Raw genomic sequence first — 72089 nt, forward strand, 5'->3', positions numbered from 1 at the left:
GGGTCTGACTGTCATCTGTCTTTTTGTTTTGTTGTCATTCTGCCCTTAGTTATTTTACTTCCAGTGGTTGCGAGACAGCAAGACATCATTGCAGCACTACAAGTACTTAATTTCTCTTGTGTTGTACTGTAGATGTGATTTCTTATCAGGGCTGACACTATATTCTGTAGATGATATTAACTTTTCTAAAGCATAACTTCATAAAAACATCTTAGAATAACACAAATTAAGTCATGAAATGCATGAATAATTAAAATACAGTGTGTGTGACTGCAGCATTGACAAATGAGGGTGGTTTTATTGTTTTTTGAAAAGAGATTTACCTCAACCTTCACCATAGTCCAGAAAGAAGGTAAAAAGGGTGGAAAGCAAAACACAAACACTCTTCTTTGTCCTCTTACAATTGTCTTTGTACAGACAAAGATGAGGTCTAAAATAGCACTCTTATGTCATGGTGGAATCAGCTAAATAAAATCTATATGGTCTGTAATGAAATACATAAATAATTTAAAAATGATGATAGCATACACCTATAGCAGACACTTCTTTTTACACAGTTTTGAGAAATAATTTGCAGATACACAGTCTACACATATTGACACATACAGACATTTTACTGATTGCACTGATTCTATTACTGTCATACATTAAGAGTATAGAGATATTGCATAGCTCAGTTCATTTAGATTTTTTTTTTTTACAAGACTGTTATCATGGCAAACTATGTTCACAATTTCTGACAGTTTTGAGAGGACACGTGCATTCTGAGGAGAAATATGTGAAATGTAGAAGAAATAAAGCAAAATCTCAGTTTCGTCTTCAATCTCATTGCTGACTGAGATATTAAAGAGGTTTCATTTGTGATTCATCTTTCTTTCTCCTGTTTTGCATTAAGGCTCAAGATTGAATTTCCAGAAAAATGTGTTGTGGGTAAATCAGAATAGAGTGTGTTTTAAACATGAACCATATGTGTTTTTTGCATGTTAAATATGTCATCAAATATTTGCTGCATCACTATAACCATTCTGAAGCGTCATTTTGGATATTTGGAGAAAGACACTGTTGAAGTACACCAAACAATATTTGCAGTTTTTTTCAATGTGTCACAGTTATTCAAGCAATAAGATTAAAGGGTTAGTTCACTTAAAAATGAAAATTCTGTCAGTAATTTCTCACCCTCATGTTGTTCCAACCCTGTAAGACTTTCGTTCATCTTCGGAACACAAATTAATATAATTGAGCTCTCTCACTCCTCCATAGGCTTTTTTGTAATTGAAACAGCGCAGCGCTTCTAGGTTGTATGTCAGAACGTAGGCTCACTATTGGCCAGCATCACACGCATCACACACATGACCAGCGTCGGCCAATAGTGAGCCTACGTTCTGACGTACAACCCAGAAGCGCTGCGCTGTTACATTATGTGAACTCACTCAGAGGCCCACATAGAAGAAAATGAATAGTTGAATAAAGTCATTATTTTTGTTTTGTTTTTGCGCACAAAAAGTATTCTCGTCGCTTGATAAACTTATGGTTGAGCCACTGTAGTCACTTGGACTATTTTAAACATTGTCTTTACTAACTTTCTGTGCCGGCAAGTTTCAATTACAAAGAAGCCTATATGGATGAGTGAGACAGCTCTCAGATTTAATCAAAAATATCTTAATTTGTGTTCCGAAGATGAACGAAAGTCTTAAGGGGTTGGAACAACATGAGGGTGAGTAATTACTGACAGAATTTTCATTTTTGGGTGAACTAACCCTTTAATAACCAAAATAATTGTTCTGCTTTTTTTAAACAGGTGAAAGAATATTAACTTGTAATTGGTCCATGCTGTCTTTGTTAAAATCCATTCAAAACATGCTATTATATCTATTTTCACAAACACACTCACTCACACAAGCACAAAAAAAAAAAAAAAAGATATACATATATATATATATATATATATATATATGAGCTAAATTTAAGCAAATGCACTACTTAAAAGGCCATTGTTGTCTCAGAAAAAAAATGAAAGACAGAATGAAGTATTTGGCAGAATATAAGAAGTTGTGTGTGGAGACACAAGAGTGGTGTCTTCGAAAATCTGGTGAGAAATATAGTAATAAATGCATCTTTACCACAGTAAAGCAGGCCATTGTGTGGGGAGTCTTTTTAGATACTGGTATTGGTGAGCAACTTCACTGTGAAAAGTAATTTAATGCTTTGGTCATCGTGAAGCCAGTGGTGAAGCGGTCTCATATGAAGAGTAAGCTTGTAAGAGTCAAGTCAAGTCACCTTAATTTATATAGCGCTTTTAACAATATGAATAGTTTCAAAGCAGCTTTACAGTAATAATAGGACATTACAGTAATAGAGATTGTTTTGGCTTTACAGCAGCTCTAGGATAAAGTTATTGTCCAGCTAAAGTTAGTTTTGATTGATTGATTCACTTCCGTTGCGTAACACAACACCGTTCTAACAGAAAACCCTCAACGCGCTCCGGCCGCCCATCCGCACAAAACAGTGCCTGGTGGCTCGAGAACGCACTCCCGGAAATAGGTTCCAAAGTGCAAACGATTATCAGTTATCTCTGCCAAACACAGACGCATCACATGTTCAGTCCATAGGTTTGCGCGTTTTAATATATATGTGCGCAGGCGTGTAGTCCTTTTTTACAAATCAACCTTCAACAAACTACTTGTCTGGCCTTAAAAATGTATAATACAGAATTATTTATCACGTCCGTGTAGCCACGTGGTGACTCTGTACAGATAAAACGACAACGTTTTATTTCAGAGGTAAAGGGAAGGGAAGGAGTCCTTCACAGGGGAGAGCCTAGTTGACACTTCAGGACTGCATTGTCGTCGTGTCCAGGCAGTTCCTTCATCAGATCTGGATACAGCCTGGATCCGGCGGACTGCGGTAAACCTGGGGATAAACAGAGAGACTAATATTAATGTCAACGCCCTCCTTCTTATGATGTAACAAGTACATCAGGATTTATGGGAAGTGTTCCCTGTTCCGGCTGACCTAAACTATGCAGCTAACATTGAATTATAGAAGTCTATAATGTGTTATGTGTATACTAGGCCAAAGATATGCGTTTTTAGTCTAGATATGAACTGACAGAGTGTGTCTGCTTCCCGGACAATGTTAGGAAGACTGTTCCAAAGTTTTGGTGCTAAATAGGCAAAGGATCTACCGCCAGCAGTCGATTTTGATATTCTAGGTATTATCAACTGGCCGGAATTTTGAGATCGCAATAGACGTGAAAGACTATAATGCGTTAAGAGCTTGCTCAAGTACTGGGGAGCTAAACCATTTAGTGCTTTGTAAGTAATCAGCAATATTTTAAAATGTATACGATGTTTAATAGGCAGCCAATGCAGTGTTGACAAAACCGGGGCTAATATGGTCATACTTCCTGGTTCTGGTAAGAACTCTAGCGGAGGATCTATGATCTCTGGAAGCATCTCTTTCAATAGCTTAGTCGGTACAGGGTCTAACATACATGTTGTCGTAAATTCTTCCTAGCAATGAATTAATACATTTTTTCCTCAAGGAGACTACAATGCACTGCCTGATGCAATATTGTAGTAGACGGTTGCATAGTTATCATTTTCTCCCTGATATTATCAATCTTGTAAGAAAATAAGTTAATAAAGTCATTACTGCTGTGCTGCTTGGAAACGTCTGGGCTTGAAACTTTATTTTTCGTTAGTTTAGTCACTGTTTCAAATAAATACCTAGGGTTTTGTTTATTTTCTTCTAATAGGGTTGAAAAATAAGCAGATCTAGCAGTTTTTAAGGCCTCTCTGTATGTAATCGTGCTCTCTTTCCATGAAATGCGAAATACCTCTAGTTTTGTTTTCTTCCAGTTGCACTCCATTTTTCTGGCTGCTCTCTTAAGGGCCTGAGTGTGCTCGTTGTACCACGGCGTTGGACTATTTCCTTTAATCTTCTTTAAGCGCAACAGAGCAACTGTGTCTAAATTGCTGGAAAAGAGAAAGTTAAAAGTTTCTGTCGCAATACTGTGTTCTTCTAAGCAATCTGGGATGCTGAGATGATGAAACTGATCAGGAAGATTATTTATAAAGCAATCTTTAGAGGCAGAAGTGATAGATCTAACATATTTGTAACACGGAGTCGGCTTTGCAGCCTTGGCTAAATGAAGTATACATGAGACTAGATAATGATCTGAGATGTCATCGCTCTGCTGCAGAATTTCAACGGCATCAACATTGATTCAATGTGATAATATTAGATCTAGAGTATGACTACAACAATGAGTAGGTCCTGACACGTGTTGTCTAACTCCAATAGAGTTCAGAATGTCTTTAAATGCCAATCCCAATGCATCTTTTTCGTTATCTACATGTATATTAAAATCACCAACAATCAGGACTTTATCTGCAGCCAATACTAACTCTGATAGAAAGTCAGCAAATTCTCTGATAAAGTCTGTATGGTGCCCTGGTGGCCTGTATACAGTAGCCAGCACAAATCTCAAACGTGATTTATTATTTACACTAGATAGTGTTACATTAAGCACCAACACTTCAAAAGAATTATATGTGAAACTAGACTACTTAGTAATTCTGAAGATATTACTATGAATAACAGCAACACCTCCCCCTTTGCCTTTCAGACGAAGTTTATGTTTATAACAGTAATCTTGGGGGGTGGACTCATTTAAAGTAATGTAATCGTTTGGTTTTAGCCAGGTTTCTGTCAAACACAACACGTCTGGGTTATAATCTGTAATCATATCATTAACAATAAGTGTTTTTGAAGTTAGGGAACAAATATTCAGCAACCCGAGCTTTAACATTTGTTCATCTGTATTAAATCTGTTTTTTGTTTGTTGAACATCAATTAAATGATTACCCTTTAACGGGTTTGGGAGTTTTTGTATTTCCTAATTCGGGGAACAGACACAGTCTCTATATGATGATATCTAGGTGAAATAGTCTCTATGTAATGGGATTTATCTGACCTCAGTGACGTGAGACAGCTAGCAGACGGTCGGTTTAGCCAGTCTGTCTGCTTTCCTGACCTGAGCCCCAATTCATGTTTGAGCTCTAAGACTATATGCCATATTACTAGAGAGAAGAGCAGCAACATCCAAGGAGGGATGAATACCATCTCTTTTCAACAGGTCAGGTCTGCCCTAAAAACATTTCTAATTGTCTATGAATTATGTATTATTTTGCGGACACCACTTAGACCGCTAGCCATTGAGTGAGGACAATCTACTACTAAGTATCTCATCACTCTGGCAAACAGGAAGGGGGCCAGAGCAAATTACTGTGCCTGACATCATACTTGCGAGTTCACACACCTCTTTAACGTTAATTTTGGTGATCTCCGACTGGCGAAGTCGAACATCATTAGTGCCAACGTGAATAATAATCTTAGAGAATTTACGATTAGCATTAGCCAGCACTTTTAAATTTGCTTTGATGTCAAAGGCGCTCTGTCTCCCGGCAAACATGTGACTATGGTGGCTGGTGGCTGGTGTCTCTATTTTCACGTCCCGTGTAATAGAATTGCTAATAACTAGGGCACATTCAACAGGATTCTCAGTGGGTGTTTCACTGAGTGGGGAGAACCTGTTTAATGTTGTTATCGGAACGGAAGAGCGGTGTTTAGTCCCGCGACTACAGCGTCTCACGGTCACCCAGTTGCCCTGCTGCACGGGCTCTACAGCCGGAACCGAACAATGTACAGACTTCACTAAGCTAGTCGCATCCAAAGCAGTATCTAAAGCCCTTGCACTCTTACTATCCTTACTATCCTACAATTAAAGTTTGGTGCTATATATGTGGCACGAAGTGCAAGTGACAATAAGACGAGATGACATGACTCACCGTGTTTGTTGACTGATCCTACTCACCACAGTTGTTTGATGGACTCTGATGGATAAATAAATAAAGACGGCAGGCACGGATGGCGCGTGTGCGTGTGAGAAAAAATCTAATAAATAAAGACGGCAGGCATGGATGGCTTGTTAACAGGCTAGCGAATTACTAGCGTGTTGTGCTAGCGATAACAAATTAGATTGAAGCTAGCGATGTCAGGTTAATGTGTGGTGATGAGTAAGTTATATTTAGCAATATAAACAACAAGGAATGATAGTAAATAAAGATTCAAAAGAGAAAGCTATACAGAGTATACAGATCCAAACCACTCAGCAGCAAGGCGGGTGCCCTCTTGAGGCAATAGCACTCTCTTGAGGCAATACCACTTTAAGAAATGTTAAGACGGAACAACAATTGATTTACATTTCATGCTGGTGTGCAAAATGTGCATTTTACATGCTAAATACTAAGAAAAAACCCATGTTAGACCAATAGAATTCCCCAAAATGTAAATTTAACAATATTGAGTTCCCAGCATGCACTGTATCATTCAAAATTGAGCAGTTACTGTTATGGGATTATTGTTTCTCTTTTTTCTGGCCCTTTTTAAACTTTTGTTTTGTCATTATTGTTTGTTATTTGTTGTTTTATGAAGTGAAGAGCTCATCTTTTTACATTTGTTTATTGTCCTTGCATTTTGTATGTTAGGCATTGAGGTCTATGTACAACCTTTAAATATTTTTGCTATATATCTACGAAAATATATGCCTATAGGCTAGCTCAATTTGTGTTATTTCATTTTTTGAACATGAAGTCTGTTGTTGCCATTATGAATGTATAGCTTGCATTAGGCATTTTGCTTCTAATGAATGAACAAATTCAAATTGACAAAGTAGGCTACTTGGGATATTTTTAAGACAATAGTTGAGAGAACCTAAAAATCTGAATGCATTGCGTTATGCAGATTTTTTTAGGTTTTCTCAACGATTCCTTTATACAGCATGGTAAACTGAATATAGGTAGGTAGTTATTTGAAATGTTTTGCATGATACTGGCTTTCTTATGTGGGAATTGCGGAGAATTCATTTCATATTCACTTCTGTTATAGTGGCCCAGTTGAAGACTGATATCCAAACCTTGCTCTTTTTGATAATCCCAGTGTAGTTGTATTTAATACCATGGTTTGACAACACAATCCATTGAATAGCCTACACTAGACCAGTCAGTCTAAAAAGTGACATTTGAAGAAGACTTTCTCTCCCAGTATTCTAAAATTAATCAAGACTAGGCCTACTTAATTCTACTTAGCCTACGTTACGCGAACGCTTTGTCAGCTTTTGCCTGCTGTATGGTACATTAGCAAATAGTAGCCTATGCTACATGTAAGTAGGCGGCTCTGAAACATGACGTTTCAGCAGAGGGAGAGGCATTTTCCTTAGTGACGTCGCATGTACCGGCTGTTTGACTCGGAAACAGCCATACAGCGTGTAAAGAAGAAATGACCGACAGTGACCTCGAATAAGATGTTGAAGACCTATCTATTGTCTTCATCTCTTTACAACACATCAGCATTTATGTAGAATTCCGATAAAACAATTGTAGCCTACATTTTGAAGCGCCTTCGAAACGTCGAGTCGCTATACGCATCTGTCTTCCGAGCGTTTACATTTGCTACGTAAATAATGGAAAATGCTGAAACATCCGATCAAAACGGAACGACGCACTACACGAACGGTTCAGTGAACGGATTTCACACCCCGCAGTCCGGTAACGGGGACTGTATTTCGTCTAGCGGAGGTGGTCTAGGTGCTAGTGACAGTAGCGGTGGCCATAATGGTATTGAAAATTTCCACCATCTTCATCAGGATGTACACAACAATGGTTCGCCTGCGAAGCGCTGCAGACTCAGGAGACGCGTGGATTCGGGAAAGAAGAACAGACCACGTAAGTCGGGTTTTCACGTTCATATTAAATTGTAACTTAAACGGAACATTGACAATTAACACAACATAGACATACAGTAAATACATATTTTTTGAAGTAGGCCTATGGTTTATTTTAATTTTAAAATCTATCATTTAAGCAACTAAAAACGATTCCGGGGCATAAAACTAGAATTTTATTTATTTATTTTAATTTAATCGACGCATTCGTTTTTCGTATCTTCATGATAAATAAAGGTTATCTTACTGTACGTTAAAATGTACCATTTATTTTCTAACTGTTTGACTAAAGTGTTTGTAACGATGAATCAGAATTTTTCGCATTACGTTTTTATTCATATTTGTTTCAAGATCCTGAAAATGAGAGAGCCTGTTCAGTGTCATGAAGTCCCGGAAGTAATGAACCAATTTTATTGTTTTCTTCGCAATTAAAAAACAACAACAACAACAACAACAAGAAGAGGATCGTTTAAAAGAGAAATAGCTTAAAATGTATACACATTTCAAATTTGCCTGTATTAAGAGGTTTATGTGTTTCTGAAAGACCGGGTTATTTAGTGTTGTGAAATCAATGTGATGTTTGCTGTGAGGAGTCCATTGGCCAGATCAGTAACAGGGGGTGTGGCCAAAACACGCCAGATATGAAAGGCATGCTTGATCAGCCAATGAGAGGGAAGTATCACACAACGGGGTGGGGAAATCGCTCCGTATATGAGCTTGCAGACTTTACAGTTCTTGTAAAATAAACATATAAAGGCAATAGCACACCTGCCAGCTAACATGAACACATTTATTCTTCTGACAGCTGCATTTGAATGATATATTCATATATTGATTAGATCGTTGCTGCATAATCCTGTCTGTCTCACCTGAAAGTATGAAACTAATTGTGAAAAAGCAAGGTAAGGTCTTGCATGATATTTAATCAATAACATCAGTACGAGACAGTAAAATTATTATTTTTTTTTTTACTTTTTATGATTAGCTTTTTGAAGTTTACTGTCAAACCTACTAATCAAGTAGTTGCAGTAACAGTAATGCATTCATAGCTAGTATAAGTATATAGTTATGCGTTGTTGATATTCAATATTGTTTTAAAATATGTTTACTGTAAACTGCTGTAACCTCACTTTTTGTGCACTATCTGCTGTAATGTCACTCTGTGTTCTTGGTGACTTTGGAGTACTTTGCTCTCTGAGACAAGGAGTACACACACCTTTCACCCACATGTATGTCTGCCAGCTTCATTATCATCACTGATCTAAACGCAGACTGCCTTAACTAATCAATGACATAAGAAACTGCTTTCTCTCAACAATAAAACATTTTTTTTTCACTGTTTCACTAAGGTTATAAAAGAAATACTGTGGTTATATAAGTAAGATAAGTCTAAACAGTTTTTTTTAAAGATATACTTTTATGCTGGAAAGATTGTGTGAGATGGGTAACTTTTATTTTAAAGACAGGATGTTTCTCTGAATAGCTAGGCAATCTCTTTGAAACTGCTGTTACCATGGCAACAAAAGGCTCCACAAGCCACAGTGTGAATAGACCAAAATAATCTATTTTTTCCCTCTGCCAAAGTAGTCATAGTAATTTGCAATCAGACAGTATCATTAATATACTTATATACTAATATACTATAACTAAAATCATAGAAACATTGAAAAAATTATTCAAGTATTGCCAATAATCCAACATCACTTTTTTGAGTCCCATTTCACACCAATTGATACCACACAGAAATATTCAGGTTATGCTGTTTGGAAAGAATATTGAAATTTCCATTTCTAAAACTTGTTTTTGTTTCAGCCTTTCCATGGTTTGGAATGGACATCGGAGGCACCCTGGTAAAGCTGGTTTACTTTGAGCCCAAGGACATCGCTGCTGAAGAAGAACAAGAGGAAGTGGAGAGCCTAAAGAGCATCCGCCGCTACCTGACCTCCAACGTAGCCTATGGAAACACGGGTATCCGTGACGTTCACCTGGAGTTGAAGAACCTCACCATGTGTGGCCGCAAAGGCAACCTGCACTTCATTCGGTTCCCCACTCAAGACATGCACCGCTTCATCCAAATGGGCCAAGACAAGAACTTCTCCAGCCTGCACACCACGCTGTGCGCCACGGGTGGGGGCGCTTACAAGTTTGAGGAAGACTTCAGAACGGTACATGATCCACAGAGGAATGGCAACATAATAATGGATTTTATAATATTCGGAAAAGATTGAATGCGAAAAATATGTTGATCCGTGCCAGGCTAGTGTTTTGTTGACAATGACTGATTATCTTGCTGCTACTTATCCTATAACTGTTATCAGGACAAGAAATTGCTAACATCGGATACGCCCTTTCACATATATGATTGTGTAATTATTTGTTCCCACAGGTGGCTAGTTTGGAGCTGCAGAAGCTGGATGAACTGGACTGTCTTATTCATGGTCTGCTGTATGTTGACTCAGTTGGGTTCAATGGCCATCCAGAGTGTTATTTTTTCCAAAATCCCTCTGACCCTGAAAACTGTGTCAAGAGGCCATTTAGCTTGGAGAATCCCTTCCCTATGTTGCTGGTAAACATTGGCTCGGGGGTTAGCATCCTGGCCGTCTACTCCAAGGATGATTACAAGCGGGTCACGGGCACTAGGTGAATTCCTGCATCATCTTTTTCATGTAGCTAAGCAAACGTGTTCATTTCAGGTTTATGTCACTTGTCCTTGCTTGTATACGTGATTTGCATACGTAAGAAAAGAAGATCTGGCTACTACAGCGGCAGATATTTTACTTCCTGACTTGATGACATTTTTATCAGATATGTTATTTCAGAACCATAGATAAACCTCAAACCATCATATTTATTCCCACAGAAATGCATTGCCAAAGTACGGAGACATTTTTTTTACTTGTAAATTTGTTTTGTCATTTTAGTTAAAGGGTTATTCACCCAAAATAATCACCCTCGTGTCGTTCCAAACCCGTAAGACTTTCATTCATCTACTGAACACAAATGAAGATATTTTAAATGAAATCTGAGAGATTTCTGTCCCTCCATTGACAGCTACACAACTACCACATTGACGCTTCAAAAAGTTCATAAAGAGATTGTAAAACTAATCCATATGAATTTAGCGCTTTAGAACTAAAGTTTGGTCCAAAAGACTTTCGTTCATCTTTGGAACACAAATTAAGATATTTTTTATAAAATCGGAGAGATTTCTGTCCCTCCAATGACAGCTACGTGACCTCCACATTGATGCTTCAAAAAGTTCATAAAGAGATCGTAAAACGAATCCATATGAATTGAGTGGTTTAGTCCAAATTTTCTGAAGAGACACGATCACTTTGATGTGATCACAATCACTTTGACGATCGCATATCACACATATGATGAACTGATTGAATTTAGGCTTTTATTTACAGATAAACATTGATCGGCGAACATAAACAGAAGCTCATCCGTACTTGCATGACGTGCAGGAACAAACTTCATTGGTTCTTGTGGAAGCACAAACGCGCTGCGTAACAGACGAGAATGAACCTCAAGATGAACGAAAGCCTTACAGGTTTGGAAAGACATGAGGGCGAGTAAATGTTGACGGAATTTTCGGTTTTGGGTGAAAATTTAAATCCCTTTAAATCATGACCATGTTGTACTAATTCTTTCCATTGTTTTATTTAAGTCGTTTTAACGATTTAACTAAAACAAAAGAAAGAATTAAAAAATCGTGGACATGAATTAATAAGTTGTGGGAACAAATTCTAAATTCATGGCCACAGTATCAAATGAACAACAACAACAAAATCAAAACCCCCCTTGCAATTTTTTTTTTTTTACATCACAAATGTCTTAAATGTCACTTTTTTTTTCTTTTTTTTTAAACAACAATCAGCAACAAACATATTCACACATCAACACACCCAACAACACAGCATACATAAATACATTGTGTACATATAAAGAAAAAAAAAGAGAGAATAAGATCAGTAAATCATACCTGACAAACCTGACACCAGCATCAGTTCTTCCACTTACAGTTATAATTGGTTTTGAAGATAATTTATGAAAGGACGCCACATGACAGTCCATAGTGCAGCTTTAAAGGAATAGTTCACTTAAAAATGAAAATTCTTTCATCATTGACTCGCCCTCAAGTTGTTTCAAACCTGTATGAATTTCTTTCTTCTGCTGAACAAAAAGGAAGATATTTTGAAGAATGTCTGTAACCAGATAGTTGATGGACCCCATTGACTTCCATGGTAGGAAAAAAATACTATGGATGTCAATAGGGTCCATCAACTGTCTGGTTACCAACATTAAAAATATCTTCTTTTGTGTTCAGCACAAGAAAGAAATGCATACAGGTTTGAAACAACTTGAGGGTGAGTCAATTATGACAGAATTTTCATTTTTTAAGTGAACTATTCCTTTAACTGTAAAGTAAAAATGATGAATGAAAAATAAATTATTAATGTTAAAATGATAAATGATGATTTTGTTGTTGTGGATGTTATTTTGTAATGAAAATTGTTACATTTGTTGTAAAAACAAGATCTCTAATGAACCTACTTAAAGCAATGCAACAATCTTTAAATACTCTGACATTCATTTGCTTCATTGGTTGTGATTCAGTTTAGGAGGTGGTACGTTTCTAGGCCTGTGTTGCTTGCTGACCGGCTGTGATACATTTGAGGAAGCCTTAGAGATGGCAGCTAAAGGGGACAGCACAAATGTGGACAAACTTGTGAAGGACATTTACGGTGGCGATTATGAACGCTTCGGTCTCCAGGGTTCTGCCGTTGCATCCAGGTACAGACAGATTTGGCAGCATTCATATGTAAAAATGATCATATTTGTGATTAAAAAAAATCTTCACCCTTTTTCTTTTATTTGTTAGTTTTGGTCATATGATGAGCAAGGAAAAACGTGATAGTATAAGTAAAGAGGACCTCGCCAGGGCCACTCTTGTCACCATCACAAACAACATCGGCTCCATCGCCCGCATGTGTGCAGTGAACGAGGTTTGAAAACATTTTCTCTTAATGCAAAAGCTCACTTATCATGTTTAATAACTGTTTCTATCCATATTTCCAGGCTTCCAGCCACATTGATTGATTTTGTTTTATTAAAAATGCATAAGTTTAATTCAGTGGGCATTACCCCATGACACAAACAATATCAAGACCAAGTCTGTGGTACTAAAGATGGGCCTGAACTCTGTGTGCTCTGAGCTTCTTTACAGTGTTGTCTTGTGGCATGGAGATCAAGCAGCATTGTACAGGGCTATCACAGCACACGGAACAGCCACAAGATGGATGAAGTCGTCCCCCCCCACCCCCCTCCATCAAATTTTCTCTTCATCAAAATTCAAATTTGGAACAGTATCACTGTTTATTCTGACTGTCTGTTTTTGTGTTTTATATCCTCCAGAATATCGATAAAGTGGTTTTTGTTGGGAATTTCCTTCGGATCAACACTGTATCAACTAAGCTGCTAGCTTATGCCATGGACTTCTGGTCTAACGGTCAACTGAAAGCCCTTTTCTTAGAACATGAAGTAAGTAAACACTTAAAAAAAAAAATCATTTTAATTCCCTGTCAATGCTAAAATTAGTTGCATTAATAAAGACTTATCGTAACATTCTCCATAGTGTTCAATCAATGTATCAGCCAAGCCAGTATATGGCATTTTATAACTCTTGGAATCAGCCAATAAGCACACACATATTATTAACAATGTTTTGATACACATGAGATTATTTATAGTGGAGACATTATAGATTATAAATTAAAATTAGATGCTTTGAAACACCTCACGAAATCAGAATTTGAGTTTTGTGGCTTTTAGTTAATTTTCATACACATTTAAAATTTGAAGTCTTTAAAGACTGGACAAAAATATTGAAATATAAAAATTCGTTGAATTCTGTAAAAGTCAGAAATGTAATTTTGCTGATGTAACTTCTCTTTGAGTCACAACTCCTCACTTAGAAGTTAATTTCAATATATTTACTCCAACATTTTTAACTGACTTGTAGGCAGATTCATTGATTATAACAATATGTTCTAGTTTTTTCACATTGTACATTTCAGTCCTGTTCAGTCCCGTTATTCAAATATAGGTACAGGTGAAGAAAATGAGACCAGAAAAGATGGTAAATAACAGTGAAATGTGTTACTAAAGATGATTATGAGTATTTTAATATTAGGGATTACGATGAAGATGAGCACCTTTTGCATTAGGATTTATAAAATAAAAAACAACAACAGATGAGTAGCCGTCATGAGTAATATATAGGTATATAATAAAGGTTAATTTGAATATATGAACTTGCCTGTCTTTCCTCTCCAGCAATAGTCTGTGCTTGTCACTGCATGACTGCTCTGCTGATTAACGGGACTTTTAGCTCCCCCTTGTGTCCAAAAGATCCAAAATCTACTGTCAATGGATAATGTTGATTTCTGCTATCAAAAATTGTGCACTTTAAGAAAATATTATGTAAAATAACCCATTTAGGTTCAGCTATATTATGTATGTCTCATAAGATATTATTAAATTATGTATTTTATATACACTATCATTTAAATGTATAATATAAAAAAATGAGACACATTTTAAGTTGTAATTTATTATTGTGGTGGCAAACCTGAATTGTCTCACATCCTTCAGAAAAACTTGCTAATATGCTAATTTGGTGCTCAAGAAGCTTTTCTTATTATTATTATCAATGTTGGTTTTTATTTTTGTAGAAACCATGATACCTTTATTCAGGATTATTTTATAAAAAAAGAGAAGCATTGATGTCAAATAGAAATCTTTAGTAACATTATAAATGTCTTTACTGTCACTTTTCATCAATTTAATGTATCCTTGCTGAATTAAACTATTAATTTCTTTCCAAACAAAATTACTTTCCCCAAATGTTTGAATGTACTTTATATACAGTATGTCAAAATATCAGCCATCAATTGATCATAGGCCTTAACAGATGCCACATCATATGAAATGAGCATGTATGGAAATATAATAGAATGCTCTGCTTCTGTTCCACAGGGATATTTTGGAGCTGTTGGTGCCTTCCTAGAGCTACTGAAGATGACTGAAGACTCCTGAGACACTGAAGAAACCCAAACCAGAAGCTGCTGTAAGATTTCAGGAAAGCCACATCCCCTAATAAGGAAAAGCCATTTAATAATATGATCCGAGTTTCCCTTCAAATCATCGACACGTTGGTCCGTCTATGCTTGTGACAAAAGCAGGTGACCAAGAGGAAAAGACGCAACAACAACGCACTTTCAGTGTGTGATGAGCTGCACTTCATGTTAAGTGTGCCTCATTTCCGCTTCTATAAATCCAGCACAGCTTTGGCTTTGCCGTGTATTGATATTTTGATTAGATGATGATTTAGGACACTAAATATAATGCCTGTATACTCCCTCTACACCCAGTTTGTGAGCTTTATGAAAATAATTGTAACATATGAAAAGGGTTTGGAGGTGAGTGTTATGGGACTTTTCTCCCCCTGTTCTAGTCACATATGAGCATTCATCATATCTGTATTACATTAAAAATGCTAAGTTGTATTATTAAGCGTAAAATCATTTTGGATGTCCAAGTTAAAAATTCTAACATCTTTTTAATACAGCAATTGACAATTGAATTTCAGTACTTTTTCAATTACTTACAGAATTAGCAAAAAATCGTCAGGTAGACCTGTTTTATCTTCATTGGGCCTTGTACGATTAGTGGATTGTTGACATGAGTAGCTGTAGTTTCTAAGATATCTTTACCTCCTTTTAACTGGTCTGTCTAATGAACAGTGATCATATGCACCTGAGCTGACACTGATTGTGTTGGGACCAAATTGTCAATATTGACTGGAATTTTCATAGTTCACTACATTCAGTAAGTCCTTTCTTACCGTGATGAATTTTATTTGGTTTTACAGTCCCTAATGCCAATATTTCTCCGATCTGAATGTGTTAACAGTTTACCCTGTGTATATACACTGTAGTATATAATGTTTTGTTTTTTTATTTAATTTAACATTTGCACAAACCATCTCTTGTCATATTCATGCCATTATGCAAGTTTCATTAGAGACTGCTAACCAAGACTTATATTTACTGTCAAACCTCCTCGCAAATGCCTTCATCCTTTAAACATTTTCAGCTTAAACGTTGTCTATTAATGAAAATATTTTGCCTTTTTTTCCTCATGTATCAACATGAGCATCTCTAACTTTATGCCTAAACACCTTTTAACTCTCTGTATTAATACTGTACAGCTGGGTCTGACTGTGAACTGTAAAGATTGTTGTTCAGAACCAGATGTATGTTAAATACATGCTCCTAAAGCTGGAATCATCAATTCCAAAATAGTTATTGCAGTCATTATAATCTGTCTAAATATGTAGGATCAGAAACATAAGCACTTCCAAGACAAAAATGTATTGTCTTTCCCTCACTTTCAGCCACAGTATGACAGCAATTATTTTTCTACCAATTGCATTTTAGCATTTGGCTTCAGCAGTGTAAATAGGTACTCAAGACATTAAATCCTTTATTTTTTACAGCACTGATAAAATTAGCAGTTTTCGAGCTTGTAATTTACTTCTTTTTTTTTTCTGATCATCATGAATGCAAGCAAGACCAAAACTTCTTAGAGGAAGTAAAATGTACATTAAGAATAATTTCATAATGCATTTTTTATTGGAGGATTGACTGTAAAAAATATTCACCTATTGTGCATGTACTGAACCTACTACATGTTCAACAACAGACCTGTGCTGACATTAAAGTGTCTTCTAGCTGCTTGTGACAACATCTGTAGCACATTCCGTGCACTGCCTCTATGTCTTTTCCTTCTATCTGTTGATTCATGCTTTACTTCCTCTGCTCAGTCCTTAGAATTGCCTTATGCAGTGGGGTGCCATTTTGTCTTTGGATGTCTGGATTATGCACAATGGCACCCCAACATCTCTCTGAGCCACAAAAGTAACTTCCAAGTGTTATGGGGTGCCTTTTACTGATGGAGACAAGGCTTTATCTCTGTATTGTCGCAAATGCTAAATCCAGATGCCACTGTATGTGTATACATCAATCCTTAACAGTATATTTGAGGTGTTTTGAATTTCTTTTGAGAGGCGGGTGGAGGGTGGGGGGATTGAATGCATGTGTCGGTACATTGTATTTTTACTTGGGCAATGCAAAGCATGTACGCGATTTCTCAACATGGGTGACATTTCCTTAGGCACTTGGATGGATCGCTCCATCTTATGTAGTCAAATTGCCTTTTTATCAGGTTTTGTTCTTGTAAACCAGATCTAATGTCAATGCATGTTCATTCCTTGCGCTATATGTTAAATTGTACAAAACCTTTCTCCCCTTTCATAAATATATTCTGTCTCTTCCAAACTATACATGTTCGATGCCCAGTTTTCAGAAAGCATGTTCTAAATTGTAAATGCTGAGTCGCCATTACAGCTGAATTATAAGCTTTTTCTAGAGCTAAATTGTGTATTTATAAATCGTATCATTTTAGATAATTAGATGTTAATATTTCATGCTAATAACCCTCATCAATGACCTCAATCTCCTGACAAACTTGTCTGATGTATGTGATCTGAATGAGTATGTATAATTCTTTGCTAAAAATTATTTTAACTTCAGTTTCAGCGGACATATGAATCTCAAACAGAATCACTACACAAATTTTAAGTGTATTTCTTATGATATAATATTTGATGTTGATCGTATAGGGACCCCTAATTTACTTGCGCCTCGTAAGGAATGAACTGATCACAATACTCTGAAATTAATGTCACTAAGAGATTTTTATATTTGTTTTGAGTTGTATCATGTGAAAAGCTAACTTCATTTGTCAATAAACTATTTTGTAAATATCTAATAAATGTGTTAATTGTGGAAAATTGTTAACTCTAATGGCTTTTCATTCATTTTCTTTCATTTAATCCAAATATCAACCCTTACACCAGTTTACAGGATATTCACAAACATGCTGAATCAGCTTTATTGGCCAAGTATGCCTGTTGCCGGTTTAGAGCAAACCAACAGTGCTCATTTACACATACAGGCATGGCACAGCAGTGTTGGACTGAATGAGATATAAACTAATATAACATGATGGCAGATACCACTGTAAGGGGTTTTACAGTCAAAGACCCAGAACCAGATATGATGAATGAAGACCCGGAGTCAGAATTATAATAAATTAAAGAAAAGATGTACTGAAGATAGTTTGCAGTTTCATCATCAGAAGTCAGCTTCAAGACTCACACAGGAGTTCGTAGGCCGTCCCGCTTACAGTTACAAAGATCACAGCAGTTCCTACACCAAGGTCTAAGCTACGTCCTTGCTTCAGGTTGCAGTTTCCGATTGGCTAAGAGATAGACAAACATAGTAATTTTCCACACATATACAGATAGACTGAGGCCTATCTCCATCGATTATGCAGCTGACACTCCGACCCTGAAGTTAGGCACGTCATGACCTTCCAGGTTGCAGATTTGGGTTGCCGGGCGCCAGCATGTCCAGAACAACAAATCAGTCAATCTCCAAAAATGCCAGTGGTTCCCTTTCGTGGTCGCTACAAGTTACGTCGTGACGATGAATGGGGTTTCGCTTAGAAAGCATCTCACCTTCGAGAATACAAAACGAGCCAATGGCAAGAAAATGCCATGGGTCTGCGGAATTTGCATAGCGTAACTCCGCCCCACCTCGTGGGTATATAAGGAAGTACGCTGGCAACATGCAGTTATGTTTTCGCTGCGGAGCCAAGAGCATTCTTCACTCCACAAGCCATTCTGAGATCTTCTCTCTTCACTCTTCGCGACGAGCTACTCTCCAGGTGTTGGTGTGACAGCGATCTCCAGCGAGTTCACATTGCCTGCTGATCTGTGCAGTGATCTCTCGTGTGTCCTCCCTGGTCGCTTCAACACTCTGCAGAATTTTCCTCTCACAAAAGAGCTTGCGCGTGGCACGTCTTTTTAAAGATGTCTCGCCCGTGCACTTCTGGTTGCGGTCGTACTGTTTCTTAGTTTTATGGGCACAATCGCTGCCTTGCGTGTTTGGGCTTAGATCACACTAAGGCAGCCTTTGTGGATGACTCATGTTCTCATTGCAGGAACATGACCATCACGACACTGCAGTCGAGACTCAATGACCTCACTAAAGCGAGAGTCCCCTCATCCACATCCTGATTTATCCCCTCCTCGAGAGGTGGTACTTTGGCTGGTGGCCAGGGTGACCTGAGGGTGACAGTGTGGAACAAAGCGCGGACGATTCTTCCTCAGCCCAAAGCCCCCTCTTGCGTGTCGCAACCCGCGAGCGTCCCGATTGAAACTGTAGGACCGTATTCGGACGTTTCTTTCGACGCTCCAGACGAGGAAACTATGTCTTCATCACAAGGTGGGCAGGAGTCCTCGGGAGATGATGACTCGACAGCATTGTCCGAGTCAGATCCCGAGTTGATGGCCATGCTTTCCCGGGCAGCTGCAAGCATCAGGCTTGAGTGGAACCCTCCACCCTGTCCTGAGCGCTCGCGGATGGACAATTGGTTTTTGGGTGCTGCCCGCTCCAAATACCTTTCTTCCCGGAGGTGCGCTTCCGTGCGTTGCTCAAGAACCAACACGTACTAGTCCGCTCAGACAATACCATGACAGTAGCATACATCAACGCTCCCGCCATATGCCGCAACCCACCCACCACCTCCTCCTATGGAGTCAGAAGCATCTGAGGTCGCTTCGAGCCATTTATATCCCGTGAGACCTGAATCGTGCAGCCGACGAGCTCTCATGGTTTCAGCCTCTTCCTGGAGAATGGAGACTCCGTCCCCAGACAGTTCAGCTGATTTGGTCACAGTTCGGCGACGTACAGGTAGATCTGTTTGCCGCACTGGCGCACAGCTGGCCACAGGGCCTCCGCAAATATGCGTTTCCCCCAGTGAGCACTTCTTGCACAGACCCATCAGGGAGGACGAGGAGCAGGTCATATTGGTTGGCTCTCATTGGCCCACCTGGACCTGGTTCTCTGAACTAGTACTCCTCGCGACAGCACCTCCCTGGCCAATTCCTCTGAGGAAGGACCTCCTTTCTCAGAGATGGGGCACCCTCTGGTAGTGACAAATTTAATTTATATAGACACAGTTTGAAATATAGGTACTATTAGCTGACTAGAATACTTTACCCAAAAATTACATTTCTGTCACCATCCTATCGTTCTAAACCCATAGGACTTTCCTTTGTCAAACACAAATGCAGACATTTCTTGACAGTTTTTGCTTGTCAAGCATATGTGTTTGAGCTTCTACTGACCATATTTAATGTGCTCTATGTATCCACAACTTTCCTGAACTCTGACCTTTCCCGTGATCACTATGGCAACGTAGAACAAGCCGGTAACGAACTTCCGGTTTACGTTAGCCTGAAGATACTGCTATCGGAGAGCCTCAACAAGCCCAAACAACTTGCTTGGGTAATGACGAGTAGAGCTTAGATCGGGCCCAAAAAAATAAAGCCCGACCCTACCTGAGCCCGTTGTGTCCGAACCCGGCCCAACAAGACCCGATTTAGACCCAACCATTTTTAATACGTGGGCCGTTGTAACCAGGGGCGGCGCCAGATAATTTTTTAACATGTGCTGAGGGGGTGCTAGATATATTATATATAAATATTTTTAATAAATGAGCAAAAATTGGCCACTTAATATTTAATATTCAATTATTTTAATGATCACAATTAAAGTATTAATTTTATTGAATTGAACAAGCACAACATTCAGCATTCAATCAAATATTATTAAAGATGTATTATTATTAATAATATTATTTCAACACAATATCTCGTTATTTCGACATAATATGTGTGCCAAGTGTGCATGCAACAAGCAAGATGTGCATTTGTAAATCCGGTGACATGCGTGCATTGATTTTTATTAATAAACTAGTGTTTTCTGTCCGTGTCGGCTGCAAAGATGTTGACGATCGCCATCTCCGTAGTGAACGCGCCTATAGCCTAGAGAGAAATGCACATCTTGGATTAAATAATCAGAGAGTAGCCTATTTCTTTCCATTTTGAATTGTTTCGTTTAAAGACATTTAAAGCTGTCTTTAGATAGGCTATATTTCTCATGTCTGAGTTTCGGTAAATTTATGATGAGATGCGCTCCTGTTCATGTGCAATACAAGTGACCACGGCGCGCTGGCACCTCCATGTCATGATTTATATTGTCTGCTATATTTATACAATTTATACAAAACGAAATTCACTTTAAAGAAAGGCTTTCTACAAAACAAAACTTAAAGGTATAGTGGAGGATTTTCCTGAATTTTAGAAAAGATCCGCCCGCTCCACTTTTTGAAAAAATGCACATGTGCAACACTCTACCTGCTCCCGAGAGGGAACGCCTATTAAACGTGTGCACGAGAGAGCATGCACGAGCCTAGTGCGTGACTTGTGCCAGGGCTAGGATCGCTAATCATAGCTTACATTTACTAGCAGTGATTTTAAATGGATTTCTCCAAATAGCATGCCAAACTTTACCTGTCGAGTAAAAACTTTGCGACTGAGGCATCAGTGGGAAGCCCAACCTGTGCTTTTAGCGCACGCCAGCGTGTGAAATATTCTCCTAAAAACACTCTGGTCTTGTTTCTTTCTTCAGAGGCCTTTCTCTTCTTGTCATACAATTTGTAGACACTTTCTCTTGCGACCCTCAGACATTTTGAAAAAACCCGGTGAGAACGGCGAGCTTCAATGAATGGCTGAAACCGTAGCTCACCACACATATACACCTGAAAGTGCGCATGCGCAGAAAGCGAAAACTACCTAGGGACGAGCACGTACGACGGCCTTACGTAAACATATCACCAGAATGATTGACAACTAGGAGGACCAATAGTCTTGATGATCCACCCGGAAAAAGAAAATCCTCTACTATCCGCCTGTTTCTCCAGCAACCAATGGGTGATGACCTACTTCCGCTTTCCGGTATAGTGTTTCCTGTTCAGCGGCTAACCTCTACTTGCTAAGTTGCTTGTGTACTTCATAACAAACTAAGTTGTTAGTGCCATGATATCGACAGAGAATAAGTTGTGTTTAAATGCTGCTAACATGAGTTCAGGTTTAACTTGTGCCGTTGTTGGCTGCCATAACAATTCAAGAAAACATGAACATTTTGTCGGAAACGTCTTGCTTCGAACATCAACAACTTCGAAGAAATTGTCCATGTCCATCGCCCTATGCTTTGCACTCCATGCCAAGGAATGAGGAACGCAAAACAGCGTGGCTTGCAGCTTTGAAACTAAAACACCCTCCAAAGAAAGTGTATGTTTGCTCTTTCCATTTGTTAAAAAAAAAGCCAACCGAACTGTATCCTGATCCGGAGCTTAATCTGGGCTACGACCGACCACCTCCGAAGACGAGGAGAAAGCTAGTCCGGCTAAATGTGTCGGAAACGGCTAGCAGCAATGAAGACATCAAAGGCAGTAAGTTAAACTGTAACTTTACAGTTATTCCATGTTTTATGCAGCAAGTTATATATAAATACTGGTTATATAACGTTGGGCTGGAAACTGAAATGACGTAACGTAAGCCAAACCTCACTTTTAATTTAATGTTACTAGTATGTCCTTTTCGTGATGTGGGAGTGCCGGGACGGCTGAAACACTTTTCAGATAAACACCATTTTAAAAAGAAAATGTTACAGACGTTAGGGTTCTGCTTAAGTACTTCATACTGTACATGCTGATGTAACGTTAGTTTGACATATCAGTGTTGTATGAGCTCAGAGAAATTTGCTGTCTCATTCGTCACGTGTTTCACTTATTATCAGTTCATCCCTATACGTTCTTCTACTCCACAACATTTCAAAAGGCAAATATTATAGCCTACTTGTAAGTCACTACAATTATTTGAGAGCTTTATTTGCTAGTTACCTTTTCAGTTTTAGATAATTAATACAAAACATACATTTACTGGTCAATTATGACATGTTGTACTTCTAGTGTTTACTTTACTATTGTGTAACTTTGGCAATACTTTTGTTTTGGTCAGACTGCTCAGCGGGCCTGTCCTCAACTGCTTCAGACCAGATCAGCAACTCAAGTTCTGCAACTCCCATTCACCAACAGTTACACTCAGTCCATACACAGTGGGAGGACCCTGCCCGACAAGATCATGATTACTGCAAGGCAGCCAGCAGAAAAGATGTGCAGGATAAGATGACTAAGTGCGATTGCCTACTTTTTGCTTCAAAGTAATGCGGATGCTTTGCTCTACACTGGTCTAGATCTAGAAACATTTGACATTCTTACTTCAACACTGGAAGGACATGCCAGTAATTCATTTACAATGCCTGTTCGAGATCAAGTTTTCCTGACACTTATGAAATGAAAAAAAAACGTGTAATAGGTGATCTAAGCAGACAGTTTCATGTATCACTGAGCATGGCTAGCAGGATAATCTCATATTGGATCGACAAACTGGAGGAAGTTTTCCGACCTCTTATTCCATGGCTTCCAAGAGAAACTATTCGGGCAACCATGCCTGCAGCCTTCAAGAGGAATTTTCCCAGTACAACATGTATTATAGACTGCAGTGAGAGCCTTTTACAGAAACCCAAAAACCTTGATTCCAGAGGAGAAACATACAGTCATTATTATTCACATAACACTGTGAAATACCTGGTAGCTGTTGCCCCATGTGGACTGATTATGTTCATTTCTGCAGCATATGGAGGGCGATGCAGTGACAAATTTATCACTATGGACTCAGGCATGTTGGACTACTTAATGCCTGGAGATGAGGTCATGGCAGATAGAGGCTTTACCATAAAAGACTTGCTGTTTGAGAGAAAGGTGAAGTTGGTAATGCCTTCTTTCACAAAAAAGCGTGGACAGCTAACAGAGGAACAGGTGACAAGTACGAATTGCACATGTGAGAATTCATGTTGAAAGAGCAATTCGGCGTTTGAAAGTTTACAAAATACTGTCCCAGGTTGTTCCGATCACTATGGCTCCTAAAATTGACAAGATTCTAAGAGTGTGTGCTGCTCTTGTTAATCTGAGGGAGGATCTTATTCGAAATTAGGGCTGCAGCTATTGATTTAGTAATCTGATAAGAAATACTTTTGTTTTATTGAAGAGCTAGTTTAATTTTCGGAAATAGCAACATTTTTATTGCCTACATTGCTTACAATATCGCTCAAAAACTAAATGATGTTTTATTAACAAGGTTCGGGAGGAGCAGGTGCAGATAATTAACCCAATTAGCACAAGTGGAGATCAATCAGTAATCAACTCAGGACAATATAAATAACAGCAGAACCCACCTCTGTTCCTTGACAGTTTATTCAGCATCCCACCTCCACCCCATCTCCTCACAGTTCCATCTCCTCACTTCTAGTTCCATCTACTCTCACCAACGGGGGGAGTACTCTGGGTTCGGGCAGAAATTCCGAGCTTGGAGCCCTCCACCCGGACAGCACGCCAAATCCATAACCTTTACCGTAATAATTATATGTAGATGTGAACTCGTGAAACATTTTATGTGCCATATTACATTGTTTTTATAGAAAACATTTTCTGAAATGCAATAATAACTTCAAACTAAGGCATACATTAAACATACATTAACATTACCTTAAGTTGTGCAACTTAACTTTCAGAACTACAAGTGTCAACCTGAGACTGATCTGTGTATAGGCCTAACGAAGCTTAAAGGGATAGTTCACTTTAAAATGAAAATTCTGTCATCATATACTCACCCTGTTCATATTCACATGCTGTACAACACATGTTCACATACACTCTACATGTTTTGTAGTGTTTTAGCCATTGTGGCATAATTTCATTTGACGTTATTATATATATAATATTGTATATACATGGATCACATATTAAATTATTAAAGGGATAGTTTACTTTAAAATGAAAATTCTGTCATCATATACTCACCCTCGAGTTATTTCAAACCTGTATGAATTTCTTTCTTCTGCTGAACACAAAGGAAGATATTTTGAAAAATGTCAGTAACCAAACAGTTAACTGGTCCCATTGACTTCCATAGTAGGAAAAAAAAAAATACTATGGAAGTCAATGAGACCAGAAACTGTTTGGTTACTGACATTTTTCAAAATATCTTCCTTTGTGTTCAGCAGAAGAAAGAAATTCATACAGGTTTGAAACAACTCGAGGGTGAGTATATGATGACAGAATTTTCATTTTAAAGAGAACTATCCCTTTAATAATTTAATATGTGATCCATGTATATACAATATTATATATATAATAACGTCAAATGAAATTATGCCACAATGGCTAAAACACTACAAAACATGTAGAGTGTATGTGAACGTGTGTTGTACAGCATGTGAATATGTATGCATTTTTTAACATAATACTAACTGGTATTATACTGTATATATATATTAAACTACTTATATATGGTTGGAATCGCATTGCATATTTTTTCATAAAAAAAAAGAGACTGCCAGCATGTTTTTGCTTAACACTGAAAGAATGTTTACTTTACACAGTCTAAAGGTATCCCAATTTTCACTCAGATTCTCTTAATGTATGGCACACATTTATGGTCATGCCACATGTGCAGATGTTCACTGAACCTTGTCCATTACCTCAATGTATCTTTTATTTAGCTTAAACCGTCCTGCAGCATATTCATCTACAAGCCAAGGTAGCATACGTGAGAAATAAAAACCTCTCAATCGCTTGACTTGCTCCGTCACAAATGCCTCATCATACTGCACTGTAAGGGAAACATGCTCTTTGGGTGTCCAGATCAAAAGTGTAGCAGATTTTAGACCTGTGCAAAACATTGTAAGCTGTACTTGCATGTAATATCCCCTACTGACAGTTTTCTGCAATTGCAGCCCTCCATCTACTAGTTTGACATCACTGCATTTCTGAGTAAGCTGTACAGTAAGTGAGGGCTGGGTTGGCACTGGACATTTTACTTCCAGTAGCACACGAGTCAATGACCCCATCAGGACTGGCAAAGAGCCATGGTTCTTGGACACTTACAACAGTGCCCCTATGAGTAATGCTCATGCCCTCTTCTTTTAGCTCTTGGCAAGCTCTATATTCATTTGCTTTCCATAGTTAGTCGCATAGTTACCACGAAATGAGGGGTATATGTGCTCACATAGAAATTTGTCACTGCTTGTGGTTGCATGGACGGGAACCTTTTTTGCAGAACTTGCAGTAAGTCAGATTTTTCTACAATTGTGCCACAAATCAGAGGCATTTGCTCTCTGGTTTCTAATTCTAATTGAGCTGCTTGGTCATCACTAACTTCAACATATGCCTGGTAGAATGCCTTGCATGAGTTACAGCTAAGCTCGTTATTGTGTATCTGATGTGGCTGAAGAATCTTGTCATCAACTGCACTGTAACTAGTGCTAGGTTGTTCTGCTGATGGTGAGGCATTATAACACTAATAATGTGTTCTTCAGGACAAAAAGTGGTTGGAGGGTGGATTTGTCCACACTGTCTCTGAAGTCTTTGTGTGACACATTGTTGGAAACTTTTATTCCTTCATCGAAGCAAAAACCAGGAGATGTTGGGATCACGTTCAAACAGAAGTTATTCTTTATTGAGGGTGGCTGTAGTTCGTCCAACAAAATCTAAATCTAATACAGTATGCATTGTGGCTATATACATTCCAAGGGGGAGGGATTACATAGAGGCGGAGAGTCTGAACAAAGCATGCAAATGAAGTAGGAACACACCCTACTCTGAGATCGCTACCAGTCCCAATTGAATCAGCGTAACTATTCAAATGCTGATACTGGCCAGGAACTCCGGTTCCAAGAGCCATCCCAGAGCCATTAAAGACAAAAGGTGAAAGTCTCCCCTTCAGCTAATCCAATCAACCTAACGATTCAATGTCTGGGCTCCGAAAAGGTGAGAATCTCAGTGATCTGACTCATTTAAAACACAATAGAGAAAACAGGACTGGCCGGAGTCTCTAGCTAGAAACTGACCCTACTTAAAATCAAAGTCTTAACTTTTAATGTTGAAAACTAAATTAAACATTTAATAAATTTGTAATACAACAACATGATGTGGTGTATTTGGGAGTGGTTGACTGGCTACAACCCTACAGTTAACACTGTATTACTGTTCTGCCTTGTGGTGCCTGAAGTTAATCTGACTCAGACGTTTAGGCTCAAGGTTCTTTGATGTCCCTGAATTCCACCTGCGCTGCTCATCTGTACATGCAAGCCCTGTCTTTCCACCAATCACTGCATTTTGCACCTGCAATGATGGCATCAACACTGTCTTGGTTATTTATCCACTTACTATTAACATTGCTATTATTAATAGTAAGTGTATAAATAACAAAGACAGTAAGCATGAACATAAGTATATTAAATTACAAGTGTAAAAGTACATTTTGTCAAGTGCTGTGCATATGTAGTGTTTTATTTTTACCTTCCACAGAATAGCTGCTGCATGGCTACATGACTTCCCTAACCCGGCAATGCAAGAGCAGCCGACTGTCTCAATGACTCCACTTTCCCTCAGCATTACCCATGCTGTATGTTTAGCATTATTGACACTCTGACTGGTCTCTACTGCTGCCTTCAAAAATATAAAGCCGCTGTGTTTCTTCAACAATACTGTACCTATTTTGTTACTATGCAAGTAAGTATATGCTTCTGTGCTTTTGTAATTACGTAATTCTTTGCCATCAACCCCTTCAGAAAATAAAAGGTAATTAACAACGTCGATGTAGCTAACATCGGGCCATAGCTTCATGTCATCTAGCCACTCCGTCATAAGGGATGGATGAGGGACTGTTATGGTACTGTCGTCACGACTAGTTAAAACATCCATGGTGTGTATCCACCTCCGTTTTTTTCCATTTGTGCTTCATCCATGGAGAAACACCGGCTTTTACAGCAAACACGCTAGCAAGCTACAAGCTATCAAACGTACACAAGCTTCGAACCGGAAAAGGACAACCGGCTTCCGGTTCAAACCCGCTATGAATCATGGGTAAATTCGCTAACCAGGAAAAAGGTGGATACCTTTAATGAAGAAAATTAAGTTTAATCATGTCTGACCCACTCTATGTCTCCCGATGCATCCTATCATGCTGTTCACTTTTCATAATCAACATAGATGGAAAAAATTACATTATAATATTTGAACAAATATGAAACTAAATGCTCTTATTTAAAGACTACAACAAATATAGTAGGCCTACATACTCTCTATTTGTACAAATTGCTGCACATTCAAGTTAATTCTCGAATTAATTTTCAAATGATTGAAAACAATAAACATACCACTTAAAATATATATACAGTTGTACTGCAGTTTTTTCTAAGTACAAGAAACACTCTTTCCGCGTAGAGGGTCCGTTTATGTTGGAAACAGCTCCCATTCATAAAATCCTTCAGTTTTCGCGTGTTGTTTGTGCACCCGACAATGGTACAAGTTGAGCCACAAGGAGCCATTGCTTATCTGTCAGCATTACTACTTGTCAGTTATCAGTTTCACCCGTTTGTACCGCGACGCGAGTATCCCTTGTGTGCTAGCTTCATTAAGCGTTAGGCTAAACCTGGAACTGAGATACCGTCAACAGGAAGTATCGAGTGTCATGGCGACGCCCAAGACTCGCAGGAAAGTTGTGGATATCCATTGATCAGTGTTTATGTGTGAATAAAAGTCTAAATTAAAAATAATAACAAAAGTCTTATGAGTTTGAAAAGTAAATGCTAACAGAATTTTTCCTTTTTTGGGTGGATTAACCCTTTATTTCTGATTGGTCAGCCAGGGAATCCAGCTGTCTGATACTGTCTAGTTGTTTTTCCATAGAAAAGCTTTACCACAGCGCTCATCTGGGAAACTGAAACCATCATTCATTTGGAGTAGACATGAAATGGAAGTTTCGGAAAGTGTCTTCCCTATAGAGTGGTGCAGGTGTATAACATCACTTTGTAGGCCAAAACAGTGTTATCATTTTAGCACTTCCAGTTCCATCATCTCAAAGTCAGTGGGTTTTTTGAAAGGGGTTTTGCTTGAGCACAAGCTCAAGAAACTTTCACGTTTTATTCTGCTACATAAAATACACCAGTGTTACTCCACTTGTGATTTTTTTGAAGCTGTAATGCGTCTTGAAAAAGGCAGTTGCTAACAAGTGGCTAAATGGGACTACAGAGGCTGTTGAGGAGACTAAACGTCATCATGCTGAACAGGTAAACTCATTCCACTTTTACAGAATCGTTATGCTCATAATTGTGCTCTCATAAACTATTCTAACTCAAACGTTCTGGGAAATTCAGAAAGAGTTGTTGGAAGCTTCTGTAATTAAAAATGAATGGAAGTCAATGGAGACATATGACTAGTAAAAATTCATTTGTAGAGCTCTCTAATTGGAATTGTTACTAGTAAGAATTGAATTAGCGAGCTTTGTAATTGTAATTCTTACTAGTAATAATTGAAAAAGAGAGCTCTCTAATTGTAATTGCTACTAGTAAGAATTGAATTGAAGAGCTCTCTAATTCAATTCTTACTAGTAAAAATGCAATTACGACGAGTAACGCTGGATACAATTTAAGCTAAAACGGCTTGCCATACGAGACACTAGTTTGAAAATGTGCATTTATTCTCTTCAGCTGTGATAAAACAGCACGTCACTACAGGAAGCAGAAAGTCCGACTTCACGTCTCCGTTTTCAGCTCCTCCCGTCTGCAAGCGGCAACTCTTCGCCGATCGGTTACATCCATCCACAGCTAGGGTAACTCCATAGTGTATCTATGGGGTAACTCAACCCCTGGTCAGAGCCTGACTCCACCTACTGGCAATATTTGAAAAATGCTGGAAAAGTGGGCAGAGCCCAGCGGAGATAGAGGGGACGAACAGAGGGCGGGGCTGTGCGGGGGGGCGTGTACCTGAGACCCGTTTCAATAGCGCGCGCTCTCTGTAGGCATGTTCACGTTAGCAGATGAGTTGCCATGAGAACGACTGACATCTGTATCTTTTCATACAGATTACATAAACAGATAATATTTGTTTTCGTTTTTAATTAGATAATTTAATAGCAGAGACTTAAATGATTATATGCCTGTGTGACTAGCATTCGCTGAGTTTTGTTTAAGTTTAGAGACGTAGCCTACTCCAGAAAAAAAGTTCACGGAGACGGAGAGGCAGAAAGCATACCCTGTTTATTTTCTTTATTTTACAAAAGGACAATGTTTTGTTTCGATTGTAAGTGGACACATAAAAAAGTAGACATTAAACAGTTTATTCTTTCATATTTCTTAAGTCTGTATGACCATAAATACGGAGTATTTTAAGTCTATGTTGCTGCTATGTGAAAAAATCCAGCAAAACCAGAAAAAATCCAGTTTGTCGACCCCCGAGTTTAACCTAATAGGAAGAACATAAATTGTGAATAAAAATATACGTTCACTCACCAAGACGCCGCTGTAGTGATGGAGCCCATGCAGGAGGAGCAGCGTTTGGCACTCGCGTCGTTTTACAGTGCTGCAGTGCTTCAACCAGCAACACTACTACGTCCCATCCTAACCACTGTAGGCTACTACAGATAAAGCTAATGCTAATGCTGACAGGTATGCCTAGGCTACACAAAATAATCGAAATAACTATATAAATGCTATGCTAATATACGCTATCCTGATCGTTTTCAGTAATCGCAATTCCAACTCCTGACTCGCTACAGTGGATTTGACGGAACAAGATGCTTTTATAGAGGGGCTGCCAAGGGCGTGGTAGCTTGTACCAAGGGTATGGTGAGCTGGTACCCTCTTATGTCACAGGGCACCACCACAACTTCCAATAGGAAAATTCATCTGCAGTAACCACCGTTCAACCTGAAGAGGGCAGTACTCACACGTTTTTACACCATATATTGTAGAATTAAAACACTTTATACCCAAATGTCAAAAAAATTACTCGAATCAATGAACAGCGCTAATAAAGTCCCAGTCTTACAGATCATTAACTAAAAAAAAGTTGTTTTAGTGTTTAGTTACCCTTTAATTAAAGAAAAAATAATAACGTGCAAGGATAAATCGTTTGTAATGAATAGTGGAATTTACTGTATAAATATAAGAATTGCCCATTTTAATTTGATGGTAACTTTAATGATGATGATGATGAATGCATTGACTTATCTTTTATGTGTCTATAAGAATTTTATTTAATGGTAATCAAAACAATTTGAATGACACTAGCAACATAAAAATAGACTGTAGGCCTATTAAATGGTATGTGAGCATGTTTGTAAACAGTGGCGTTGTTCCCCCACAACCAGTAGGGGCAACTCCCAAACAGCCCGTATTTCAAGTGAGAGTAGGAAATCCGACACACTGCCATGCATACTTGCATAATTTTCTTTTCACGTGTAAGGGGGAGTGGAAACTGAGGTAAGTAGGTTCACAGCTCGCACGCTTTAACACGTTCAAACGCCGTGGCCGTGACGTTCCCGCAGCTGCAAACTTGTTCATTGGTGGAAGCCGCAGGATGACGATGATCGCTGCACCAACTCAATTAAATTAATGTACAGAAGAGTTTCAGACGTCAGGACCAGCTCGTGTGATTGCAAAAGAGTTGAATGGGGACCGTGTGGACCGTGTCTGCGGTTATTTTATAAAATGGTAAGTGCCTCAATTTCCCCATTTAAGAAGTTTTTCCAAACATCTGGTTTCAACACGCGAGTCGTGTTGCAGTTGTGAACTTATATTTAGCTGTTCAAAGAAAAACAAAACTTTTTCTCAGTTTTCTTTCATTATTATTATTATTATTATTATTATTATTATTAATTTCTTTAACATTTGTTGTATTATTTTAAAGACAAACAACTATGTAGCTAAATGTTAACAAATGTCAAGAATAAACCTCTAAAAATTTTTAATAATAATATGTTGTGTGCCAGATGTAATGTATTTGCACTTACTTTTAGATATATAAAAAAAACTCTCACACTAAACTGTCTAAGGTTAACCTATTTGCTAATTAGGCAAATGTACCACAAATGTTCTTTAAAACTTGCAGGTGCGAAATGAAATTAATGCAAATCTAAAACAAAACCTAAAAATAAAATGCTCTCCAGTGACTCCCATATTGGTTGTTTTTTCCACCTCTCTTGTAGACAACTTCTGAAGGGAACCACTTTAAATCCACCAATGCGGCTCTTTGCAAGTCCTAGCATGTGACTGATTTGTATGTCAAAGATCAGATTTGAGACACAGACACATATAATTTGCTAAATACTGACATGGCATACTTTGAATAGAGGGAGAGGAGGAGTGCATAAGCCCTGAAATCATCAGTTGTCAACTTGTCACAATTAGACAAGCCTAATTTCAAAGAAATCTATTGAGCTGACGTGTGTTTTTCATGCTGCTGTGAAATAATGTGGAATTGGGACTGTTCCCACAGTCGGCTGATATCTAGACTAGAAGACTCATAAACTACAAGTTCAGTTGCATAATAAGGGAAAACAACTGGATTCATCTTATCCTTACAGTGTACATTGTGTATGACAAAGCACAGTAATTTCACTTAAATGACAATTCATAGGTAATTTTCATTGCCATTTAAAGTGAAATTACTGAACTTAAATATACAAGCTTGATAAAAATGATCATTCTAGAAGAAAATTTCAGATGGCACTTAGAGGCTTTTGCATCTGAACTCTTCATTTATTGTTTTTAGCGCTTAATGGCTCTAGTTTGCATCAAATTTTCCACACCGGTGTCACTGATTTTAATAGATTGAAAGTAACTAGTGTCAACATCTATTTTTTTTTTCATACACCAAAAACATGTGGATTCCACACGTACCAGATGTGGGCCGGATCTGGGCGAAACTATGTTGCTGTCTGGACAGAGCTAGGCCTATGTCAAAATTATTTTAAAATCATTAAAAAATATATATAGATCAGCTTTTCAATTGGGCCAAAAGAGTCAGAAGGGTCAGGAAGGCAAACTGCAAGGTCTCAAGTTAATATGGCAACCCATCAGTTAGAATGGCCTCAGAAACACTTCCCATGAATGCAGTCATGCAACATTTCACTTTTCTCTGTGAATCATTTGTAAGACCAAAAAGCAGCTCCAAACCTGTAAGATGTCACATTTTCTGCATATTAACAGAAGATGTGCATCACCCATCACATCGTGCCTGTTAATCATTTTAGCTGAGCTTGTTACTTACTCCTGCCTGTTTTGCTGTGTGTGTCATCTTGCGCTCAGCGGACTCACTGACCGGGCCTCACATCTGCAGAAGGAATTCCATGACCAGTGAGTGTGGCGGCAGAGAGGTGTAGCGTGTGTTTGGGACTGGGAGTTCTGGAGTTTGAAGGAAATAAAATCGGTGGGAAGGACAGACTCCATGGCTCAGGAAAGGAAGAAAGGTGGGGTCCTTCCTCCAGATGGAGGGTGGGGATGGATGATCGTGGCTGGCTGCTTTGTGGTAACTGTTTGCACAAGAGCTGTTACAAGGTAAGCTTTTTTCTTTTTAGAGTGTATGCTGTTGTTAAATAGAACTAGAACATGTTGGTATAGGGATAGGTGTGTTGTTTTCAGCTATAATTAAACCACAGGTTTTAACCTGCCTGTTTCTTAATAAAAATGAATAGCTGAAGAATATTGTCGCTCTTAAACTTTCTTTTTTTAGTGACCAAAAATGTATATAGAATTTAAATCTTTAAAAAAACAAACACATAATGCAAATATAAAGTAAACATACAATAAGAAAAAACAGTCTCGTAAACCTTCTGCCCTTAAAAATGTCTGGAGTTGTTCCTCAAATGGGTTTAACCTGTCAAATAGTACATACTCTTGTATAGTACAGTACATGTGGCACAACAGAACGCTATATTTAGTTCACACTGAGAATTAGCTATAATGAGTCATTGGTTCACAAAGTGACAAGCACTATCTGGTGTTTCTGCGGCAGCCTTCGAGGTCAGGTTACATTTGACTGACATGTAAACAACTTCCAGGCGTTCGCACTTGGATATAGATAACAGAGTGTTGTTTTTACATCTATTAGCCTCTTAGAAGTGGTTTTTACTGCTTTGACTGGTTAACACATTTGTGTGTTTATTTTGTAATGTGCTGTTGTAAGTGTCATTTGTTGCTACTATCAACGATTTTTCTATATACAGTACTATGTGGTGAGAGGTAAAGTTTTCCTTTTATACTGCTTTAGATGAGCTGTTCCATTTAGCAATATTGTGACATTACCCCTGGGGTGGTGAACGTATTCTACCGACTGTACTGTTTAAACCCTGAAATTATTTCATCATACATTTAAATGCGCATGTACATCATCTGACAGGTAAAGGTGTGAAACACGAGAACCTGAAGAACAGATCTGCAAAGACTTTTGTCGTTTACTAGGATGAAATTGCAAGCAGGCTGGCAAGAACAAAACAGTTAATTTGACCTCACCTCTGAAACAAGCATTCTTTTGACCATTTCTTAAGTCCTGCTGAGATAAGTGGTAATAATCAACCCGAGGATTACCAGATGATGAAACTCTTTTTGAGCTTAAAGTGCAGCCAGTGGTTTTCAGATGTGCCTTTTTAACCTCTTTTTTATCTTATGGATATTCTGTTCTCTGCCCTCAACTCCTTAAAAAGCTCTTATCATTCAAGTATGTGTGTGTTACACATGTGTGACTTACTTTAGTCCTAAAGTAAGATTTTACTCTTTGAGTCTGCACCTTGGCCAAGCCAATGGCGTTTTCACACTAATTGTGGAATGGTTGCCTGAAGGACATCTCCTTCTTTAATGGCCGATGGCCAGACACGTCTGTATCAGTGGCGGAAGACGTGAGAGTTGCTGGCTGTCATAACCACACTGAATGCTCTGACCCGAGTGACCTGCCTGGTGATCTAGTTTTGTTTGTTCAGGTGCTGAACAGGCACTGCAGAGGCTTGTGCCTCATTACCCCGTCTCAGCCTTTCATATCCAGACACCCACGATCTGCACGGCTGTTCATAGTAACTGGTTGTGAATGGCACTGGACTTTAAAGTGTGTTGTTAGTCTGAAGTGTCACAATATGGTCCTTTAAAGACCACAAACTTGTGTGTGTTCTGTCTGATCAGAGTTTTTTTTTTTTTTTTTTCTCTTTTCCAGATGCATCTCTATATTCTTTGTTGAGTTTCAGATGCACTTTGGAAGAGATTACTCTGGGACGGCATGGATTCATTCATTAGTGGACTGCACAACCATGCTGTGTGGTAAGGAAACGTCATACTTGACACTAAAACCATCACACATTAGCGCATCACAGTCTAAAATAGGGTTTCCATCTGCAGAACTCAGTGAGAAAGTTTTTGCACATCTGAGACAATACTGTTACATAAGAAACTAAGCAAGACCTGCAGCCTGTGGGAGGCTCAAAACGTTCTCTTGAAGTCAGCAACACACAGAGAACATCTTGAGAGGACACGGCAGTGTCGCAAGCTTGACCCAAAAAAACAGGCCTGTTTGCTTTCCTATACACCCGGCGCTGTCTGCTGTTGACAGTGCAGCAATCTTAAGAATTACATTGCAAAGGAAAGGCCTTCTTAAGGCTGCTGACTAGTAAACAAAAGACGTAAGAAATGCTGTTATTACAGTACATAAAGCTTTCCAATTTCATGTTTGGCTGACATGTTCTCTTTTATCACAAGGCTGATTTGTTTTTGTCAGGGGTCTGTGGAAGCACATAGTTTGCAAATCATAAACAGTCTGTTGTAATACTGTATGTTGTCATGTAATAGGAGAGAGCAGCTTAATAATAACGGTAATAGTGACCAATTATCTGAGCGAATTTTGTAATATTTCAAAATTTGTTCAAAAAAACACTACCGTTCAAAAGTTTGAGGTTTCAGTAGCAGTTACTCCAGTATTCATTGTCACATGATCCTTCAGAATATATTCTTATTATAAGCAATGTCGAAAACAGTGGTGGTGCTTAATATTTTTGTAGAAACCTTTTTTTCAGAATTTTTTGATGAATAAAAGTTCAAAACAACAGCATTTTTTGTATGAATAAGTCTCTTTACTTTTGAACAATTTAATGCGTCCTTGCTGAATAAAAGTATTACTGAGTCACATGGAGCCACATTAACATGTCAGTATCTCTGGGATTGAACCATCAAGGGTCTTTAAAGTGAAGTTACCAAAAGGAAAGTTTTTAAAGAACCAGAATCTAAAAGGATATTAATACATCTTTAATACTTCTTGAGTCACAGGCATGCAAACACAAGAAGTGCTTTTTGCCATTTTTTGAACTGTCACTGTTGGCATATAATGCAACAAAGATTGCTAAAGTCAACAGATTTTACCAATAGACCTACCAATCTCTGTGTAAAAAATAAAGTAATGATGCTGCCATCTTTCTAAAGTCATTTTTACACCCCTGTAATTTGGCTCCAAATCTCAGATGAAGATTGTAATTTTGACCCCCCCTCTACAAAATCGTGGATTACTTAATATTTTGGCTTTCTTCTTCATTTATATATTTCTTTCACCAAAAATGATCAAAATCAAAAATTTGAGCCGGGGACCTCTGGTTGAGTTGACACGGAATGACAGTAATGTTTACAAAGTAGTGGCTGTGGATGGAAACCCTGCTTACAATAAATATTATTTAAATATGACTTTTATTATTTCGAACATATTGTTCGGTATGAGCACAACATTTATTCACGTTACTTTGCAGCTCCACTCGGAAGCCTGATTGGGAATCAGTTGTCATGCCGTGTAGCTGTAATACTAGGAGGATTCCTGGCCTCAATAGGATTAGTCCTCAGCTCCTTCGCCACCAGTCTGGAATATCTTTACCTTACCCTGGGAGTGGTAACTGGTAAGAGCCCCAAGATCCCTAAAACACTGATCTACAGACCCATGCGCGGCACTTAGAATGTAGAAGTTCAGCATGTTTATGGTTTTATTTTATATCCTTCTTTTTTTAGGGCTTGGCTTTGCCCTTTGCTATACTCCAGCCATCGCCATGGTCGGGATCTATTTCTGTGAGAGGAAGGCTTTGGCCTATGGCATTGCCATGTCTGGCAGTGGCATTGGGACCTTCATCCTGGCCCCAGTAGTGCAGCTGCTAATCGAACACTATTCATGGCGTGGAGCCCTCCTCATTTTAGGGGGCTTTGTGTCTAACCTGTGTGTATGTGGAGCTCTGTTACGGCCCATCATTCTAAAGGAAGAGGAGGCCTGTCCTCTTCCAGTGGACTCAGAGTGTGGGTATAGCATTAAGTCGCCTGCGGTAAATGGCGTACATATGGGGAATGCTGCAGGCGATAAATTAGAAGTGAATGCTAAACAACGCTGCCTTCAGTCCATGCAAGAATACCACTTCCTCCTTATGCCTGACTTCATGGTGTTGTCAGGCTCCTTCCTGCTGCTGGCCAGTGGGTGCAGTCTTCCATTTGTGTACCTAGTGCCCTACGCGCTGGATGTAGGTGTCGGTCATCAGCATGCTGCGTTCCTGATGTCCATACTAGGGGTCATTGACATCGTTGGCAACATCACATTTGGCTGGCTCACTGACATGAGGTATGTTGTTTTGTGAACTGTGTTAATATTGCATTAGTCAAAAACAGGAATAGGTCATTTATTGACTAAGGAAAATGTTTGTTTTTTCTTTTCTTCAGATCTAATTATCTTTTTTTTCTAAGAACCGATTTTGTTATCCAATAAGCAACTGGGTCAATGGCATTGTTTTGTCCAGATCTCAATACAGTGACATTAATACACCTATTCTAAGATTAATTAAATTCTTGGGGGTCATAAGCCTAGTAGTTTAGCATCATCGTTTATTATTATTTATTAAAAAAAAGTTAACAAAAAAGCTTCACTTCTTTTTTATATTGCCTAATCAAAGTCATGTGGTACGACCAACAAGCAGAAATGAAAACAAAACAGGAAATTATGTCATAGAGAAGACCCCTGCAGACCCTCATTGATTATGTAAATAAGTCTCTTAAAATATCAGGTTGTAAAATGCCATGTTGTGTGACTCCCCAACATTTTTTAATGAATTATGAATTATAAATTCAAATAACAATACATATTTGTAAAAAAAAAAAAAAAAAAAATGTAATTTGTTTTTACAACTTTTAAAAGTTTAATAATAATGTTTAAGATGTGTATACATGTATTCAAGGAATAAGGAAAATATGGTGACATTTTTGACATTCATTAAATTGAAGCCTTTTTAAATGGTGTAAAAAGTTGTGTAAAAACACCCTCAGGTTTTAGGAAACCAAACAGAATGTTGAGTGTTTGCTTATGGGGATGGTTGCATAAACCTTTAAGACTAGTCTTACAAGTTAGACATGCACATTTTTTCTTTAAGACTGTTCATAGTTTTTTACATAAAAATGTAGATTAGCCTAATTTGATACCTAAAACCAGGACTGACTGCCCCTTACTAACTGCTAGTGGGTTATACTAGAACTTAACACACTGTCTTAACATAATGGCTATGTTTATGCAACCGGCCCCAGATCATGCTGACTAACCCTTTCTGTATCTCTCCCAGGTGTCTAAAGAAGTACAGGAATATATGCTACATGTTTGCTGTGGGAATGGAGGGACTATGTTGTCTTTTTATCCCCCTTTTACGCACATTTGTCTTGCTGGTACCCTTCTCTGTGCTCTATGGGTACTTTGATGGAGCCTATGTTGCCCTTATTCCTGTGGTAACATCAGATGTTGTAGGGACAACATACCTCTCTTCAGCTCTCGGGGTTGTGTACTTCCTCCACGCTCTTCCCTATCTGGTCAGCCCACCCATTGGAGGTAAAGGCCTCAAATTATTTCATTTTGATAGGTTAAAAACTACCTGGAATTATAAAGAAAAAAACATTAACCACAATTGTCGCTTTGTAATGACGTGCCCAATTTAAATAGCCCAATAAGTGGTAAACTGTTAATGTACAGAGACATGTTACCCAACAAAACTGTTCAATTCACCATATTAAAAACAGTTCTTTTCTTGGTAGGATAAATGTTACTTTAAAAAAGCTGTGAGGTAATCATGTGATTTATTTGTTATTTAATTTTTGTTATATAGGTTGGTTGGTTGACACCACAGGGACTTACACGGCGACATTCTTTTTGAGTGGGTTCGCCCTGATCGCAAGCTCTCTCCTGCTGTTCTCAGTTGCCGTCATTCGGCATTGCCGGAGAAACCGAAAGAACAGCCTGAGCAAAGACCCAAAATTGGTGTCATGCGAAGGCAAACAAGTGGACTATTATAGTTCTAAAAATAAAGACTTGATGATAATTATACCAGCAACTTCATAGCGTTGGAATAAATATTTGTATTTTTTTTTTTAAATGTCTATTTCTTTGTTTAATCAATTTTATGAAATACTGTTAGATATATAGAGTCATTAATAATGTTTAATTGGGAAAATAATTGTTTGTGTATGAAAAATTTCTCATGCCTTTTGTTGACTTTTTGTTCAAAAGCATTTATTCTCATGTACAGTTGCATGCTTTAAAGAAAGTGGGTTACAACACAAGACTTACATTTGATCTATTTTCTTTGTGTCTCATATTTTATAATAATGTGTCAGTATTCAGTGAGTTTTTCTTGTGGACATTTTTTTTCTGTGGACATGGAATTACAAATGTAGGTTATTATACTTGAAGCTCCAGTTGTAGTACGTTATTTACGTCAGTAGAGGACAGTGCTGAACCCTAGATATCTGGACAGTCTGAGCTGCTGTATTGCTGCAGCATTTGCCCCTGTTCTGCGAATGGTTTGTAAAGGTCTGATATTTTTATTCAGCAATGCCTTTTTATGTTTGCTACAACTAGCAGTTCTTCAACATTTCTTTGGATAACAAATGAGTTTATTGAGACTTAAGCAAGAGACTGAAGATATAATGGATGCTACTAAGCCATGGGACTAATTTATAACCTTTAGATCTTGATGTCAACAGTCTGAACTAAATGTGTAGTAATGTTTTAGTAATAGTGAATTCCATCGATTTCACTGGGTTAAAATATAAAACCATAAAAAATATATATTGGTTTTTAATTTTCAAGAGTATAAAGTGTGGCTTGCATCATCTCACGATTGATATTAGTTACTGGTAAAAACTTTTTTCTTAACACACAATGCACACAAAAAGCAGTGTTTTTATTTTTCAAAGAAATACAGGTTTAAAAATGTATAGCTATAATGGCTGTGTCACAGGTCTTAGAATCCAAAGATACTTGAAACAGGATATCTTGCAAAATAGTCCTTTAATAGCAAACTCAAATACTCAGGAAGGTAGCCAGTAACATAAACACAACTAACATTGGCAATGACCGATATTGAACTGAACCAAAGAGGAAGTATTTGTACACCAGGGAAATGACAGTGCTATGCATAAGTTTAGACTCTCCCTATAGAACTCTATGCTATAAAGTTTAGAATTTTTTTCTACTTCAATATTTCTTTCCTGGAAGGATCAGACTTTATATTTATATATATATATACAGTATATATATATATATATATATATATATATATATATATTTAATAACAACACAAGGAAAAGACTTTCTGAACTGTGTTTGGGGAACCATTTATTTTATTTGTCATACCAAACAGGCCTGATTGTATTTTTTTGTTCTATTGATTGTATGTTTACAAACTTTGAACTGGTACCAATACAATACATTTCCTTAATTTCACAAGTTGTAGTGAAATTGCTGTCTCAAATCCTCCTTACGAACTTAGACGTTAACTAGGCTATATTGTAATGCTACTGTGCCCCTTCAACCTGATCAGTTAATTTAGAGCCCAACACTAGAGTGATACAACGGGTTACACGTGTGTCCTTTGTGTCCTCCAGTCACCCACAATCCTTTGCACACATTCTAATTTACAAAAATGAATTGTCAGAAAATAAATTGGCACTGAGATTAAAGGCATTATTCCTTTGTTTTGTTGTAAATTAATCACATCATTCTAAACTATGTGTTGTAAACCACTGGGAACCACAGATGGTTGTCAAATACCTATGCTGCAGGCAGTTAATATAAATACTTTTTTAATTAAAGTATTTTTCAAATTATAATTTTAATAGTATTTTTGTGCTGTTATCATGGGGTGGAAAGATTTATGTGCTCCTATATCGCCTCGTTATATTGTTTAATGCTGAGGAGGACTCTAGAAAACTCCAGAGGACTTTGCTCCTGTTCTTCAAAGGGTTTTAAAATCGTATGGTATTTTTGCTCAGTAATGCCTTTTGTTATGATCATGAGTTTGCTACACTTTAACAGTTCCCTTTCGTTGTCACTCCGAGTTACGTCGGATGACGACGAATGGGGTTTCGCTTAGAAAGCCTATCATCTTCGAGTATATAAAACGAGCCAATGGCAATAAAAATGCCATGGGTCTGCGGAATCTCCGCCCCACCCTGGGGGTATATAAGGAAGTGCGCTAGCAACATGCAGATATGTTTTCGCTTCGGAGCCAAGTTCAATACTTCACTCCACAAGCCTTTTGAATGTCATCTCAAATCTCTTCGAGACGAGCGGCTCTTCAGAGTGTTGGTGTGACGGCGGATTCCAGCGAGATCGCATTTCCTGCTGCTGGTCTGTGCAGTGATCTGCCGACAGTGAGTGTGTTTCTCCCTGGGCGTTTCGGCACTCTGTTGAGCTTTTCCAATCTCTAAAAGAGCCTCCTAAGAGAACCTCCCACGACTCGTCCCACTGCGACCTGTTTTATTCCCTGTCCGAGGGCACGCTCGGCACGGATGCACTGGCACGCAGCTGGCCGTGGGGCCTACGCAAGTATGCGTTTTCCCCCAGTGAGCCTCCTTGCGCAGACTTTGCGCAAGATCAGGGAGGACGAGGAGCAGGTAATATTGGTTGCCCCGTATTGGCACAACCGCACCTGGTTCCCAGAACTAGTTCTCCTCGCGACAGCACCTCCCTGGCCAATTCCTCTGAGGAAGGACCTGCTTTCTCAGGGACGGGGCACCCTTTGGCACCCTCGTCCCGATCTTGGAACCTCCATGTGTGGCTCCTGGAATGGAGGAGGTAGGTTGAGTACCCTACCACCTGCGGTGGTGGCTACCATCACTTCCGCTAGAGCATACTCCACGAGACATGCCTATGCGTTGAAGTGGAACCTCTTCGTCAACTGGTGTTCTTCTAAACAGCAAGAACCCACGAAATGCCCGATCAGTGTCGTGCTTTCCTTCCTGCAAGAAGGGTTGGAGCGAAGGCTGTCTCCCTCCACCCTGAAAGTGTATGTTGCCGCCATTGCCGCACATCACGATGCAGTTGAAGGTAAGTCTCTAGGGAAGCACGACCTGATCATCAGGTTCCTGAGAGGAGCGAGGAGACTAAATTCTCCCCGCCCTCCTCTCTTTCCCTCTTGGGACCTCTCAGTGGTTTTAACTGCCCTGCAGAGTGCTCCCTTTGAGCCTCTGCAATCAGTGGAGCTTATGTTCCTGTCAATGAAGACAGCGCTCCTGGTTGCATTGGCCTCCATCAAGAGGGTAGGGGACCTGCAGGCATTTTCAGTTGACAAAGCGTGCCTGGAATTCGGGCCGGCTAACTCTCACGTGATCCTGAGACCCCGGCCTGGATATGTGCCCAAGGTTCCCACCACTCCCTTGCGGGACCAGGTGGTGAACTTGCAAGCGCTGCCCTTGGAGGAGGCAGACCCAGCCTTGGCACTGCTCTGTCCAGTACGCGCCCTCCGTGCTTACGTAGACAGAACGCAGTGTTTCAGGACCTCAGACCAGCTCTTTGTCTGTCATGGTGGGAAGCTGAAGGGAAAGGCTCTCTCCAAGCAAAGGTTGTCTCACTGGATAGTGGACGCCATTGCTTTGGCATACCAGCAGCAAGGTCGTCCGTGCCCCCTTGGTGTGAAGGCTCACTCCACTCGGAGGGTAGCATCCTCTTGGGCTCTAGCGCATGGCGCCTCTCTAACAGACATCTGTAGAGCTGCAGGCTGGGCGACACCTAACACATTCGCGAGATTCTATAATCTCAGAGTGGAGCCAGTTTCTTCTCATGTACTCGCTTCAACTAGCCGGTACTAGATTCTGCTCAGGTGTCTTCGCTTGCTCGCCATTCCTCTCCACGGATGGGATACGTGCGATATTCTCCTCAGGTGAGCCTTATAAGCCCTGAGTCTCCTCCAGCACTGACGACGTCAACGCCAGAGTTATGCCACCGGCAGCTTTCGCGCTTGGCTAGGTGCCTCCATGTGCATGGTTCCCCCTCTGGGCGACCCCCACATGTGTATTCCACTGTAAGCCTCTCTGAGCATGTGTCTTTCCCTCGGCAAGCCACCTTGCCACCCCTGGGGTTGAAATATTCCACCTGCGGCTGGACACCCCAGTGATTCTCCATATGCAGTTCCTTCGGGTCATATGTGTATTCTTAAGTCCCCCCCTTCGGGCTGGGCATGATTGCATATTTCCACTGAGATATGCTTCCCAGTGTACCTTGGTATTCCTGTGTTAAGTAGGACTCCTTCGTCCGTGCTAGTCTCACGACAGGGAGCTCAGACTTACGCAGGGCACTGGAAGACAGTCGAGAGGTGGCGTGATTACACTGGGAACCCCATTCGTCGTCATCCGACGTAACTCGGAGTGACAACGAAAGGGAACGTCTCGGTTACGTATGTAACCCTCGTTCCCTGAGTAGGGAACGGAGACGTTACGTCTCCCTGCCACTTCCGCTGTACCGCTGGAACGCCTGAGTTCAGTCTCGGCTCCTCAGCGAAGACATATCTGCATGTTGCTAGCGCACTTCCTTATATACCCCCAGGGTGGGGCGGAGATACGCTATGCAAATTCCGCAGACCCATGGCATTTTTATTGCCATTGGCTCGTTTTATATACTCGAAGATGATAGGCTTTCTAAGCGAAACCCCATTCGTCGTCATCCGACGTAACGTCTCCGTTCCCTACTCAGGGAACGAGGGTTACATACGTAACCGAGACGTTCTTCAGTGATACTTTAGATGGTTCACGGTAGTACCAGAGACAACATACACCACTGTCAGTGAAAATAATTCTTTGTAACTCAAAAAAGATATTGACTGATCAATATCAATACCTGTGATTGAGGTCAGTAATGTGTCATGTTCAATTTAATTTAATAATACAATACCAACATCAGTCTGACAACCAACATGATTGTGATCAGTGTATCCTGTGAAACAAACCCTTTTGCTCAAATAAACTTACAGAATCATACATGACATCAAGTGACATTTTTTATTAGTAAAATCAATACAGGCAGGTCATTTTGTAAATTTTCAAACACAAAAAGCACACAAAAAGATTTTGCATCAAATATTTTCTGTAGTATATTTGTAAAAGTGATACAAGTTTACTGTATAACTAAAGCCCACATGTTAACACAAATTATAATTGCACTTATAATGACACATCCAACATTCCTACAATGTGTTCCCTACAATGACACATTAAAATACTCATTACTGAACACCATATTCAAATGAAACATTTCATTTTCAAAATTAAAATGATTTTTATTTTATACATCATTTAATACATCATTTCAAAAGACACGTTCTGAGTTGCTAAAAAAGAAGACAAAAAAAGCACCAAAAAAAAAAAAAGCATTATTTTACTTTTATTTTAAAATGCACTGGCATTTGTTGTCTTCTGATCCGGAGTTGAGCGAAATTTTTCAGCATCCTCCGTTGATTGTGTATAAACGGGCTAGGATTTTTTTTTAGGATTAACCGGTTTGGATTTTTACCCTTCAGACTGTAAAATTTGTATACTCATTTGCAAGTACTGATAGTATATCTGGCTTTTGTAAAACAACAACAGTGTTCCTGTAGCTCAAATGCATGGCGTTAACAATGCCAGGGTCATGGGCTCTGTCATAAGAGAATGCAGGAGAATATATACCTTAAAAGCATCTGTGAAATGCATAAATGTAGAACATGCATAAGTGTAACAGAATTTTGATGAAAATGAACTTTTAATAAAAAAATGGATTATAACATATGCAAAAAATAGGCTAACAAAATAAACGAATAAGGCGAACTAACCCTTAAATTTAACCGTATTTTAAAGATTTTTTTCTACATTTTCTTAAAACACAGTTTACAGTTGAAGGAGTCATCATCTTTGACTCTGATTGAACACTTATTGCTGTTTTCATTATTTTTTTTAAAGTAAATTACACATGGTCAATTATAAAATAACCAGTGAATGTCAATTTATGAATGAATTTGTGTACAATTACTAAAGGTTAAATAGCCCACTTTACCTGAATTCACCATAATTATGTCTTTATCTGGTTTTGAAAATGCAACGCTTTACTCAAAGATCTTCCTCTCAAGCGGAAGTGAGCTTGCATGACAGAGGGAGCAAGCTAGCAAGAAAAAGAGAGATGTGAGACGCAATGCCCTTATATGGACATAGTTTAGGCATGTTTTATGCAAATTACTAGCTGCTGGGACACTCTCAGTTGGAATCACCTGGATTCATCATGAGGATTCACCAGGATTTCATTAGAACGAAAGTAAGAATGCACATGTTTTCTGAGCACAATTAAGGCCCAGTGGTTTTTTAATCATTAATTGTGCATCCTTTAAGGCACTCACTAAGATTACTATGGTATTCATCATCTTCTTCGCTATCTGAAGTGGCCGAATAGCTTTTGGTGTGCCCAAACATTTCCCCTTTCATTTGATAAATGAATCCCACTATTTCATTGGCCTTCCAATCATCTGGGCGAACCTGGATACATCTCTGGGCAATGTTCATCAGTTTCTTTGCACTTCTTTCCCCCTCACTAGAATTTGGATTCATTTTCAAACACTCCTTGTAGTGCCTGATTGCTGAGTCCTCACATTTAAAACTGTACTGCTGGAACTCAGCATAGTAATAATGCACTACATGCACACTATCATTTTTCTCTCCAGCTGTCTTAAATGTTCTCTGGAACAGATTGTCTGCCTTGGACAGTTCACGTCTCTCTCCGTATTGAAGTGCAAGCTCACACATGGCAATGATAAAGTAAGCTTTCAGAGAAGTTGCCTTTTCTAAGTAGGTAATGCACTGATTTCGTGCATTGTCTACCTCAGTCTGGCTTCCTCTTCCTCGTTTTTCTTTCTGTAAATTAATTTTCTTGGTCTTGTAGCACATTGCCAATTGATGATGTATGAAACCTGAGTCTGGTGATCTTTTAAGTGCTTTCATCAGCAGTGCAATGGACCTGTCTACAGATCCTTGATTCCTGAAGTATTTCCCAACATACCTTATGACATGTGGATCTTCTGGAGAGCCATTCAGAGCTGTCTCCATTAGTTTCTCAGACTCATTCATCAACTTTTTGGAACAAAACAAAAGTTTAACTCCTAGAAGAATTTTTGAGGCATTATCATCTGGGTTGTCGTCAATGGCCAGTCTCAGCTGTTTGATCGCAGGTGAATCCACAGTGAAAGATGTACCAGGTTCAATGCGATACAGAGCCTTGGCATAACCAGCGTTCCACTCGCTATTATCTGGATCCAGTTCCACGGCCTTCTGGAAAACTTCTACGGCTCTGTCATAATATTTGTGAGAGAATTTAAGATAGGCCCATCCTTTCTCACCAAGCACCTCTGGAACAGGTGAAGACTCGGTTGGAAGTGTTTCATTAATCTTCTGAAGCTTCATCAGGTAACTTTCACACTCTGTGTAGTTCTTCATGTGGTAGTTTATCCAAGCTAAATTTCCATAGGTGACAATTAGAGTCTTGTCACAGTTCTCTCCAAGGTTTTCTTTAATGAGTGTCTCAGATTTCAGCAGGTGGGTAAGGGCCACTTCTTTTTGCTCAAGAAGGAATCTCACATATCCTAAAGAGCAGTGAGTTCGTGCGACTCCTAGCTCCCCCCCTAGACCCATCTTGACCTGTTCCTCAAGCCTATTGACGATATCTGTTAAGACTAGATCAACTTTTTTAATGTTCCAAGTGAAGTGACACTCCAGCTGATCCAGTTTTGGTTGTAAACTCTCCTGGATTGAACTGACAAGAAAACAAATGAATTAGCAAACTCATTATGAAATGAACAACTCATTACCCTGCTGAAAGAGGCCACTTCCACCAGGGAACACCATTGTCATGAAGTCAAGTCAAGTCACCTTTATTTATACAGCGCTTTATACAATACAGATTGTTTTAAAGCAGCACAGTGAAAACAGGAAAATGAATTCATTTCGTCTGTACAGCAGCTCTAAAAGAAAATCGTGTCATTGTTCAGTGCACTGTGTGTTTTGACCAAACGGCAACCTTCCGGTCTCTCTCTTGAATCCAACATGGAAGTGACTTAAATTGCAATTCATCGACTGGCTGCTAGAGACAGCCTCTAAAAGAGAGTCAATCCCATAGGCCCCCCCATGTTAATATGCCCAACTTTACAGCACAAAAAATATGTTTACAGCCTGGTACAAAAAGTGCATTTGGTCTATATAACTAATTCTGCCCTTCATGACAACTGTGAGGGGGGTGATTTTTTATCTATTTTTATAACTCATCCATTTAAATTATATTAAGCCTTAAAGTTCTGCATAATTAGGGGCGTGGCCACTCGAGTGACAGGTGGATTGCCGCTGCTGTCACTACTAGCCGTTTGTCTGTTGTCAGTTAGCCCTCAGCTAATCTCGCCCCTTTGCCCATTTTCGGTTATCCAGGAATAACGCGCGGTGACGCACTGCCAAGATGGCGACGGCCAGCTCCGCCCACTTTGGGCTTCAAAAATGCTCTTCAGAAAACTACGGGTGACGTCATGGACATATTGTTTTACAGTATATTTGACACTTTTCTTCCATAACCATTAATACAATTTTGAGATTTAGTAGACCTTAGAGTAGACCTTCTGTTGGCTCGGACCAGACAGGATACGCGTCGTTGCCCTTGTGCATGGATGAGCCTTGGCCGCACAACACCCTGTTGCCGGTTTGTGGTTTATGCCTCCGCGGACCACTGCTGGTAAATTCTCACCACTGCTGACCGGGAGCAACCCACAAGCCTTGCTGTTTCAGAGATACTCTTGCCTGTGTCAGCTTTGCTCAGGACTTAAACATCCATCACGTTGATTAAAAGAACTGATTGTTTGCTTACCATCTAATCTAACCAGACCTTAATATGTGGCCTTGTTAGGAGATAATCAACGATATTCGCTTTATCTCTGACGGGTCATAGACTCATAATGGCTCATCAGTATATCCCACCACTATACTAGTAAATGTGGATGCAAAGAGTGTGCCCCCTGCAGACCATAGTAATATTTCTTCCAGCAGTGGCCAAAGTTTTGCAAGAAGTTTGCCATTAAGGGATTTACCCAAGTGGCTCTCACTGCAGAGTCAAATGTCACCCAGCTCCACCTCTCTGGACGTCTAATGGGGTGGAGGGATAGAGTTGTGGGTAGGGTTAGGGTGTGGTTGGATACTGTATCTCCACCCATTAGGACCAAATTACATTCGCTCCTCCTCGCTGGACGTCTAGTGAGGGGGAGCTAGACATAAGCTCCACCCATTTGCTCTGCAGTGAGCAGCCTCTGATTTACCTGGCCCAGCCCTGCTTATCTTCAGTAGAAACCAAGAGAAAGCTGCACCATAGCTGCTGATTATGGGAAAGAGTCTGTCTGAATAGCCATTAAATTTCTTCCATTTTTCTTTCTTTTTTTTTTTTTTACATGGACCCTGGATGAAAAGTTGATGTGGTTATATCAACATAAGATTCATATGATACCATTCTTTTATTTAACCAATTTAACAACATGATTTTAAACTTGAAAAGAAATTATAATTTCGTTCCACATATTTGGTTTTTGTCCTGTAAATCGTATTTTTAAGTCAGATAAGGCTATGCATTTTTTTGTAACTATATGTCTCTCTCCCTCGGTCTCCTCGACCAGATTTCAAAACTTTCCAGACTGTTATATAGCATTAACCTTTGTAATTTAGTTTCATAATCAAGACAAATAATATATAGAAACAGTATTCACCTCATCTCTGACATCCTTTTTCTTGTAGCTTGCGGGAAATGATACGGGACAGCTCTGCTGCACAAGCTCAGTATGCTGCGTATAACTTTCGTTTCCTGAAAGAAGCGTCAGGCTCGATCAGTTTCCTGCTTGTGTCCGAGCAGTTTTGGAGGCAGAGCAGATATGTCACGGGTGGCACTGGACGCGCCTGACATCTGATTGGCCACCCTGGGTGTCACCTCAAAATTTAATTCGATATACTGGCAGTTTGATGCTGTGTGAAATTTGATTTAACCTCTTGTTGAAAAAAAAACACACACATCTATTTTGACTTGCGACCGCTGCGTGCCGTGCTGTTTTAAGATTGAAGTTTGTCACTCTTGTACGAAAAAGCGCAGAGCTGTTCAAAATTATGCAGCGCCAGAGTGCTCTCATAGTTTCCCATTAAGTTACATTGTATTTATCCCAAATCGTTGTTAATGTAGCTGCGCAATGACTTCAACCTAGGCTGGAAGAGTGTAGCTCCATAGCCTGTATAGCTTCCTCTTTTTTAAAATAATCGATAGTTTTGTCTTCCTGTGGATTAAATAGCCTAAAGTATAGGCTATGTTTTATATAGATAGATATAATAGCCTAGCTAGCCTACTGTAAATCGCCCTTTCGCTCTATTTTTTTTTTTTTTTTTTTTTTGTATGGTGATTATCCGTTTAATTTCACGCAAGAAAAAGTGAGGGTACGCGCGACACCCTTTTTTATGAATTTTGACAATGCATGGTTGTGGGAATGTGATATGGCTTAGCGCGATCATCAAATCGCTGTTGTAATCATAAACATAGGGTGACGCGCTGCATGTTTCAGCATGTTCATTTTCAGTTTCAATTCACAGTAAATGCTACTCTGTGTGTTTGAGTCGCTTATAATTTGCATTTGGGAACACAACATGGGCAAATCATCTTCCCAAATTCGTAATAGAATCGTTTTGAAATCTGTCCAATGGTTTAACGTTTGAAAGCAGAGAAATTAAATCAACTTTAAATGTTAGTATTGTAATTTTACTGATGTTCAGTAAAAAAAAAATATATATATATATATAATTGCGATAGTAATTATTGTTATTATTAATAATAATAAAATAATAACAATAATGTTACTAGTTTTGTTATAACATATAGGCTATTGTTATTAAATATTATTATTATTAAATTCTCTATTTTTTTATTTTACAGTAAAATGTTGCAATAGTAAGATATTTATTTATTAATTTAATAATATAAAAAAAATCATTTTAATAATTGCGTGGTTCAGGTTTTTCTTCTTTCTTTCTTTTCTTCAACTGATCACATGCTTGTCCTTGTGGGGACATTTTTGGTCCCCATGATAACAGCTTATAAATCTTACTAAGTTATGTTTTTTTGAAAATGTAAAAATGCTAATATGATCATGATTTGAAGCCAGCATTCTGGATCACTTAACTTCTTACCCAATGCAGTTGTACAGAGGACAAATCTCTCAATGAACTGGCCCAGCTGGATCACATGCAATAAGAAAATAAGACAAACATAGCTCATCTGACTAAACTTCAGCACAACTATGATGCGGGATGAAGGCAGGACCTCACAAATGCAACTCTTTGTTATTGCAAATGTCCTTTAATCACGATGTGCCTGGTGAGAAGGCCTGCGTCCTTATCAAGTTTTCATGGAATTATTATGTGTACGTGGAATACCGGTGTTGTTCCAAAGTCTGTGACCCAACGAATTATGTGACCGTATAGGCTCTATATTGACCTATAATCCCAATCCTTTAACCCTAAAGACCCCAATAGGCTACTTCAAGCAAAATCGAAGAACAAACTTGTGTTGCGTCATTTCTAACAAAATCAGGGCAAAGCAAGTTTGTTTTGTGTTCATTCGGGAGTTCGAAACAGCTTGCCAGTGCTAACTTTCTGGAAAAGTTTGCTCTGGCTAGTAAACGCCTCTACCATTGGTCCTTGGCGATTACGTAATAGGTAGGTGTGCTCTGAGGCTCTGCCTTCTTTTTGTTGAAATCTTCTCCGGTTAATTTCTTCTGTTTAGTCCCTCGAGGCAGGATGTCCGCGAGTAAAAAAACATGAACACTCTGAGCTCATGAGCTGCTTTATAGTTAAAAATTCTGCTCTACTATAAAGAAAAGTTCAAATTCTAATTGAAAGAGATACTGACACTTTTTTTAAATTTTATTTTTACTGTAAGGCTAGGCTAGCCTGACTACGTCAGACTTCGTACTTCCGCTCAATTTCAGTTCGCTTCTGTACTCAGTCTGAGATAGCGACCTATCTCCCATGTTTTCCTCCAGCCTCAAAACAGCCAGCCAATCAACGAACAGAGGGCGGGCTGAGAGCCGTGACGTAGACGCTGATTGTACCGTGGATGCGTAGATTTACTTCACATAATCTGCAAAAGTCGTTCACAGCCATGTTCACTCCGGTATTTCACTCAATGGTTTTGTTTTCGCATCATACATGTGTTTACAGTGGAAGTTCGATGCGGCTGAGCCGGCGCATAACACACGTCATAACCAAACGTTATGTGATCGGCTTACGGGTAACCAATGATTTTAAACTTCAGACAAGCCCCCCCCCCCCGCGAGAAAGAAAACGCTTTTCAATTATGCCCTTCCAGACTCTGTCAAAGCGAAGTAGCAGAGTTTGGTATTACCAGGCTAAGGCTAGGCTATACTTGCTTTTAAACAATCTATTGTATAAAGTGACGTGACTTTACTAGAATGTAGAATTGCAGTGCTCGTGGAAACATCCACATCACTAATGATCAGATGCTTTCTTCACTACTGTTTTCTCACTGGTCTCATTTTTGTGCTTTTTGTGCTTTTTTTTTTTTTTTTAAGGAAAGCGTGCAGAACATATTACCATATTAATCTAAACGCCGCTCTCAGCAGCCTAGGCGGCGTCATGATGCTCGCTATTTCAAACTTCTTTTTACCCCAAAGCAAAGAACGAAAAAGAACTTTGCCGTGAGTATATCTGGGCCTTAAACCTTTCGTCACTACAGCGCTTAAGGTCACAGAATTCGGTTGGGTCACAGAATTAGGTATAACATAAACTGAATCAAAAGGATATGTCAGCTATTTAGCAACTCAAGTGAGCAATAGAAATGTGTCGATTTAGGTCTTCTTTTTTTCTTTTTCTTTGAGACTTCTTGAGTGGTGGGCATGTTAAATAATCACAGTGGAAGCAAACTACTGCTAATAATAATTTAGTTTTTGAATGCTAACAAATAATTTTAACATCATTTTTGTGTACATTTGAGGAAGCAGAGCTATACAACTTGCCTACTTGCCAGTGATAAAACATGTAAATATTGTTAGAAAGAACAATGTTAAATGCAATAGATTTATGGCATTGTTTTTTCATTAAGGACCTGAAGAAATTGTGCCATAATTAAAAAGCAACACTTGAGTTTACAATGTAGAATTTGTGCCAGAATGAAATATGATCCACTCAATCTACACCTCAAAATGTAATCAAATACAGCACTGTGTTACGCTCTGTAAATATTAAATATTTAGGATGTGTTTGAATATCCGTGGGTGAGGCTGTCATTTGGATTGTATTGATCGAGGTCTCTGGATGGTAGTTTTAAAGGAAATGTTGTTTTTTACCAGCTCCTGATTTATGTTTTCTTTTATGGAGGGCACGTGATAGCATTAAATTAATGATTTTTTTATGTTCTGATGTATGGAAGAAAATGCATGCCACATTGAAATGCAATCATTACATTAGACTATCTTAGGGATTTGAAAGGAAACTGTTTAACTTTGTAACTGCAGCATAGGTTTTGATCTGTATGGACAATAAATAAAAAACAGACAAACAAACAAGCATTGTATACATTATGAATTTTATTTTATTTCAGCTTTCAAACTCTTAGTTTAAAGTGCCTTTTGAATAAAGTATGACAGTTTATAAGTAGCCTATGACATAATGTTTAATATTTTACAACTAAGTCAAATCTTAAAACATACAATATATTATATATATTCGGACAATATTTTTCTTAATCTCCTTTATACAGTCATAAATAGTCATAAAGTGCCATTTCGTGAAGCACACACAAATGCATATTGCATAATTGTATAATCATATCATTTGTGATGACTTTACTGTAAGGACAGCCTGAGTGCACACAGGTTACTGAGGAACTCATCTTTGTCTTCATAACTCAGAGCTTTCTCATAGCACTCAATGGCTTGACGTGTCTCTCCTTTTTCCTTATGAAGGAACCCTAGTATCCCATAAGCCTCCCCTTCCTGCGATTTTCTCCGAATCCGTTTCTCAGCGATGCACTTCAAATTTCTGCCGCTTCTCTTCCCTTCGATTGAATTCGGGCTCATCTTCAGACATTTCATGTAGTGTTTGATAGCTAATGGCTCACATTTGTGGCAGTGTAGCTGGAATTCAGCATAATAAAAATGAACCACATGTAAATTATCGTTTTTCTCTTCAGCTGTTTTGAAAGTGACCTGAAACAGCTCCTCAGCCCGAGGCATGTTGTGGTTCTCTCCGTACAGCAGCGCTAGGTCGCTCATTGCAGAAACGAATGAGGTCATCAGGCTGGTAGCCTTTTCTAAATGGTAGATGCATTGATCACGAGTCTGTTGAATTCTTGAACCCTTGGCATGGTGACTTTGTTCCAGATGAAGTTGGATTTTCTTCTGCTTATAGCAGAGAGCCAACTGATGATGTATGAAACTTGAATTGGGTGAGTGTTCAAGCGCTCGCTTCAACAGAGTGATCGACCTGTCCGTAGACCCTTGATTCCTGAAGAATTTCCCAACATATCGGTTTACATGTGGGTGATCTGGAGATCTTTCTAAAGCCTTTTCTACCCAGCTTTCAGCTTCTTTGTTCTTCTTGTAAACAATCAGTCGCAAGCTTAAGAGGACCTTAAGAACATCGTCATCTGGATTCTTGTCAATGGCCCGTCTCAGTTGCTTGATTGTTGGCGAATCCTCCGAAGTGTGCTCCATACTCTCGAATTCGGTGCGATACAGAGCAATGGCATAACCAGCGTTCCACTCGCCTTCATCTGGTTCAAATTCTAAAGCCTTCCTGAAACATTCTTTGGCTCTGTTGTAATATTTTTGTGAGAATTTAAGAAAAGTCCATCCCTTCTCACCAAGCACCTCTGGAACAGATGAAGCCTCTTTTGAAAATGTTTCGTTTATCTTCTGAAGTTTCTTCAGGTAACTTTCACACTCTGTGTAGTTCTTCATGTGGTAGTTTAACCAGGCAAGGTTTCCATAAGTTACAATCAGAGTCTTGTGAAATTCATCCCTTTGGCATTCTGTGTGGAGCTCCACGGATGTCATGAGGTTGTTATGTGCCTCCTCGTGAAACCCCAGAAGGAACTGGACATATGCCAAAGCACTGTAAGTTCGGGCAAGTCTTTCTTTCTTTCCAAGGTCCATTTTAATCTGTTCCTGCAGTCTATTGAGAACATCCTTTAGATCTATATCATCTTTTATCAGAGCCCAGGTGAAGTGACATTCCAGCTGGTGAAGTTTTGTTCTCAATGTTCTCTCAGGTTCCATACTGAAAAAACGAAAAGTAAATTCCCATATGGAAAGATATTCAAAATATGCAAAAACTTTCCAAAAATAGATAGAGATAGAGATCTAATATCGATTTTAAAGTGTATTATTTGTAGTTACTTGTATTTTCTCATGTATTTTCGCTATTTTTATTAATACATTTTTTATTTAAATATATTTCTTTTCACCAAAAATTTGACATTTTCTTGCCCCTTAAAGTACATTTTACACTTTGGCAAACTATATTTTCAATTTGCAAAAGTATATTTCTGTATGCTGTGCTGTTTACTACAGATATGTATCATAGATTTGAAATAAATAAATAAATAAATGGGTTACTTATTATGGCATCAGATATAAAATCAAAAGGAAAATAATGCAACAATACGTAGCCTAAATAAATAACTTTTCTTAAAAATTGTGTAGGTCAACTGAAAACCTTTGTAATTGTAGACATATTTACCTCAACATCGACGTCTGTGCGATAAATGTTTCTGATGAGGATAGTGCGGGCAGGCTTTATTGTCCTCTCCAAGAAATGGGAGGGTCAAACTCAGAATAGAAACTGAAACCTTGGCTGAATACATTTGGAAAGAGAGAGCTAAAGGCTGCCTCAGGCGATGTGTGATTTGCTAGATAAATAAAGGATGGTCTAAACCATTCTCAGTCATCTGGTATCTGGTGTCATGCTTTTTCTACATATCTAATTGTCTCATTTACTGTCATGTTCAGCTATAGATATGAGGCTTAACAGATATCAGAAAGTAACAGATAAATATATATATATATACACTGTGTCTTTTATTTGTTACTTTCTGATATCTGTTAAAGGCAAAATATTTTTGGATTAAAATATATCCAAAAAACACTAAAACAATGTTATATATTTAGTTGACTTTTGTACTTACATTATCCCAAATGATTCCTACAATGTTTAAATCCACAGAGAAATCAGCTATTTTAACCAGTGTAACGGCCCGTGTCATTGCATCGCCTGTCAATGATGTCATATCCATGCTATACCCTTGATTTTTCGTAGAAACCATGGAAACAACAAAGATGCTTCATATGTTATGCATTTTATTAGACAGGTTAGCAACTATGGATACTTTTATAGACAGAAAACAATTCATTGTTATATAGTTCAATGTGGAAGTCATATTGTTTAAATCGCTTGATTTACCGCAAGTAACATGTTTGTACCATGCTTTAGAGACAACACTATTTTGTCAAGTGGTTAACATAGCATAATCAGAAAGATTCTACAGAGTTTTCTCCACCATACAATATATTTTTACAATGAATTGCATTCCATTTAGCAACACAAGCCATGCAGCTTTTTTTTAAATATGATATTCTAATATCGATCTAGCTTACTGCAATGTGCAACAAGTGTCTCATACCAGCCACAAAGCTAATGCACATGAGTCACGTTATAACAACTTTCACCACACTCAAACATATTTTAGATTGTTTTGACCAAGTAAAACAGCACTGCATCACTCTCCCCATGCAGTCTCGTTCACCCTGTACACCTCAGATTTGAAGTACAATTTGGAATTGTGGCACATGCAGAAGTATCTCCCTAGTTATCCCTAAAACACAACGTAATTGAAGTGCAAAATAAAGAAATACGGAAAATTCTGTTAAATTAATACAGTACATTGTGCCCTATTTTTACGGATTGTGCACTTTACTGTAACAAAGTTCTAGTTCAATCATAAAGGTAATTTGATAATAAAATATTATTTAATCATAACTTTGATCATAAAATATGCATAAAAAACAAAGCAAAAGGGGCGGCAGAGGCTGACTTATATATGTGTAATAAAAACAGCAACGTGTCTCTGGCTCTCAGCCCTGCTCTGCTTCCACAGTAACGCTAGGCCTGACTATTCATGCTAGTAATGCTAGGCCTGAATATTAAAGTGACTTTATTCTGATTATAAACTAAGTATTACATTACTGATGCTGTTAAAGCTCCCTCAGGACATTGACGATAACGACACACCAACAAGTGACATTTCACCAGAAGTTTTCAAGCTAGCTTATATAATTGCGGAAGTTCTTAAGAACGTTCTGTGCATTTCGTCAATTGTAATTTACTTTGTGTTTTAGTTTCCTGATCCCAATGTTCCAGATATGTATTTTTAGATTGTTTGATAATTTGGTTTATTTTGATGTTTGACTGAGAAGCAGTGCTGGTCTGAGATTGGTTAGTGTTAGTAGAGTTAGTCGGGTTAGTAAGACTAAGTAATGTTTTATTCTTTTTTTAATTTTATTTCTGCTATTTTGTACTGTTCTAGCTTATGACATTGTGTCCTGCAAATATTGTTAGCGCTTATGAATAGTGTGCAATGTTCCTCATTTGTTGCTTTGGATAAAAGCATCTGATAAATAAATGTAAATGAATAAGTAAATATTAGTAGCCTTATATTTTAATAGCCTTATATACGTTTTTTTTTTTTTTTTTTTTTTTGATAAATATATGGACAAGCAAGAAATTAGTTACGATTTCAGTGCCTTAGCACAAGTTTTTTGACAGCTCCTCATTATGAGTAGTGTTGCTGCTGGGCAAATACTCCTTTGCTTGTGTCTCCTGCTTGTCTTCAGAAGATATGAAGGCCAAAATCTCAGATGCTTCTCTGACTTTCTTCTTGGCCTTGAGATTCCTCTCTGCTATCAGTCTGAGCTTCTTGCCAGCTTGTTTCCTTTCATAGGTGTTGGCTGGAATCATATATGCTGCTTTGAACTGACCGACTGCTTTGTCTTCATTCTTTTTCTTGTAAAGCAAGAACAAACCATAGCATGTGTGGCAGTGCTGCTTATCAGACTCACTGAGAGCTTTGTCATCTATCAGGCTGCTAAAGATCTTCTCTGCCTTTCCAAGTTGCCGGTTCTCACCATATGCCGTTGCTAAATTCACTTTGCCATAAATATTGCTAGGCTTCAGCTCGACAGCCTTTGAGAAGTGATGGATACATTCAGCCACCTTAGAGGCTTTTTGAGCCTCAGGAATGTGCCTCCCGGCCCTCCTCTCCTCAGACATCTGAATAAGCTGTTGTTTATGGCAAAGGCCAATTTGATGGTGCAGAAAAGAGGAGTTTGGAGCCAGCTCTACTGCCATCTTGAGGACAGACAGTGACTCTTCAATGGATCCCTCGGCCCTGAAGTATTTGGCAACGTATCTGGTTACTTGTGGAACACCAGGAGACATCCGGAGGGCCGCTTTTATAAGGTTCTGGGCTTCCTGTCTTCTTGACCTCTGGAGTTTCAGAGCCAAAAGTACCATGATCTCAGTGTTTGTGGGCTCCAGGCTGAGAGCTTTTCTAAGCTGTTGGGTGACTGTTCCAGTGTCTTCTGCTTTGTTTATGCCGTCTATCCTGTAAAGCACTATTGCGTAGCCCACATTAAACAAAATGTTGTCTGGTTCTGCCTCAAGAGCCTTAGAGAAACTCTCTTTTGCTTGCTCATAGAATGTTCCTCCAAGTCTCAGAAAGCTCCAGGCTTTCTCACCATGTACTACGGGCAAGCTGCAGGAGTAATCTGATGAACCCGTTATGTCCTTGCAGATACTTTTCACTTTGTTCAAGTAATCGTCTGCATCATTTAGCCTCTGTAAGTGATAGTGCACCCATGCAAAGCTGGAGAATGTCACCAGGAACTCAGCTTCCTTTTGCTTGTCTTCCTTTAATGCCAATTCAGCCTTCTGAAGATAGTCCAGCGCAGTCTCGGTTTTACCCTCCAAGTGGCTAATAAAAGCCAGAAGGTTGAAATACGTGGCATGGTACTTTTGGGGAAAAAATGTGACCCTGTCATGGAGTTTGTCTGGTAAGCTGTTCAAATCCCTTATGTCTGATTTTTCTACACCCCATGTAAAAAGACACTCCAGCTGCCTGAGCTTTGCTTCCATGTTTTCGTTGCTGGAGACATGAGAAAAAGAAATAAACAATCTCTTCATAACTGAGGAATTTGTTAGGATTAACAATAGCATGTGCTCATATTATTTTGCAAAACTAATTTAGATATGCTAAAGATATAATGGTAACACTTTACAATAAGGTTCATTAGTTAACATTAGTTAACTACCTTAGTTAACATGAACTAAGAACAAAACTTCTTTAGCATTTATTAATCATAGTAAATATTAACTTTAACATTTACTAATATGTTATTAAAATCAAAGGTTGTATTTGTTAACATTAGTTAATGCACTGTGAACAAACAATGAACAACTGTTTTTTTTTTTATTAAATAACATTAACAAAGATTAATACTGTAACAAATTACAAAAACATTAACTATAATGTTAACTAATGAACATTAGGCTATTGCAAAGTGTTATGGATATAATAACTACGATATATAGGCCTTTATATTAATCAAAGAACATAGAAATTAGGCTATGTTGACATTCTGCTATTCGGTCTTTCGTAGGTGTGTTTTAGACAGCATTATTTTATTAGCACATGCAAATGCAATAGGATAAATTTTAACTACACGTTTATAAATGTTGCAATAGGTGCTTCTCCTACCTCATTTCACGAGGATGTGTTCTTTTCTGTTCGACGAAAAAAGGTTCGACGTCACGAAACCGAAAGCAAAAAAGAGAGAGATAAGTTTCGCTTTCTGTAAAAGAAGATGTGTTGTTCCAAATTTTTAGAACAACACATCTTCTTTTACAGCGTATCACGAAAGCGAAAATCACTTTTGATTTTTTTATATGTCATTAACCCATACGGTAGCCTATGACGTAGCCTATATTGTTCATTTATTGTACGGTTGTCGGTTATCTTGTTGAATGAATGAATGAATGAAATGAAATGAAATGAAATGAATTGTGAAGTAGCCTAGGTAAAGTAGGATTCTAAACACTGTTTAAATAGCCTAGATAAATCTAAAATAGACATCACTTGGATATCATACATTTTTATTTTTCATATTAGGCCTATACACTGCACATTTTTCCCTGTAATGCAATAGCCTATGTATAATTTTATCATAAGTAACTCAACTTAATAAATTACATTCTCGCATTTAGTGGGCTATATTTTTAATGTGCGGTGTAGTTTTAGCTAACTAGCCTATAGTATTTGTTTGTTTGTTTTGTCTGTCTGTCTGTCTGTCTTTCCATTACACATTTTTTCACAAGCACACTGTCGTGTGTGACAACTCCAACTGACGTAGCAAAAATCTTGACTCGTTTCAGCATCTGCAGTAGCCTGTTATAAACAGCAGGTAGCGGTGTTACATGGTAAAACTGAAATAGCCTAACTGTCCCACTGTCTCGTTGCTATTCCTTTAGGTAGGCTACTCTATAAACGTTAAGGTGACGCACGGAAATGTTCAATTCATATTTTCGTAGGATTAATTAATATTTTGCCAGGTTTACAGTACCAAAGTGTTGAATATGAATATGAAGTGGGACTGGGCGATATTTACTCCTTGAGCTGCTTTCTAAACAGAATAACTGGTAGCTGTGCCATTGACTAATCGTAAGTTCGTTTACAGGTTCTGAATTTTAACTTACTCTTTTTGTTTGTTTCGCTATTATGTCTGCACTGTGATTTAAATACACTGTCTTTCCATCCTCGTTTTCAATTATACATTTGTTGTAGTAAAACAATTTTTTTTTGTATAAAAAAAGTAGTTTTCAGTCTCTACAGCATTTCAGGATTTTTATATTTATAAATTATGGTTTATCATTACCTATCTGATTAATAGATAACCTCTCTTAGATCTTCACACACACACTAGGCTACCACAAAATTTCCTGGAAATTCCAACAGGAAGAACCATTTAGGGCAGAGCGCGTAGAGTAAAGGGGCGGGTCTTTTATACTACATAAGCTCCACAGAAGCCATGTGCTGCCATTCAGACACAGAACTGCCAAAGAAATGAAAATGTTTGAACTACAGCACATCTGGGGCTGCATTATGCAGTACGAGGCCGTGCTAAGGTCTCCATATTTCCCTGTGCTCTTCTCTTTTACAGTCTACATGAGCTTCTGCCTGCCTTTTGTCATTCTGGATGCCCTGTCTCCTAGGGTAGCACTGATAAGGAGATACAAGATTCAACAGAAAACCAGCGTGTCTTGGACTATGATTTGGAGCTGCCTCGCGCTCTCCCTCTACAACCATGCTGTGTACATCTTCCCGCTGAGCGTCCTGAACTGGTACTGGAGACCCGTCAGCTACCCAGCGATGGCACCTGGGGTCCTGCGAGTCGTCTGGGACCTCGCTGCCTGCCTGCTTCTCTTTGACTTCCAGTACTTTGTATGGCATCTTCTGCATCACAAAGTACCCTGGCTCTACCGCACTTTCCACAAGGTGCATCACAAATACACGTCCACCTTCGCCCTGGCCACTGAGTACTCAGGAGCTTGGGAGACTCTGTCTTTGGGTTTCTTCGCTGCAGTGAATCCCATGTTACTGGGGGTTCATCCTATGACAGAGATGCTTTTCCATATGCTGAACATGTGGTTGTCAGTTGAGGACCACTGCGGCTATGACCTGCCATGGGCGACACACAGACTGGTGCCTTTTGGACTGTATGGAGGAGCTCCACACCATGATGTCCACCATCAGAGGTTCAAGTCCAACTATGCTCCATACTTCACTCACTGGGACAAGCTCTTTGGGACACTGCACTCTGAATGAACTGAATAACTGGAACAAGCTACATGAACTGATTTCATTTGTCTTTTTTGTAAAAAGTGCATTATCATTCTATGAATGAATACCTTTGACTCTAAAACTGTTATAAAAGTTGCATTATAGTTTATGTGTTAAATTAATGAAACTATTTATTGAACATCTGTATTTAAGTGTGACTGTAAGAAAAATGATATGAGATATGAAAATGCTATGTGTAAGGACTATATGAAGCACATTTGTTAACCTCAACCTGCTTTTTATTTATTTTTATTATTTTTTTAAAAGCCTGTTTTGCTACTAAATGTTTTGGAACATGAAATATGTGTGGATCATGAAGAACAGATTTTACGAAACTAACGGAAATAAAACTATGAAGTAAATACTATAAATACAGTGTTTGTGTTTACTTTCATTTTGCACAGTAAGAATACTTTAATAAAAATGTTTATAGCGCAGTTCTATAAGTAAAGTCTGAATAAAGTGATAATATAGATAATAAAGGGAAGAGACGTTAGAGAATAAATTGAGAATAATAGAGAATAAAAAGAAGTTAGCTAAAATAACTCAACATTAAAATAACTTAGTATTAATAACTTCAATTAAGACATCATAGTCCTAGAAATTGTGGCACTGGAACTGTTTATATCACCAGACATAATAAAAAAAAAAATATATATATATATATATAATATTATTATTATTTTTTTAATCTGATTCCATACATTTTAATTTTGCTACAAAAAATTCCCAGTGACGCAAAGAAGATGCATAACTTAAAAGACTAAAATGGAACTTTCTGAAATGATAAACATCAGTGACTGAGTCGTTTCCTCACACCTAACTCCCGCTCATATCCCTAGACGGTGAACGTACATCCTGAAAAAGACAATGGAGAATTTCCCAAGTCAAGTGAGAATTCCCATAACTTCCATAATTCCCGTCATACACTTAACTTCCAAGCATTTTTTTGCCTTTGATTATTAGGTAGAGGGAGTTAATATTTAGTATTTGATCGGATAATAAATGGATGGCCCCAAACAGTATTTGGATACCTTTACACACATAGATTTTTAACTAAGGTTAAAGCGTCCAATTACTTTATCTGGGCCACTGAATATAGACTATTATTTTTTACTCGCTTCTGTTTTCCATGTAAACAGCACCACTTTAATGTTTTCACAAATTTATTATTATTATTTATTTTTTTTGGCATGTTTTTTTTGCATTAAGCAGTCACATTTTTTTATCAGCAGAATTTCCAATCAGCCTTGTGGAACCTGTTCATCTTCATGCTTTTCTGCCCTATTCTTCTAGCGGCCTGTGAAATACCCTTTAACTAATTGGCTACCTTGTACACTCCTTAGAAAGCGTTTCATGTGGGAAGAAGACTGAATGCTTTAAAGTTTATCACTCACCAAGAATTTCAGAGGAAATAGCAGGTTTATACAGCATGTACACCTGTCAGGATTATCATCACTGTAAACTCTTGATTTCAGTAACCTGAAACAGATCTCAATGCACGTGAACATTTTTATTTATCATACAAAAATAGAAATGCAAGCATTATTAGATAGAATTTTGGTGGACCTGTATATGTCATTCAATGATTTAATGTTAATATGCTTGCATATTTGAACTGTTAACTGTAAAATGTTCTATTAATAACATAATGGAAGGACTAAAGTTCATCAGATTAGCTTTTCCAGCATTGGTGGCCAATAATAACAGACAGAGCATGGGGTTACCAACACAAAGATAAAGCACCATTACTGAAACACACATAAAAGAAATTAATGTTATCAACATTTATTGAATAACATAATAAAACAGAAAACACCCTGACAAAACATAAATGATAAAAAATAAGAAACAAAGGCTTTTTTATTTTATTCTTCTAACTAAATGTGATGTGTCATGCACGGAATTTCTCAGAATGCCCCTTTCCCCATGAATGAGGGGGTTTCATATTTTTTACTTCAACAATATCAACAATATTTTATTGTAAATGTATTGCCTTCTATAATATGATACAGACACATAATTAAGTGCTAACAAACATTTTGAAAAGGTATACATTCTTTTTCATTTAAAAGCACTTAAAGTGTAGTTTAACAACATTAAAAAATCAAAACGTACAATAGAATACATGGTTTGAAATAGTATTTTTATATAGGTGTAGTGTAAAAAATGATGAATAGGCCTACTCAATAAAAAAATTAAAAAGTCTACAATATAAAAGAAAAGAGATAACTGGCCCTATGTCTTGTCTGATATCTGTATCTGTATAGACCCAGGTGTGTGGTTTTCAGACGTATGGGGTACTCCGACGTAAGGTCACACACACTTCTTAGAAGACAAATGAAAAAAAAAAGATAAAATCAGTTCTGATGACTTATCAGAGAATGTGAAACTGTAAAATTAATATGCCAAATGCGTGTGAAAAGTTTGATGCTTCTAGCACCAACAGTCACTGAGTCTGCTACATGACATATTTCAAAATTCAGACAGAAACGGACAGCTATTTTTATTCAAAGTGTCCAAAAGATGATAAAAGTGAAAGAGAAAAGACAACAAGAAGAAACCGCAAAAAAATGAGAGTATGCTAAAAATTCAGCTTCCTCTGAGCACAAAACACACATCCTTATTAGTCATGAAACTAGCTTAATACTTAGAGAACAAAAGGTTGGACTTTGATCTTGCCTTAGGGGATGCTGAATCAAAAAGACACATTGTGCAACTTCCTGTGCAAGTACAGACAGACAGAGTTCTGTAAAACAAGATCTGGCTCCTACTAGATTTTTTTATTTTTTGGTTCCAAGCTGTGGACACAAAGAAATGCATTCTAATTTTTTGGGGGGGGGGGATTTTGACATTTAGACATAGCCAAACAACCTAATGTTAAAGCATAGATAAGAAGCTAAAATTCAGCTAAATGTCTCGTGTCCCTGCCAAATTTTTTTATATTTTATTTTAATTAATGACAGTGCAAGCATCCTGACAAAGTTTGTAAACATGAATATGATATTCATATGTTATTATAGGTCAGGTTTAAACTGTTCCATCTAAGAGGTCTTTGGCTTGATAAAGGTTAGTGACCCCTTATCTAATGTGTACAGTGATGCTGAAGAGCAAACATCTCTCACATTTTCCACTGTAAGATAGGGATCGTTGATGGGTAATGGGTAAAGATTCCCCTGAATCTGGTTATGTGACTTGCAGAAAATGTCAGAGCAGAATTCTTGAGTATTGGGGTTTTGTTGTGGGCAGGAAACATAACTTAAAGACCACAGGGGAAAACACTGGTTCTCAGCCAAACTCCTACTAAACTGTGGTTTGATCTGATGAAAAACCAAACGTTTTCTACATTAAATGCTTGAGGAAAATGAAGACAGACATAAAACAGCGGTTTTCAGATTGTGCAGCGAGGGTCATTTTTTTAACAGAAATAAGGTTTTTGTGCTCAGACAATAATCAATCGCCTGTGTAATGTCCTTGCATAAGGGGGTTTCCAGAATCAGGAGCAACTTGCCTCAGGCATTTATGGGCTATAAAGTAGACAGCCGTGTTTTATTCAGCTCATTTCCTGAGAATGTGCAAAATATCAGATTTATCAGCCAAAAACCAATACCAGTTAACCAGCAACATACCGGGCTGTTTCGTACAGCTAAAATAACTAGAAGTGGCTGAAACCAGAAGTCTTGCACATTCAAGTTAAAAATTAGGTGAATACTGAACTGAGTTTAAACTTTCAGCCAGGGGATGTTCAAGTTCTGTGAGGCGACAGTTATCACCACAAGTCTGACTGTCAGCCAGGTCCTTATTGTGAAATGTGGAACTTGTGACGTGAGCAAGGTGAATCATCATGCTTCTGTACAAAAAAAATGTAATCTGCCAAAAGTCTGCATTGTAATTAAAAGTGCTCCAGCACCCTTCTTTATAAATTTTCTTTTTACATATTTCCACGCCCGAGGACATTTCACTTGCTCTAATTTGGCAGCATATCAGCAACAGCAAATCAAGTTTCTACAGGCAGTTTATTCTTTAAAATCTTTTTAATTTTGTGGACTGATTGACAGAGATATCAACTGTAAAATGTTTAAACATGTTTAATTGTCAAATTATTCCAATTCTGTGTAATGAAAAACACTGTCACTGAAAACTTTGTTGAGAAACATTTGACCCTTTTAAAATGTATGAGTATTGTAAAATGATGCTTTGAGCCATATCAAAACAGACAGCATTCCTGGGACAAGCACATGCAGATGCAATGGATAAAGTAGTGTTCAAATTGCACAACAGATGAACCCGGAGAATGGAAGTCTGATCCTTAGATATTCACGCTCATGCATTTTTCATGCTAAGTGAGCACTGTCACAACACAATTCTTTAGTGAAGTCTAGGCCTACTAAAAAGATGTAGGCCATGCCAAATCTTTAATGAACTCCATACACCAGCTGTTCATTGTGAAGGATTAGAGTTTCCCAGGATGCCATCATCATCATACATGCGTCATATGTGATGCAGAGTCAGAGACGTTCGGATCCATTTGCAGTATTTTATTGAGGATAGTCACAACAGGCAGTGGTCAGAGTACAACGTAGACAATAACGAAGGGAATCCAAGAACATAAACAATACCAGGCAGAGGTCGAGGCAGGCGGCAGTAATCAGAGTAAACGGTAACAGGCAGAAGGTCAGGACAGGCAGCAGGCAAGGAAACGGGAGTCGATGAACAGTCACAAGTCAATACACGGGGAATCAATAACAGAGAGTAAATGCTTGGAAATGTTAGCCGGGGCAGAACAAGACTTCGCAATGTGTGAGAGTCAGAAGGCAGTTTATATGGAGAGGAGAATTGGGAACACCTGTGCGGGTGATTAGCCCTAGGTACGGGGTTTATGGGAAATGAAGTTCAATACTCCGGTGAAGGTGTTCTTTGATGAATGGAGAGAGCCACAGAGGTGCGATCTATGACATCATAGCTGTAAATTATATAAACTGTAAGTATACAGTATGAAACAACACATTTTAAGGAATGTTTATTTCTATATCTCGCAATCATTATTGTACATTGCATTATACTGGATGTTTTGCTCCCCACAATGAAAAATACAGAGCATTGATCATACAGCTAAGAAATTAAATTGAATCTAAATAAGATATTTATTGGGACATGCAGAGCTGATTTTTCTATACTTTTTATGCAAGTACATAGTTTGTTACACTGTTATAAAGATGTCATTACTGATGTATTACATCAGAATTTCATCTTACCTTTTGACCGTATAAAAAACAGCAACTGCACAAAATTGCATGTTTTTGCTCAGTTTGGGCTTCTAAATAAAACTGAGGTGCTCCATAGTCTGACTACAGTCATGTGAAAAAGAAAGTACACCCTTTTTGAATTCTATGGTTTTACGTATCAGGACATTATAAAAAATCATCTGGTTCTTTGGTCTTAAAATTAGGTAAATACAACCCAGATGAACAACAACACATACCATATTACACAGTGTCATTATTTATTTAACAAAAACTGGGCCAAAATGGAGAAGCCATGTGAGAAAAACTAAGTGCACCCTTACTGCTTCCACAGGAATTAACAGGGTAAGTAACAGTCAGGCGCTGCTAATCAAATGCTCTTGATTAATTGGTAATCTTCAAGTGTGATCACCTCTATAAAAGCAGAAGTTTGGGCAGTTTGCAGGTCTGGAGCCTTCAGGTGTGTGTTAACACAATGTGAGGAAGGACATCAGCAATGATCTTAGAGAAGCAATTGTTGCTGCTCATCAATCTGGGAAGGGTTATAAGGCCATTTCCAAACAATCTGAAGTCCATCATTCTACAGTGAAGGAGATTATTCACAAGTGGAAAACATTCAAGACAGTTGCCAAACTTCCCAGGAGTGGACGTCCCAGCAAATTCACCCCTAGGTCAGACCTGCTAAGAGAAACTGCAAAAAAACCCAACAATACACCTCAGACTCTACAGGCCTCAGTTGACATGTTAAATGCTAAAGTTCATGACAGTACAATTAGAAAAAGACAGGACAAGTGTGGCTTGTTTGGAAGGGATGCCAGGAGAAAGCCTCTTCTCTCTAAAAAGAACTTGGCAGCACAGCTTAGGTTTGCAAATTTGCATCAGATGTGTTTTGCTTTTTTGTTTTTAATTAATTTATGAAGCCACTGTAAACTTTATCGGTAGGCCACGTATGCCTATTGTTATATTACAATACTACTATATTTTGTGCAGGCAATTAGCTTATTTTGTTGTAAATAAAAAAGCCTGAGACTGTCACTGCTAAATACCTATGAGTAGGCCTATTGTGGTATTCCGCCATGTTTCTCACCGACAAGCCCCCATCCGTAAACTCGGGGCTCAAAGAAAATCCTGAGATTCCAACTAGTTATTTATGACTTTGGCATTCGTGTGCGTTCAACTCGTACAGTAAATACGATCTCTCCGACATGACTTGAACACACCATAATTTCACATCAATTTTGATTGGATGTTTGGAATGAGAAAAGGTGAGTCTCTCCTAAGGATTTGGAGAGAGAGTCGTATGCCGCTTTCGCTGTAATTGCTGTCTTTATCTTAGATTATTCATGGATTATTTGTAATGGTTTTGGGCATTTACATTTTACACGCAGTAACTAAAAACACTTTTCATGAAATTGCTTAATACAGTGCCAGTCTAAAAAGAAGATAAGGCTATTGTCACGGAGTCACCAGATCAGCACGGTCCACCCACTCGTTCACTTTCCCTGGAATTATGATTCACTGCACCTGCACATCATCAACAGCACACACTATAAAGAGGCACTTCTCCTTCACTTCCTTGTCTGGTTTTGTTCTTACGTACACTTACAGATGATACCTACCCATACCTACCCGTGTATACTTGCCTCAAGGATTCCTTTACCGAACTCCATCTTCTATGATCCGTCATCTGCCTGCCGCCTGTCGCATCCTCTTCGACAATCTACAATCAATTAACCAAGATTAACACTCAGCTAAGTTCTTCAATCAACTCTGATTCTCTACTACATACTCACCAGTCTCAACTGCTGTCCCACTCCGTGCCTCTGCTCAATAAAGACCTTGTTAATATACTTATTTACCTGTCTGTTTCCTTCTGTTCCGTGACAGCTATATTTGATCAGTAATGTGATGTCAGTATTTTTTTAGAGCATTTTTTTTAAATGCACAATATAACATGAAAGTCTTCATGAAAACAAAATAACCATTTTTAATGGAATATCACAGTGTTTATTATAAATTATCCATGCACAGTTTTTTTTTTATTTCATAATCTTTAATCAAAATAATTCCCAATGACATCTCAAAAAAAAAAAAAACACATATTGCTTTTTTAGGCTTGGAACTGTACACACAGATCAGCCACTGGTCATGTGACTGGTCATGAGACCCAAACAGCACTTGATCACTGGATTTACAGAAATTTTTATTTCACAAACACATTAATCATTATTTGAATCTTTAACCTAATACATTTACTTGAAGTACCCCCTGCAATTCTAAGTTAATAAGTTAGGTCAATAATAATAAGTTAATAACAATAATAAAAATGAAGTTCATGGTTCTCTGATGTCAGTTAATGGTCACATGAAATGCGCAGGTAAACAAATACAAATATTTCATCTTTAAGTATTTTATTTTATATTTTTAATGCTTTAATTGATAGCTTTTATTTTATTTTATTCAACTTATGAACCCCTGCTCCATCACGAACTCCAGTTTGGGATGCCCTGAAGTAATGTAATAATGCTCTTCATGTTGTTCAAGAATGGAATTGTCTTTCTCTTTGTATTTTCATATCAATATGGTACAAGATTATCCTACTCGGATCAATGTGATAAACTAGGTCAATAAAATTAATTAGGTGATAAATTAGGTCAAAAAGTAATCAAAAAGTAGTCAGATTATATTATTTTAAATGTCTAATGTATTGGATTACGTTACTAACTATAATTTCTGTCATGTAATTTGGAATCAGTAACCGACTACAATTTGTAAGTAGGCTAATCTACCCAGCACAGGCTACTAATAGGACCTACCTACAATAGTGGAAAATAAAAATAGCAAACAGTTATACAGGTGAAACACTGAGGCTGCAGATCAGCCTAGCACATGGGCAGACAAAGGCATGCACTAATGGCAGGTAAAGTGGGACATGCTTTGGACCGTGTCCACTGTCGGATTTTCAAATCACTGAAAAATAAGGACTGTTTGATCATGCCACAGAAGCAGAGTTTGCGCTTAGTCAACCTGGAAGCCTTATAGTTTGTCTCTGCGTTTTATTAAACTGGAATAAGGGAACGTTTTTAAACCTCAAATAAATGACTTTACCTTTTAATATAAGTGTGGATCTAATGCACTCCTGAAGTAAATGCCTTCTGCAGTCAGTAAAATGCCAGCAAAAATAAACACTTTTCTTTAGGAACTCATAAAACAGAAGGAAATGGCAAGTTGAGTAAAGAAGGAAATTCAAAGGGGGAACCTAATGACTGGTAAGCCACAAATGAAAATGGAAAACAATGAGAGTGAGGTGGAACAGCCTTGAGCTTTTAACCCCAATGGAATAAATATAGCGTGGGTGACTTGAAACCAACAAGATATTACACCCAGTTTAATTAAAATACAACACTAAACCAAAATTCTGAAACACTCCTTAACTGACATATATTGAGTGTTGTCAGCACTAGGACGAGCTATTTTTACTTTCACAGAGAATAATCACTGTATTGGTCATACTGAAGTCAGTGCTGTGCAGTGGTGTTCTGAAATGAGGAGGCAAAGTTCTCACAGCTTTTTAAAATGTATATATATATAAATTTATAAAAGTTTTTTTATATATGACATGAAAAATGTATGTCCAAGTAAACCGGTAAAAATAAACATTACATCAAAAAAAGAGAGAAACCAAATACAATATTTAGTTTATATATTAACTATGTAATTAATGTTATATTTCAAGTATTTCAAGGATCAAATCAAGTATAAATCACATCAAGTTAGTTTTTCTTTAAGAATTTTTACATTTAACCTAGGCCTATATATTTTATTTGTGAACTGATGTTCAGCTGTTCTTTTTAATAGTCAACTTATTTTCATCAGTCATCAAGCTCGGTAAACACTGGTCACAGACATGGAGATAACAGACACGGACCTTTAATTTCCCCAATTGCTCACTAAAAAAAACCCCACAGTCATCATGTTTTTTCAGGCCATTTCGAGTTTGATTTTGATGTGATATAAAGCGGTGATATGAGTTAGTTTTTTACTTACTTTTTAATTAGTCATCGCATTACTGCCGTAATTTTGTTCATTCAGACCGATTCGTAAATCGTGCATGATAATGAGAGAGGGAATTTTTATGATTGGATATGTTTTTAATCAATCATAAAAAAATAATATCCAATCATATAGCGCAATGGAGGCATTGCCTCCACTCATGTGACTTTCCCCCATTCATTGTCAATTACGCCCCACCAAATCCACTGCACGCTTTAGGGGGTCTGTTAAAACTCAATGGGCTCAGGGGAGGCAAGAGTGACACGCCTCCTGCTGTAACTTCACTTGCTGGTGTCGCTGTTGGACAGCATTGCCTTAGAAAAACAAGTGATTTATACACATTTTATACATTTTGTACACATTTGCATGGTTTTATTTTTGTAATATGGATCATTGTCTCATCCAATTTTTTGAGGAGGCACTGCCTCCCTTGCCTCTTCAGAGAAAATGCCCCTGACTGAAGTGTGATGCTTACTATGAACTCACTCCATGACCAACCATCATTTCAGGGTTGGATCATGACATGAAAGGGCCCTGGGGCCAATTTTCCATCTGGGCCCCTGGTGTTCATTGTCCAATGGCCTTATCCGACATTTTTGTCATGGTTGATGGGGCCCTCTATACCACCCTGGACCCTCAGGCCCCTGTTAGTTATTGGAACAGTCTGTAATACCCTGGGGCCAGTTGCATAAACATAGCTCCTTAATTAAGACTGAACTAGTCTAAGAACTAGTCTGACTAACTAGAAATTAGTTAGGGCTAATCGGTCTTACTTTTCTGATACAAATTTGTCCAATTCAATTCTAGTCCAAAATTCTACTAGTGTAACTTTTCACAGTGCAAGGCTTGATAAAATTATTTCGCAGCTGTGGGGGATTTTTTTCTCTACAAGTTAATGAGATTGACATGTGTAATGCTAAAAACCCACGATAATCCCCTGTAACTGGTTATGTGACCTGTCAGTTCAATGTCAGTACATACCAAGTCTTGTATATCTAGCGTTTTTTTGTAGACACATATCCTACAGACATAAAGGGGAAATCATGTAACACTTAAACTGAGGTGTAGTCCAACAAAAATAATTCTGCAATAAACCTTCAGATAAATTACTGTGGTAGAAAATTAAGACAGGCATGTGAAAGCAGCAGTCAGTCAACAGTCTGCTTAAAGAGGCTTTCATTTCAAAATATGAATGTAGGGTTCATGTAACATCACCCAGGCCAAATACTTCCATTTAAAGCTTTTTTTTTTTTTTTTAAACCTTTAGCAACCTTTAACTGCAGAAAAACTGAATCTGTTGTGGCCTTATGAGATCACATACATCGTTGTGAAAGCCATCAATCCTCTAAAAAAAGAACTTATTTGTCATGTTTCTTAATTACCAGTACAAATATTCCATCATTTATGTGACAAACACAATAAGGGGATTAATTAGGGTGGGAGTAGCAAACTGAACTAGAACACTATACATTATGGAGACTTCAGCACATCGAGTCTGAATCATTTATGATTCTTTTAACTGATTAAATGAATGAATCAAACTTTCCAATAGTTTATTAGACTACAAATTTCCATACAAGATATGTAATAACCAATGTCTGCGAACCAACAACCCACTCCAACCCATACTCTCTCCATCATTCACTCTGACTGTCAAACTGGTTATATTGAATTTATATACATCTTGTGTCACTATAAAACCTAATTTACTCATTCATTTATTTATAATTATTACTGGTTTCCCCGTATTG

General features: G+C 38.2%; 6 protein-coding genes across 7 annotated transcripts; 3 read left to right on the forward strand and 3 right to left on the reverse strand.

Moving 5' to 3' along the window:
- The first annotated feature begins 6499 nt into the window (after nt 1-6499).
- pank1b (pantothenate kinase 1b) lies at nt 6500-17710 on the forward strand. 2 transcript variants are annotated; one of them, XM_084434184.1, is made up of 7 exons: nt 6500-7787; nt 9599-9951; nt 10173-10426; nt 12410-12586; nt 12675-12798; nt 13208-13333; nt 14831-17710. In XM_084434184.1, exons 1-7 carry the CDS (start codon nt 7526-7528, stop codon nt 14888-14890), a joined length of 1356 nt encoding a protein of 451 aa, XP_084290310.1. In that variant the 5' UTR covers nt 6500-7525; the 3' UTR covers nt 14891-17710. The 2 variants fall into 2 exon arrangements, with proteins under 2 accessions (XP_084290310.1, XP_084290311.1); XM_084434185.1 differs by lacking the exon at nt 6500-7787 and adding an exon at nt 8524-8688.
- Nucleotides 17711-31301: 13591 nt separating this feature from the next.
- Nucleotides 31302-40374, forward strand: slc16a12b (solute carrier family 16 member 12b). The gene is made up of 7 exons (XM_084433783.1): nt 31302-31443; nt 33040-33288; nt 34934-35037; nt 36507-36650; nt 36760-37354; nt 38343-38602; nt 38877-40374. Exons 2-7 carry the CDS (start codon nt 33179-33181, stop codon nt 39107-39109), a joined length of 1446 nt encoding a protein of 481 aa, XP_084289909.1. The 5' UTR covers nt 31302-31443; nt 33040-33178; the 3' UTR covers nt 39110-40374.
- Nucleotides 40375-44027: 3653 nt separating this feature from the next.
- On the reverse strand, nt 44028-48932 carry LOC311305734 (interferon-induced protein with tetratricopeptide repeats 5-like). The gene is made up of 2 exons (XM_084433546.1): nt 48801-48932; nt 44028-46819 (listed from the first exon to the last, which is right to left on the reverse strand). The coding sequence occupies exons 1-2, from the start codon at nt 48812-48814 to the stop codon at nt 45379-45381; spliced, it is 1455 nt and encodes a 484-aa protein (XP_084289672.1). The 5' UTR covers nt 48815-48932; the 3' UTR covers nt 44028-45378.
- A 3875-nt stretch (nt 48933-52807) lies between these two features.
- On the reverse strand, nt 52808-54919 carry ifit10 (interferon-induced protein with tetratricopeptide repeats 10). The gene is made up of 2 exons (XM_084433588.1): nt 54832-54919; nt 52808-54369 (listed from the first exon to the last, which is right to left on the reverse strand). The coding sequence occupies exons 1-2, from the start codon at nt 54837-54839 to the stop codon at nt 52935-52937; spliced, it is 1443 nt and encodes a 480-aa protein (XP_084289714.1). The 5' UTR covers nt 54840-54919; the 3' UTR covers nt 52808-52934.
- Nucleotides 54920-56515: 1596 nt separating this feature from the next.
- ifit9 (interferon-induced protein with tetratricopeptide repeats 9) lies at nt 56516-58955 on the reverse strand. Its single transcript, XM_084433589.1, has 2 exons — nt 58904-58955; nt 56516-58291 (listed from the first exon to the last, which is right to left on the reverse strand). Exons 1-2 carry the CDS (start codon nt 58906-58908, stop codon nt 56893-56895), a joined length of 1404 nt encoding a protein of 467 aa, XP_084289715.1. The 5' UTR covers nt 58909-58955; the 3' UTR covers nt 56516-56892.
- Nucleotides 58956-60246: 1291 nt separating this feature from the next.
- ch25h (cholesterol 25-hydroxylase) lies at nt 60247-61407 on the forward strand. The gene has a single exon (XM_084435070.1). The coding sequence runs from the start codon at nt 60266-60268 to the stop codon at nt 61025-61027; it is 762 nt and encodes a 253-aa protein (XP_084291196.1). The 5' UTR covers nt 60247-60265; the 3' UTR covers nt 61028-61407.
- Nucleotides 61408-72089: the final 10682 nt, after the last annotated feature.

The sequence above is a fragment of the Rutilus rutilus genome (genome assembly GCF_951802725.1).
Source record: "Rutilus rutilus genome assembly, chromosome: 16".
In the NCBI taxonomy this organism is placed as follows: domain Eukaryota; kingdom Metazoa; phylum Chordata; class Actinopteri; order Cypriniformes; family Leuciscidae; genus Rutilus; species Rutilus rutilus.

Excerpts from the sequence above, each read along its gene's own strand:
- pank1b (XM_084434184.1), top strand. The coding sequence starts at position 7,526 with ATGGAAAATGCTGAAACATCCGATCAAAACGGAACGACGCACTACACG. Across the intron at positions 12,799-13,207 it reads GCATGTGTGCAGTGAACGAG|AATATCGATAAAGTGGTTTT; the intron begins GTTTGAAAACAT and ends TATATCCTCCAG. Across the intron at positions 13,334-14,830 it reads CCCTTTTCTTAGAACATGAA|GGATATTTTGGAGCTGTTGG; the intron begins GTAAGTAAACAC and ends TCTGTTCCACAG.
- slc16a12b (XM_084433783.1), top strand. The coding sequence starts at position 33,179 with ATGGCTCAGGAAAGGAAGAAAGGTGGGGTCCTTCCTCCAGATGGAGGG. Across the intron at positions 35,038-36,506 it reads CTGCACAACCATGCTGTGTG|CTCCACTCGGAAGCCTGATT; the intron begins GTAAGGAAACGT and ends GTTACTTTGCAG. Across the intron at positions 37,355-38,342 it reads GGCTGGCTCACTGACATGAG|GTGTCTAAAGAAGTACAGGA; the intron begins GTATGTTGTTTT and ends TATCTCTCCCAG.
- ch25h (XM_084435070.1), top strand. The coding sequence starts at position 60,266 with ATGAAAATGTTTGAACTACAGCACATCTGGGGCTGCATTATGCAGTAC.